At 40.1% G+C, this 60,948-nt stretch overlaps 4 protein-coding genes across 5 annotated transcripts; 2 read left to right on the forward strand and 2 right to left on the reverse strand.

Annotated features, from left to right (window-relative positions):
- Positions 1-16,840: 16,840 nt before the first annotated feature.
- On the forward strand, positions 16,841-19,612 carry LOC134060524 (neural cell adhesion molecule 2). Its single transcript, XM_062517254.1, has 6 exons — positions 16,841-17,009; positions 17,126-17,223; positions 17,562-17,715; positions 18,212-18,330; positions 18,949-19,107; positions 19,467-19,612. Exons 2-6 carry the CDS (start codon positions 17,148-17,150, stop codon positions 19,610-19,612), a joined length of 654 nt encoding a protein of 217 aa, XP_062373238.1. The 5' UTR covers positions 16,841-17,009; positions 17,126-17,147.
- Positions 19,613-28,173: 8,561 nt separating this feature from the next.
- On the reverse strand, positions 28,174-37,828 carry ddx10 (DEAD (Asp-Glu-Ala-Asp) box polypeptide 10). Its single transcript, XM_062516258.1, has 20 exons — positions 37,537-37,828; positions 37,234-37,294; positions 36,905-37,035; positions 34,684-34,842; positions 34,229-34,349; positions 33,547-33,736; positions 33,184-33,310; positions 32,700-32,862; positions 32,402-32,486; positions 32,166-32,267; positions 31,933-32,020; positions 31,561-31,649; positions 30,791-31,020; positions 30,411-30,541; positions 30,138-30,266; positions 29,725-29,895; positions 29,572-29,628; positions 29,242-29,423; positions 28,988-29,046; positions 28,174-28,818 (listed from the first exon to the last, which is right to left on the reverse strand). Exons 1-20 carry the CDS (start codon positions 37,723-37,725, stop codon positions 28,688-28,690), a joined length of 2,595 nt encoding a protein of 864 aa, XP_062372242.1. The 5' UTR covers positions 37,726-37,828; the 3' UTR covers positions 28,174-28,687.
- A 45-nt stretch (positions 37,829-37,873) lies between these two features.
- rnaseka (ribonuclease, RNase K a) lies at positions 37,874-39,762 on the forward strand. The gene is made up of 3 exons (XM_062516259.1): positions 37,874-38,083; positions 38,321-38,403; positions 39,244-39,762. The coding sequence occupies exons 1-3, from the start codon at positions 38,006-38,008 to the stop codon at positions 39,386-39,388; spliced, it is 306 nt and encodes a 101-aa protein (XP_062372243.1). The 5' UTR covers positions 37,874-38,005; the 3' UTR covers positions 39,389-39,762.
- A 665-nt stretch (positions 39,763-40,427) lies between these two features.
- On the reverse strand, positions 40,428-60,507 carry alox12 (arachidonate 12-lipoxygenase). Of its 2 annotated transcripts, XM_062516512.1 has the most exons (16): positions 60,361-60,507; positions 60,010-60,079; positions 57,965-58,108; positions 57,624-57,825; positions 57,361-57,442; positions 57,054-57,176; positions 56,792-56,898; positions 56,486-56,658; positions 55,142-55,285; positions 54,585-54,788; positions 52,944-53,030; positions 51,465-51,634; positions 51,163-51,284; positions 50,957-51,057; positions 41,595-41,765; positions 40,428-41,514 (listed from the first exon to the last, which is right to left on the reverse strand). In XM_062516512.1, the coding sequence occupies exons 3-16, from the start codon at positions 58,106-58,108 to the stop codon at positions 41,335-41,337; spliced, it is 2,010 nt and encodes a 669-aa protein (XP_062372496.1). In that variant the 5' UTR covers positions 60,010-60,079; positions 60,361-60,507; the 3' UTR covers positions 40,428-41,334. The 2 variants fall into 2 exon arrangements, with proteins under 2 accessions (XP_062372496.1, XP_062372495.1); XM_062516511.1 differs by lacking the exons at positions 60,010-60,079; positions 60,361-60,507 and adding an exon at positions 59,330-59,560.
- Positions 60,508-60,948: the final 441 nt, after the last annotated feature.

The raw sequence follows: 60,948 nt of genomic DNA on the forward strand, positions 1-60,948 counted from the left end.
TATTTTTTGAAGGATTTGGCAAGGGCTTTGGTGACTGCCTTTCCTTCTGCCATATCTTCTTGTTTTAACTTGCCCTCTGTGTCTTCTTGTTTGTTTTTTGTTTTCTTTCGTCAAGGAATAACAGCTCTTTTAGTAGCAATGCGTATGGCTTTGTTTTGCTTCTTGTAAGACAGCAGGCTTCTGAAGATATCTGGTGGCTCTCTGGTTGAAAGCAGCCTTCTCAAGACCTTTGATTCAGTGGAGAGAAGACTTCTCTGCTGAGTTTTGTCTCTAAGAATGGAAGGGTTAGTCAGCAGGTTTTGCCTATACTTATATGTGGTACCTTCTAGCCCCACCCACAGGATATGAGCCATATAGTCGTTAGTACAGTGAACATCAGTTAATTGCTCCATTATCACCTCTCTCTGTCACATGTAAATAGGTCTCTTATTACTGATTGCAAAAGCATGTATGCACTGCCCCTCCCCAAAGTGAAGTTACACACCAAAATAAAGCTTAGACAATGGTCTTTCCAATAATTCCAGCCATTGGCATTTTTTAGAGTTTGTGATGAAAATAATGACATTCATTAAATAAATCACCACTCACATATCTGGGGAATGTCAGCCTCTGCACTTACTTTCCCCAAATGAGTGAGTTCTGAATTTTAAATCAATGTCATTTACTGATTATAAAGTCAAAAAAAAATGCAGAGTACATGATTCACAGTGACAGATATTTGTATTAGCTTTCAAGTTAAGTTAATTATGTGTCTTACTAATGTTTAAGGGGTGTGAGGTGTGTGTTTTAATTCCAACACGGTACAAACCAAAATAGAGCTTTGACTATGCCGGGTTTAATGTATTTCTTATTTACAGTGGGGAGAACATGTATTTGATAGCTACCATGCTAAAGTTGCCTAAAAAGAGGAACATAAAATATTCATTTGACAATTGATCTTAATGACTTACTTCAAAACATGAGTAAAAATCTAACCGCTAAGGACACCAATTTTCTTTGTGATTGAAGAATGTATCGTAAATAAATAAATGTTCTTCCTTAAATGCTAGGGATAAGGAAGTATTTGACCCCCTACAGTATGTAACCCTATGGGAATGTAACACACAGGGGCAGGCAGATTTTTCTTTTTAAAAGGCCAGCTATTTCATGGATCCAGGATAAAGTTCCCTCGGCCGTTGGAATTAAAATAGCCCCACATCATCACATACCCTTCACCATAGCTAGAGATTGGCATGGTGCTTTTCCCAGTTTTCCTATTAGCCTGTTTGATGCAAATCAAACAGGCTAATAGGCCTACTGGAAAAAGCACCATGCCTCTTTATGCCATGCCATGCCACCATATTCCTCTTTTCAGGCAACTTTAGCATGGTATCAAATACATGTTCTCCCCACTGTATATTTCTCTCTTACTTTAAAAGAATCCAATCATTCAAAAATCAAACAAATGATGTTGATGTGCAAATCAGAATCAGCTTTATTTGCGTAAAACAAACAAGGAATTAGACCCTGGTTAACTTTGTTCTCAAAGTACAACACTCAAACAAAGAAAACATATAATAATAAAAAAAAAAATAGAACAGTAAGAATAGATTGAATGGTAGTAGGCTATGTATAAGAATAAATATACAGTATGTACATTTGCAAATAAATAGTCACTATGGGTGGGATAGAGTAATGCAATTGTCCGGAGGGGGGATGTCCGCCTCCTTGTTGTCCTTGTCGAGGTTGCCATGGTCTTGGAAACCTCAACAGGCACAAGCAAGACGCAATGTGCAATACGGCCTCTGTGGATCATCTAGAGGCTAGATTCTGTCCTGCTGAAGTCCGGCGTCATCAAACTTCCGGAGAAGGAGCCTGAAGCCGACGTCAACTGTTAGCCTCACTGAGAGTCGCCCGTTTTACAGCGACGGTTCCAAGTTTTGACATTTGCACAGCGCTTGAGAGAGCTGCCAGTGGGACTTGGAGGTTCGCTGTATGTCCATTTTACCCACCGAACTGTCATCATTCAACTATGACACGGTAAACTTGGTGTTGCGTTCTATCAACCCCTGTTACGGTCCACTTTATCATGGGTTATAGACACAGTAAATCCCTTTGGGAAGTCTGTCTTTGGTCACTTTAAGTGCATCCAGTTCCCATTTTGCCTGCTCTCCATCCCTGGCATTGCATTTTGGTAGCCGTGAAGCCCCACGTATCAGGATCGGTCTCTGGATGCTTAGTTTCCGATTTTCTAATTTCTCTCTGAGATGCCGGCGTCTTGTAAACAAGGCTATGTCCTCTGCCAGTTGATTCCGTTTTCCCTTCAGCTTTCCCTTCACCTTTACTTCAGCTCTCACTGCCACATCCATATTGAAATCAACCAGTTCTTTCCTGACCCAGTTTACTGCCATAGCCCAGGCATCCTCCCAGTTTGTGGTGTCAGTATTGAAGTTGAAATCTGCCAATACACCTTCAAAGTGTTCAGTGATGACTGCAACTGTATCCTCAGTCCAATCGCTGCAGACCGTGTTAACTTGCGTGTGGAGTTTCCCGTCTGTTGGCTTGGTTTGCACAGCCAGCTTAAGACGTTTGTACGCATCTTGGATGGTTCTATTTTCCAAAGTTCTGTTGTTGAACTTTAGGCAGTAATCAAGGTGATGGTGTACCTTGAGATATCTTTTGAAGGATTTGGCAAGGGCTTTGGTGACTGCCTTTCCTTCTGCCATATCTTCTTGTTTTAACTTGCCTTCTGTGTCTTCTTGTTTCTTTTTTGTTTTCTTTCGTCAAGGAATAACAGCTCCTTTAGTAGCAATGCGTATAGCTTTGTTTTGCTTCTTGTAAGACAGCAGGCTTCTGAAGATATCTGGTGGCTCTCTGGTTGAAAGCAGCCTTCTCAAGACCTTTGATTCAGTGGAGAGAAGACTTCTCTGCTGAGTTTTGTCTCTAAGAATGGAAGGGTTAGTCAGCAGGTTTTGCCTATACTTATATGTGGTACCTTCTAGCCCCACCCACAGGATATGAGCCATATAGTCGTTAGTACAGTGAACATCAGTTAATTGCTCCATTATCACCTCTCTCTGTCACATGTAAATAGGTCTCTTATTACTGATTGCAAAAGCATGTATGCACTGCCCCTCCCCAAAGTGAAGTTACACACCAAAATAAAGCTTAGACAATGGTCTTTCCAATAATTCCAGCCATTGGCATTTTTTAGAGTTTGTGATCAAAATAATGACATTCATTAAATAAATCACCACTCACATATCTGGGGAATGTCAGCCTCTGCACTTACTTTCCCCAAATGAGTGAGTTCTGAATTTTAAATCAATGTCATTTACTGATTATAAAGTCAAAAAAAAATGCAGAGTACATGATTCACAGTGACAGATATTTGTATTAGCTTTAAAGTTAAGTTAATTATGTGTCTTACTAATGTTTAAGGGGTGTGAGGTGTGTGTTTTAATTCCAACACGGTACACACCAAAATAGAGCTTTGACTATGCCGGGTTTAATGTATTTCTTATTTACAGTGGGGAGAACATGTATTTGATAGCTACCATGCTAAAGTTGCCTAAAAAGAGGAACATAAAATATTCATTTGACAATTGATCTTAATGACTTACTTCAAAACATGAGTAAAAATCTAACCGCTAAGGACACCAATTTTCTTTGTGATTGAAGAATGTATCGTAAATAAATAAATGTTCTTCCTTAAATGCTAGGGATAAGGAAGTATTTGACCCCCTACAGTATGTAACCCTATGGGAATGTAACACACAGGGGCAGGCAGATTTTTCTTTTTAAAAGGCCAGCTATTTCATGGATCCAGGATAAAGTTCCCTCGGCCGTTGGAATTAAAATAGCCCCACATCATCACATACCCTTCACCATAGCTAGAGATTGGCATGGTGCTTTTCCCAGTTTTCCTATTAGCCTGTTTGATGCAAATCAAACAGGCTAATAGGCCTACTGGAAAAAGCACCATGCCTCTTTATGCCATGCCATGCCACCATATTCCTCTTTTCAGGCAACTTTAGCATGGTATCAAATACATGTTCTCCCCACTGTATATTTCTCTCTTACTTTAAAAGAATCCAATCATTCAAAAATCAAACAAATGATGTTGATGTGCAAATCAGAATCAGCTTTATTTGCGTAAAACAAACAAGGAATTAGACCCTGGTTAACTTTGTTCTCAAAGTACAACACTCAAACAAAGAAAACATATAAGAATAAAAAAAAAATAGAACAGTAAGAATAGATTGAATGGTAGTAGGCTATGTATAAGAATAAATATACAGTATGTACATTTGCAAATAAATAGTCACTATGGGTGGGATAGAGTAATGCAATTGTCCGGAGGGGGGATGTCCGCCTCCTTGTTGTCCTTGTCGAGGTTGCCATGGTCTTGGAAACCTCAACAGGCACAAGCAAGACGCAATGTGCAATACGGCCTCTGTGGATCATCTAGAGGCTAGATTCTGTCCTGCTGAAGTCCGGCGTCATCAAACTTCCGGAGAAGGAGCCTGAAGCCGACGTCAACTGTTAGCCTGACTGAGAGTCGCCCGTTTTACAGCGACGGTTCCAAGTTTTGACATTTGCACAGCGCTTGAGAGAGCTGCCAGTGGGACTTGGAGGTTCGCTGTATGTCCATTTTACCCACCGAACTGTCATCATTCAACTATGACACGGTAAACTTGGTGTTGCGTTCTATCAACCCCTGTTACGGTCCACTTTATCATGGGTTATAGACACAGTAAATCCCTTTGGGAAGTCTGTCTTTGGTCACTTTAAGTGCATCCAGTTCCCATTTTGCCTGCTCTCCATCCCTGGCATTGCATTTTGGTAGCCGTGAAGCCCCACGTATCAGGATCGGTCTCTGGATGCTTAGTTTCCGATTTTCTAATTTCTCTCTGAGATGCCGGCGTCTTGTAAACAAGGCTATGTCCTCTGCCAGTTGATTCCGTTTTCCCTTCAGCTTTCCCTTCACCTTTACTTCAGCTCTCACTGCCACATCCATATTGAAATCAACCAGTTCTTTCCTGACCCAGTTTACTGCCATAGCCCAGGCATCCTCCCAGTTTGTGGTGTCAGTATTGAAGTTGAAATCTGCCAATACACCTTCAAAGTGTTCAGTGATGACTGCAACTGTATCCTCAGTCCAATCGCTGCAGACCGTGTTAACTTGCGTGTGGAGTTTCCCGTCTGTTGGCTTGGTTTGCACAGCCAGCTTAAGACGTTTGTACGCATCTTGGATGGTTCTATTTTCCAAAGTTCTGTTGTTGAACTTTAGGCAGTAATCAAGGTGATGGTGTACCTTGAGATATCTTTTGAAGGATTTGGCAAGGGCTTTGGTGACTGCCTTTCCTTCTGCCATATCTTCTTGTTTTAACTTGCCTTCTGTGTCTTCTTGTTTGTTTTTTGTTTTCTTTCGTCAAGGAATAACAGCTCCTTTAGTAGCAATGCGTATAGCTTTGTTTTGCTTCTTGTAAGACAGCAGGCTTCTGAAGATATCTGGTGGCTCTCTGGTTGAAAGCAGCCTTCTCAAGACCTTTGATTCAGTGGAGAGAAGACTTCTCTGCTGAGTTTTGTCTCTAAGAATGGAAGGGTTAGTCAGCAGGTTTTGCCTATACTTATATGTGGTACCTTCTAGCCCCACCCACAGGATATGAGCCATATAGTCGTTAGTACAGTGAACATCAGTTAATTGCTCCATTATCACCTCTCTCTGTCACATGTAAATAGGTCTCTTATTACTGATTGCAAAAGCATGTATGCACTGCCCCTCCCCAAAGTGAAGTTACACACCAAAATAAAGCTTAGACAATGGTCTTTCCAATAATTCCAGCCATTGGCATTTTTTAGAGTTTGTGATCAAAATAATGACATTCATTAAATAAATCACCACTCACATATCTGGGGAATGTCAGCCTCTGCACTTACTTTCCCCAAATGAGTGAGTTCTGAATTTTAAATCAATGTCATTTACTGATTATAAAGTCAAAAAAAAAATGCAGAGTACATGATTCACAGTGACAGATATTTGTATTAGCTTTAAAGTTAAGTTAATTATGTGTCTTACTAATGTTTAAGGGGTGTGAGGTGTGTCTTTTAATTCCAACACGGTACACACCAAAATAGAGCTTTGACTATGCCGGGTTTAATGTATTTCTTATTTACAGTGGGGAGAACATGTATTTGATAGCTACCATGCTAAAGTTGCCTAAAAAGAGGAATATAAAATATTCATTTGACAATTGATCTTAATGCCTTACTTCAAAACATGAGTGAAAATCTAACCGCTAAGGACACCAATTTTCTTTGTGATTGAAGAATGTATCGTAAATAAATAAATGTTCTTCCTTAAATGCTAGGGAGAAGGAAGTATTTGACCCCCTACAACAGTATGTAACCCTATGGAAATGTAACACATAGGGGCAGATTTTTCTTTTTAAAGGCCAGCTATTTCATGAATCCAGGATAAAGTTCCCTTGGCCGTTGGAATTAAAATAGCCCCACATCATCACATAATCTTCACCATAGATTGGCATGGTGCTTTTCCCGGTTTTCCTATAAGCCTGTTTGATGTTCATTGAGCTCATTGCAAATCAAACAGGCTAATAGGCCTACTGGAAAAAGCGCCATGCCACCACATTCTTTTCAGGCAACTTTAGCATGGTATACATCTTCTCCCCACTGTATATTTCTCTTACTTTGAAAGAATCCAAGCATTAAAAAAATCAAAGAAGTGATGCTTATGTGCAAATCAGAATCAGCTTTATTTGCGTTAAACAAACAAGGAATTAGACCCTGGTTAACTTTGTTCTCAAAGTACAACACTCAAACAAATAAAACATATAAGAATAAAAAAAATATAGAACAGTAAGAATAGATTGAATGGCAGTAGAATAAGGCTAAGTATAAGAAAACATATAGTGTGTACAGTTGCAAATAAATATTTGCATAGGAAAGAGTTGTCAATGGGACTCGGCGGGTCTCTACATGTCCATTTTACCCACCGAACTGTCATCATTCAACTACGACAAGGTAAACTTGGTTTTGCGTTCTACCAACTCCCGTTAATGTCCACTTTAGCATAGATTATAGACACAGTAAATTCCTTTCGGAAGTCTTTCTTTGGTCACTTTAAGTGCCTTCAGTTCCCATGTTGCTTTCTCTTCATCCCTGCCATTTTTGTCATTAATTCCAAACGGAAGACTACCTTTGAGGGCATGATCCGTTTTCTGTGCATTTGAATCACCACATATCAGAATTGGTGTCTGGATGCATAGCTTCTGATTTTTTAATTTGTTTTTGGGATGCTGGCATCTTGTAAACAAGGCTATGTTCTCTGCCAATTGATTCAGTTTTCCCTTCATCTTTCCCTTCAGCTTTTCTTCAGCTCTCAATGCCACATCCATGTTAAAATCAACCAGTTCTTTCCTGGCCCAGTTTACTGCCATTGCCCATGCCTCCTCCCAGTTTGTGGCATGACTATCCAAGATGATATCTGCCAGCTCACCTTCTAAATGTTCAGTGATGACTGCAGCTGTCCAATCAGTCCAACCGCTACAAAATGTTGGTTCGGTTTGCACAGCCTGCCCAATAAGGTTGTGCAATTCTTGGATGTGTCTAGGGTCCACAGTTCTGTTGTTGAACATGTCTTGTAATTTAAGATATCTTTTAAGGCAGTCGGCAAGGGCTTTAGTGGCTGACTGTCCTTCTGCCATATCTTCTTTTTTTACAATTGCCTTCTATGTCTTCTTATTTCTTTGTTGTTTTCTTTCTTCAAGGAATAACAGCTTTTTTAGTAGCAATGCGTATAGCTTTGTTTTGCTTCTTGTAAGACAGCAGGCTCCTGAAGATATCTGGTGGCTTTCTGGTTGATAGCAGCCTTCTCAAGACCTTTGATTCAGTGGAGAGAAGAAGACTTCTCTGCTGAGTTTTGTCTCTAAGAATGGAAGGGTTAGTCAGCAGGTTTTGCCTATACTTATATGTGGTACCTTCTAGCCCCACCCACAGGATATGAGCCATATAGTCGTTAGTACAGTGAACATCAGTTAATTGCTCCATTATCACCTCTCTCTGTCACATGTAAATAGGTCACTTATTACTGATTGTAAAAGCATATATGCACTGACCCTCCCCAAAGTGAAGTTACACACCAAAATACCTTAAACAATGCTCTTTCCAATAATTCCAGTCAGTGGCATTTTTTAGAGTTTATGATAAAAAATAATGACATTCATTAAATAAATCACAACTCGCATATCTGGGGAATGTCAGCCTCTGCACTTACTTTCCCTAAATGAGTGAGTTATTCATTTTAAATGATTGTCATTTACTGATTATAAAGTCTAAATAAACAAATGATCTTTATCTGCAAATCATAAATTAAATTAGTCACAACTCACATACAGTATCTGGGGAATGTCATCATCTGCACTGACAGTACATTCCCTAAATTTAGCTTTAAAGTTAAGTTAATTACGTTTATTGTTCAAATTTTAAGGATGTGAGGTGACCTCCAGGTCTGTGGTTGTGTCTGGCCTGTGTGACTTGTTTTATATATGTTTTAATGCCAACACGGTACACACCAAAAATAAAGCTTAGACTACGCCGGGTTTAATATAGGTTTTAGATAGATACAGTACAGTAAACCTCTTCATCCAAGCTTGAGTGATGGGGTTAAACAAGGAGTGCAAATGATGAGAAATAGGCTACACATATTGTCTAATTACTCAGCAGTATGGTTGGTATACACACAAGTCTTGTTGTTGGATATTGTTGGAAAGATCATAGTCCAAGCTTTATGTTGGTTTGTGAACATGTTGGATTTCAAGCACTAAAATCAGTATAGGAGGTCAGACACACATCATGGTTTAAGGCCATCATAAACCAACTGACTGTAGACACCATGGAACATGGCTGCCTTCAGCTATCTGAAGGGCTACAGTATATTAACAAGAATGGTGTGTCAGCGGGAGTGTACCTATATACAGTATGTTCCCCGGGTCCTATGTTCCCCACTTTGTATGGGACCTGGGGAACATAGGGATGACCCCGTGTTAGAGGGGTCTCAGAGGAGTGATAGAGTGGATGAACAGAACATTTCACATGGGAAGCAAACACTAAATACATAATGATAATTCACCATAATACTCAATTTGTGTTTACACTATACACACAGGTAGATAACATGCTTCTGTTAAATGTGTTCAATGTTGTAGGTTATCTGTTTGTCTGTTTGTATTGAGTAAAACACACCTGTTTTAATTTTGTCATGGCCGGCATCATATTTTATTTTACAGGTAATGGTTCTTGTACCTATTAATAAATGACACACACTGGTGCATGGTCAGTGTGAGTAATTGTCTGTTCATTTATTTTATTGCATTATCCACAACCATGTTTCAATATATTTCCCAAAATGCTCTTGGTATACCTTCCCTAAGGAGAGGGTAGACACCGTAAGAGACACCACAGAATAGTGCAGATGAAGGAATTGACCATTTTAAGAGCTCTTGGAGGGTGCTAAACCATAGTTTAAGAAGAACCACATTAAATCACATCAAATCATATTTTAGCATTCTTTTTTTTTCTCCAACTTTATTTATGTTTATTGGGAACAATGAAACATCGCATCAGTGAATGTGATATTTTCTTACTGTCAGACTAATACAAATCCAATCCTATCCAGTCATCATCCTATCTGATATATATCCTTTTTCATCTCCCTGATTCACAGACATCTTCAGCTGCAAGCTGTTTACTAACGATTTGGGCCATCACTGAACAGTGAACTGGGAAAAAATGAGAGATGGTGAGTTTACTGGCACCTTTGTAAGATCTACTGTTTACTGTTACCTGTTACTGTTTACTGTGTACTAGTCACCTGTTGCAGTCTCTAGTGTGATTCTCAGCTGTGCCTGTGTGTGTGTAGATGAAACAGATAAAATCACACCACTACCTATCAAAATACTGTGCGAGTCTCTCCAGAATTTGTGCACGCGTCCAGACTGTTGTATAGAAATGGGTTTCGCGCTTACTGCATTCACTTAGCAGATTCAACCATGCAAATACAGCCTAAAATGAGGTCCGCTTTACTTGAAATGTGTTGGGTTTGTGTTTCATGTTTTGTTCCAGCAGCACAGACACTCACAGGCTCGTAGAATCTCCTTTTGTTCGGTTAATTAAAAGCACCCTCGTGCATACATTAGAAATCAGGCTATTTGCGGCCTCATTTCCATTTGATTGTGGTGAATTCATCAGGCCAAAGAAGTCAATTTACATTTGAAGAAAGAATTACTATGTGTGGCCTGAATTGAGGCTATGGTAGTGTCGTATCATGCTCTAACCCTAGATAGATAGACAGACAGACAGATATATAGATAGGATAGATGGGAAACATAATTTCTGATCATTTTATGACATTTTTTTATTTGAAATAATTTGTCTTCATAATCATGATTAAAGTGTGTGTGTGTGTGTGTGTGTGTGTGTGTGTGTGTCTCTGTCCACTCTCACACGCTGTTTTTACTGTTTTAAAATAAGTCCATGAGCATATTGATCTATGAGTATTGTGTTATCAGTATTGCTTGTGCATATGCATGCTGTATAGGTGTTGATGGTTGTTGTGTGTGTGTGTGTGTGTGTGTGTGTGTGTGAGAGAGAGTGAGATATATCAGTCAGTATCCAGCTCCTCCTATCACCAGCCCCATAGATGCAGCAGTGGTTGAGCAGGAGGAGGCCGGCTGAAGAGTGCTCAGAGACCTTATTCTAACATGGTACTGTTCTATCTCTGCGTTGGTTTTCTTCCTTTCAAATCTGCTTTCGACTGCTTTGAAAAACCAAATGTGTGGAAATTGCTTAGCTTCTCCAGGTGGATGGACTGTTTCTATTCAGCTTTAGCCTTATTCTGGTAACAAGGTGAGTTTTTTTTGTTTTTTTTTTGTCGTTGTTGTTGCTGATTTTGGATATTGTTTCTGTATGTAATGTACTGCCACTACATTTTCTCATACAAATGTATGCAAACAAGGGACACATTTTCATGAGTGGTTCTCTCCATGTTATGGTAGCGTTTTACGCCTCAACATAATCAGGTAGTGTAATGTTTATTTCTCTAATTAACTTGTGCACCCTGGTGAGTGGGCTAGTGGGATGTGACAGATCTCTGTTTGCACAGCCACCCGTTGTACCGCATGAGTCAGAACGCTGAAGCACTCTTAACACGTTTGCTGCCAACCTCTCTGTTTCAGCTGACGCCAGATATAGAGTGCTTTGGCCCTCTGTGTGCAAATACAGACAAAGAAAAAAGACACTTGTTTAGTGCTTTGAAGTCATCTGGTGTAATTAGTAAATAGCGCTATGTTGGAACATTCCAGGCCAAATAACCTTCTTTGTGGATACTATTCTGTCAAATAAGTTAATGGCAAAATGTACTCCTTCACACCAAAAGCCTTTAATTGGTGAGGTAATAACTCATCATGTTTTGAGAGATTTCTTCTTGCCCACTAGCTTCTTGAAATGGTTTTGTTAGTGTTTTCTTGTCTGATGCCAATTTATAGTCCTATGTTTGCTGTGCTTGTTTGTTTAGCCTATTGGGGGGTGGGGGGGAAACTAAATTCTGAACCTCAGACACACACACACAGGATCACGTGGGCACAAGCTAATGTGCTCTACTTGTAATATGTTCCTACACAGGAAAAAAGTTTACTCATCAATTTGTGTCTCTGTCAGTATTTGTTTAATTCTTAATCCCATTATTAGCTAAGATTCCAAGAATTTGCATGATTTATATGGGAACTTAACATGATAAAAGTCTCTGCAGCACCTCTTGGTCAAAAAATGGTCAATCTACTGAAAGATCTCTGTACAAACAGCAACAACAGCACAGTTGTCACTATGAAAGCTAGTTTGAGCGACAGATGTTCTCATCTCTCCTTTACATCAGTGTTTCTTAGCTGGTTTGGCCTCGAGACCTTCAATTTCTCATGGTCCTCGCAACCCATATTTTAGCATTGAAGCCAACTGATGCGGTTAAATTCCAAGGTATCGTAGGAGGCTCAAAGTGCCTGTTTGTTCGGAATATGTTGATGTTAGGCACTTTTGTGAAGTCCCCAACTCCTGTGTCGCCTTTTGAAAGTACTGGACAGGTTTGTCTTTGACAGGATGCTTTGTGTCCATGTAGCGTTTTAGTTTTGATGGTTTCATGATCACATGTGCCTGCAATACACTGCACAAAACACAGAGGTTTCTGTCCCTTGTTGTCCTCAACATAAGTAAACACTTTAATTATTCAGGGTTGTTTTGCCAAATTAACCAGAATGATGTCTAACATCACCTGTCACATAGACAGTGCCTATGTCCATGGCAACGACTGGCATACGTTGACCTAATAGCAATTTTATTAACCACAAGCTCCGAGACCCACCCAGAACGGTTCCACGACCCACTTTTGGGTCTCGACCCACCGGTGAAGAAACACTGCTTTACATGTCCAAATACAATACCATGAAAATGAAATTGAGGACGATCTAGTACTGGTTGCTTTTAAAATCATGTTTTTTTTTAAAATCGGACATGGATGCATTCTATTTAACCTTGAAAAGAATAGGTATCATAGCAAACATTATTCTGTGGCATTTACCCATTCATCAATTACGTGATGAGCAGAATCAGGACCATTGCCTTTGAGTCACCCAAGCTACCAAGGAGAATAGCACTGTATCAAGTATATTCATTAATCCTCATACATGGAGTGTGTTGTCTCTTGTCACATTCCAAAAAAAAATGGTGATGACCTTAATTGGTTTTACGCTTCATGGGGGTAGAACACATTAGCATGTCCTTGGAAGACATTTTTATGTATTTTGGGGATGGAGGGCCATTTCACACCCCACTCCACACACGCACAGTGGGGGTGTGAAATGGCCCACACTTCCATAATTGGGAGCCAATGAGGGCTGTGCCACTACTGTTAGGAGATACAGCCCTAGATGGATACCATCACCATCAAAGTGCTTGTGATAACGGGCACCTTTCTTTTACAGCCTCATAACTGATCTTAGTAGTACAAAGCCTCCCTTCAGGTCTTTTCATGTTTCAATCACTGAGAGGGGGTATGGGATTGGTGCTTTGCGGCCCGCCTGCTTAAGTGGCCGTCTCATTGTAAGGCCTGAAGAGGCCAGCGGCCAGCATACAAAACTGAGCTGTCATTATGATCCCACTGAAGGACAACCACATTTTGCTGTCAGAAGACAATTATCAGTGAGAATCTTAAAATGGATGCAGCCGTATTAGGTATATGTTTTATGTAGTTTGTTTAACTTGGAAATAAGGTAACTCAATTCCACTCAAAACAAGGCAAGAAAGGTAGAGCCGAACAACTAGACTAAACACTGTAGAAGAGACACCAACAGATAAAGGGCCAGTGGCAATTTAAAAACGCATGGGTTTACTGTATGAATGAATACATTTTATTTTATTTTTTTTTAATACCAGACAGGAACAGGGTAGCAGTATGTCTCCTTCACCCTCAGATCCACCCCACCTCTCCTGTTCTATTTGTCTCCTGGGCCTGTGTATCTTCTTGGGTGTGCATTCAACATTAAGCAAATTGGGTGAGTAAGACATTAAGACAAAATTTCGTTTAACTTCTGTCATGTTTGTGTTGTGTAAAGTGCTCAAACAAATGAAGTACTTGATATGATGTGTCTAGCACAATAGAATAGAGGAAATGTGAATGTGGGGTGTTTCAGTGTTGGGAAAGTTAAGCGAATCTGAAACAAGGAGAGGTATACTACATTTAAATTCTGTGTTGGTTGGTCATTGAATTCATTGAAGCCATTTTCATCCTACAATAGGGCAATGATCCAAAGCAATGGCCCAAAAGTATGCAAGACCCATACATGATGGTTATATTTTCAATAAAGGTAGCATTGGATGTCCACCCACCATTCTAGCTCTGTAAATGAAAAGCAAAGTGGCTCGTACCAAGCCCTACATTACATGTTTGTCAAGGTCACAGAGTACTGTCAATATGAAATGAAACAGTCACAAAGATGTCCCCAGATTGTAGCACTTCAGCTGCCTGGCTGGCCATTGAGAAGTAGTTCTGTCATATATGACCATTTCTGAGTGGTTCCAAAGTCTTGAATATTGATGTTTGGGAATAGGTGTTTGTATGAATATTTATTTGTTTGCATACAGTATGTTATGAGCAAGAAGTATTTTGTGTCTCCTTTCTCTTACAGTGTTCTCAGCTGTGCCAGAGGACAGCATCGGCATATTAGATCGTCCACTGATGCTGCACTGTGCGGCATATGATTCAAGCCTGCAGAAAGTGCTGCCTGTTGCCTGGCAGAAGGACTCGCGTGGAACTTCAGATGCTCTCGGCTCAAAGATGCGTCAGATGGCCAATGGGTCTCTCCTCTTCATCCAGCTTCAGGAAGAGGACCTGGGAACTTACACATGCAGTGCTAGCACAGGCTTCAGCAACATCAGGACCACAGTCAGCATCTATAAAGCCGGTGTGTGGTGTGACGATTTTGATTTATTTAGTTATTTTTGGGTGGGTGGGAGGGGTGGAGGGGAGGGGGTGGTGAAAAAGAGTACAAAATACACCTTTAAAAGTAATAAATAGAGGGTCGCTGTGGCGTAACAGGGTCCGAGCACCCACGGGGGCCCAGGTTCGAGAGTCCGACCTGCGGTCATGTCCCGATCCCGCCCCATCTCTCTCTCACCCACCCCAATAGAGCAAAAAGTAATAAATCAATACATTTGAATATACTGCAAAAAAAACCTTTAAGATGTGCTTTTATGCAGATTTAGGAGATGTTTTCTTCAGTCCACTCTCTCAGACGGCGCAGGAGGGCCAGAGGGTGTTTCTTCAGTGTGTGTCTGGAGACAGCTCGCCTGCGGCTCACATCACCTGGCTGAAGGAGGGAAAGCCACTCAGCAGAGGAACTCAGATTCAGGTTGGGTGCTAATGGTGGCATATGGTATGACTCATAAGAGTAAGTGGATATCTGTGTGGCTGCCCCATCCTGTTATTTTGTGGGACCTTATCAGCTAAATAATTATATAATTTATAAAGTAATTTGTCAGATTGTATTATTTGTGTTGCGAGGCATGATGTTGCATACTCTTTCCATGAAACCACATATTTTTAGAAATAATCTTACCACCAAACATCCACCTTTATTTACTTTCAGAGAAGAAACAAACATATGTTTGCTGGTAAATGACTAATTTGTCTTGTTTTGGCAGGGTCAGTATGGTGGTGGGAATGACAGGAAGACCTCAGGGACTCTCACAATAGAGCACGTCTCACAGGAAGACGAGGGAGTCTATGTCTGTGTTACGCACAATCCTCTGTTAAATATCAGCAGAGAGAGCAACATGGCAACTTTAACCGTGTCTGGTGAGTTTTATCATAAAAGTGTTGACGGTCTCACATTGTATCAACTGAATAATGGACAGTAATAGATAGTGCTTATTGAACTGCCATCAGCAGGGTAAGACGTTGATCAATAACAGAGAGTTTGACCATGAGGCCAAAACTGTGTGACATCTACAGGTGTCTATAGCCTTTTACCAAACACATGTATGAAAACAAAAGGAGAATTCCGACAACTTTTCTCAAGATCACTGAGATACTGTAGATACAAAAAAAAAAAAAAAAAAAACAATTGGTTCTCCCTATCCCTGGGGACATGTTTATGAGCCCTCATATTCAGAGTGTATAGATACAGACGGTTAGAAGGTTGCCGCCCCCTCTGTGGGGGAAAACATGCTAACATCACACATGAAAGTCAATGGGCTAACTCGCTAGCAGAAAATAAATGTTTTCCCCCACGGGGGGTGTTTCAGCCATGGTTAACACGGTAACTGGGGGCGGTAACCACGATTATGACGAGATGCCGTCTGTATGTATAGCATTGTAGATGCCTGGCAGCTATTGCCTGCAGTAACTTAAGCTCGGTAGAACCAGTGTTTTTTTTGTTGTTTTTTGTTTTTTGTACAGTACTCGGCGACCTTGAGAAACAAAGATCTTTTTGAAAAATCACCAGAATTTCAAGAAGCTAAGAGTAATGAGTAACCTAACCATTTTGTTTCAAGGATTAAGTTATGTATGTTGCATTTTGAGTCATTTGACTGTTCTGGTTTATAGTGTGGTATTATGAAAACTACATAGTATGACTTTCTATTTTGTACAATTCATCAGACTCTGATGTTGATTTGGAGATTGTACGAGGCCCTGAAAACCTAACTGTAGCTACAGAAGCAGAAGCTGCATTTCACTGCTCTGTACGAGGAACCCGTGATCCCATCGTGCACTGGTTTAAAGATGGCAAGTCTATGGGTAATGACTCTCGCCAAAGCCTTCAGCACCATGGACAGCTCCTTATTATAAGGTTAGCGAAAGGGTGTGTGTGTGTGTGTGTGTGTGTGTGTTGGACGTGGTGACACTCTTCAAATTAAAATGATAATTAGCCCTTCTCCAGGTTAGTTATGGTATAACATTTTTCAAGCCTAGAGAGCACCTACGTTATTTCAGCCCACTGGGAAGATGAGTTTCGAAATGTTATACGTCTTCCTCAGGAATGTGTTGGAGGAAGACGAGGGATTCTATCATTGTGAGGTAAAAAATGAAAAGGACCTGGTGATATCCAAGCCAGCCTATCTCCTTCCAGCAGGTTTGGGCTATAACTAACTATAATGTCGCTTCTTACTTAACCCATCCATAAAGGTCACCTTCTTTCTGTCACATAAATTCTAACATACTCCATGACCTTATCGTGATTAACAACTTTGTATGTAAACGCTTGTATGTATGTAGTGATGGAGTGGACCTTTCAGAGAGAGCCAGCTAATGTGACAGTAAAAAGGGGAGGCGAGGCAACTCTGGTTTGCAGGCCACCGGCCAGTAGGCCTTCTGCCACCGTGAACTGGTTCAAAAACAACTGGTTACTCAGTCCAGCATCACATTTCAGTATCGAGCCAAATGGGGATCTCTTCTTACACAGGTATCATAAGCGTGCACACTAATGTCACCTGTCTGTATTCACCTCTTCCAAATATACTATGTATACTGTATGCTCAATATAATCAATGAAACAATCAGTATTTTTTCCTTTTGTAGCGTGAAGGATTCAGACGGAGGAATGTACTTCTGTAGAGCAACAAATAGTTACCTCTCAAGGGAGGTCACATCCAGAAAGGTTTATCTTGAAGTACTAGGTAAGTTAGAAAAGCTTCAATAATGATTATGTGATCATCCCTATATGACAGGGAACATTTTTGAAAATTGTAATTTTCCCTGAGCATATTCAGTGACACACAGAAATGTGAAGTTAAGTGAAAGCATCTTTTTTTATTGTATAACCTATGCTGCAAGTCATAGCCTATGAATAATCAGCATCGATTTTCAAATCATGAGACAACGAGAAGATAAATTCTGAAATTGAAACATTTTTGTAACTAACGGCTATCTATAATGACTCCAAAGCTTAACTAGTCATCAAGACAGATCCCAAGGTGAGTGATATGCCTAATCTGCTAACTGCTCTGTCCTATAGCTCCTCCATCTGTGTCTGTCTGGCCGTCCATGATGACGGCTCCCATCGGGGCAGAGGTGGTAATAAGATGCCGTGTGTCTGGACACCCTGCTCCATTCATTGTGTGGTCCAAACAGGGGCATTCAGTGATGACCGGTGGGAAAATCACTATTGGGTGAGTAACAGTGAAAGGATGTGAAGCCAGAATAACACCTATTCTGAAAAATAATAATTTAATTTCAATTGAAATGAAAAGGTTATACTGTATTTACATGGAGAGCCTAGCCTGGCTGACGCGACCACATCTCAATGAGACGTGGTCTGGCAATCAAACGTTCATTTTCTTGTATTTGAAAAAATGCCCAGATCTGTTCATTGGCCGTCTGTGCATAACTCACCATCGTTTTGCTTTCCCCACTGTTCTGTGATTGGTCCCCTATCCCAGGCAAAAATTAGGGCGGTAGTTTCCAGGCTGCCTTTGCAGTGTGAATGAGATCGCACGCTAAGCAGCATGGGAACACCCAGGCTATGGAGAGCCTAGATTTACTGCGTGTATGAACTCACCTAACCAAACAACTGCATTTCCTGTCTGTATGAACTTACTGCAGTCGTGTTTACATCTGTGTTCTGAAACGAGAAGTGATTCCACTTGTACTTTACCCCACGAACAGAGTGAGAAATGCTACTCTCTTCATCTCCTCTGTGAGAAGGTATGACGAGGGCACGTACACATGCAAGGCTTTTAACACCATGGGTCAGGATGAGAGGGTGGCTACTTTACGCGTTGCAGGTAAGTCTGTGGTATGATCTGGGGTGAACTGCTGCCACGATTAAGAGATTGTACATGAACTCATAAGAGGATTTATCAGGAAGAGTGGTCGGAATCTAGGCATAATTAATCATAAATCATAAAGTCAAGTCCACACCAAAAAATACTCAGGAATACTCATCATTATCATCATCATCATCATCTCAGGGATACTCAGGAATACTCATCATCACCATCATCATCATCATTTTAGTGCATTTAGTTATAACCAGGCAGCTCTTTAGTGATTTTAGTGTTGTCTTAGGTTAATTTGGGAATACAACCTGTATGAAAACTGTTGGCGCTCCTTACTAACCTTAGATAAACTGCTTAACCTAACCTAACCATTAATGTCTCTGCTCCGGCTACACAAGATGCATTGTTTTCAATGCAAGTTGTGTTATTTTGAACTCATATTGTGTAACAAATAAAAAGAAAAGGAGACCACACAAACGGTGTTGTCCCTATCGGGACACAGAGAAGTTTTAAGAGTGTACAATTGTTGAGTGAAGTGTTGGTGGGTAGGCATACTGTAGCTGCGTTATTCTAATTCCCTGTAATGTAGAGGTGTGTTTGATTCCCTCCATCTCTTGTGTGCAGTGAGCCCAGTCATCATGTTATTTCAGAAGGCAGTGAGCAGTGTGGTGGGCAGCACTGTGACCTTGCCATGCGGGGCCATAGGAGATCTCCCCATCACATACACCTGGACCAGGAGTCACCAGGGGTCCCTCTCTACCTCACTACTGGGACACATAGACAGTAAGTTGAACTCATGGAAGAAGAGGTGCAAATGCACACCAAAGTCAAGGTGCAGGCAACTAGATTTAAAGCTTAGTAAGAGAGATCGATCTAAAGAAGGCTATAAAGCCGAAACGTTATCATTATTAAAGAATTGGGATATGAATGGGGTCAGGGTACAAACCTAGATTAGGGTTATGAAAGGGTCTGGGGAATTTATATGCAATTTATTATGTGGTAAACAAAAGCAATTTGTGAAAACATCTTGGAGAAGGTCGCTGAATGATGTGTTGCACAGATGAACATGAAACATAAATAGCTATAAGACAGCGTTGTTTGTCTTGGTCCTTTGCCTCCTGTACACCTCTCCTCCATTTCAGATAACGGCACGTTACACCTGGTGGACGTCCAGTGGGACGCAGCAGGAGAGTACCACTGTACCGCTGAGAACCTGGCAGGGCGAGATCAGCTGAGCACCATCCTCTCTATCTCTGCAGGTACAGTAGGAGGGAACAATGTTCTCTGACGATTACAGTACAGTGACTCTGACATGCTGGTGTGCTTTTTTTTTCTCCTCTTAATTGAAAACAATACTTGTAACTTATCTGAGTGATATAATCCCTTTATTTTTAGTAGAAGAGAATCCTCCAGTTGAAGACATTGTGACATTTACTTCAGTGAGTATTCTGATTGTGATTTGAATATGTCAGAACTATTCCTACCTTTGAAGGATAACTCTATAACTCTACTAGTCATCGAACAACCTAGAGTCTATTGTTGGATGATAACAAGTGCAAACATTTGTTGGGGACCAAAGTAAGAGTGAATAAGAGCCTACACCGTGCACGTAACTGATGCGCTCCGTTCGCGTTGTGTATGAACTATTTTTACGCTATGCTAATAGAACGTTTCAGTAATGCTCCTGGTGTAGCCTCCCTTTAAGATCAGAGTATGGGTGCCTCTCATTTGGGCTTTTATACGTCCTCCCTCGCCCCTCGGGCCTCGATCCTCACTGATCTACATAAAGAATGATGGGGCGAAAACAATGGGATACTCTATCCAGTGTTAGTTATAGATTAGTGGGAACGCCCCTCGAGGATCAAGCATCGAGGATCGAGGAGGCATGTTGAGAAGCACCTTATGCATCTACAATGAAATAGCTTTCAGCGATAGCCTCAGGAGCAAGCTGGCTACGTCAAAGTTGGCCAAATCGCTACTTGAAGTTACTGACAAGACTCAAAATTGTATCAGTATTTCATTGTATGCATATTCCAGTCTTTCTTAAAACTACTCTGTTTAACATTGTTATGGTCCCCAGTGAACATTTACATTCATTACCATCCAAGAATAGGATCATATCTTGTTCTTAGACCAGAGCTGTGAATGAAAAACAAATGGAAGTCTTTTATGGAAAGCTATGCTGTACACAACAGTGCGACAGTGATCACCAGAAATTGAGTGATCGAGGCATTGGTAAAGGATATTCTCGCAGCTCTGGCTTCGTACTTGTGGCTGAATCACTGCCCTGTGGATATCCCTTACAAATGCCGCTCTCATTCATCCCATAGTGCTATATGGACAAGATGTATATGTCCTTCCCTCTAATTACAGTCTTTAGTGTACAACTGGTAATACTACTGTAATACGTTTCCATGTTGGTAAATTGAAATATTCTCTATTTTACAGCTCACAAATATAAGTCAACAGAATACTACTAACTTGAACTTATCAACTGATTCGAACACAAGAAGTGATCAACAGTATGATCATTACATAAGAAAATCAGGTACTTGAATTTTTCACAAGATAAAATATTTATGTACTGATGTGCATACATTGTATTACAGTACCTAGAAATAGAAATTTGATGCATCTTTATATTTGTTTGAGATTTTTGAGATTACAGACCATTTACATATGGGTAAACTTTCTTGTTTTAATTTCAGATGCTCTTTTGAAAGACTCACCAATCAATTCTGAAATGGTTCCAACATCTGATGTTGTAACTCCATTCACATTATTACCTAATCCAGAAAGTTCAGGACATGAGAAACTTAAACAGTACATTGGGCAACCAAAAACTGACACGACAAAGCTATACAAAGATCTTATTTTTCAAAATACAGATAGGACAATTCCATCTACTCAGCCCCTACAGCCTAACCTCATACAAACACACTCACAGCCACCAACACTTCATGGTACAGAATCTACATCAGGAGATCAGCTCACACATTTGCCTACAATCACCCCACACAACCCTGGAGCCCAAGTTTCAAACAATTACTTGAATACTGAGCCTTCTTTCCTAAACACCCAGACACCGAGCTTGTGCTTGCTTCCTGTCGAGCCTCCAACCCAGACTCTGTAAGTACAGCATACTTGATGACACCCTGACAACTTTTCTTTCTTTCTTTCTATCTATCTATCTATCTATCTATCTATCTATCTATTTATCTATCTATCTATCTGAATGTGAAAACATTTACTGCAAATCACGTCGAATGAAACCAGTAATATTCCTTCTTCTTTCTTTTTTCCCCCTTTAACAGATCTCAGATAACAAATCCACCTACAGAAATTCCACCAGCTCCACCCTCATACCCCCTTCTAGAAAAACATGACATCCCCATTGTAGTCGGAGTCGGGGTCTCTCTTGCTTTTATATTCATTACTATGGCGTTCTACTCTTTGGTGCAGAAGAATGATTCTACTGCCCCTGCGAACCGAGGAGGTTGGAAAGACTTCTTTCACTGTGTCCATTTTTGCACAGGTCATTACAGTAGAGTTTATATTCAGACCAACCCTGGTCCCATGACTGCATTCCATTAACACAACCCTCTGCCTCTCGCTGAAAATGTGCAAGAGGCGGAGGGGGAGGTGGGGAGGGGTTAAGAGAAGAGTCGGCTATAAGGGCATTAACATTATTTTAAATATAAATGTTGTGCTCGAGAGAGAGAGAGAGAGAGAGAGAGAGGTCTCAGAACAAAATTCTAATTTTAACATCAGTGATTAACACAGTCAAGTTTTATACCGGTAGATCCAGTGACATACTGTCAGCTAGTTTGAGCTAAAGGGAACATATTTTAGGGTTCAATACCTCTTTAATTTTGTGTTTTCCATTTTGTTTCATATTTATCAATACACAACAGCTCAGAGGAAATTTGTCCCTCCCAGACATGGAGAACGTTTGGTTACAGGAAGAACCTATGACAACAGGCAAGTTTTTACCAACAATTGTGTGCAAAGTTTTTATTAAAAACGTAACTTATAAAAAACTGTTTTTTTTTTTTATTTTAAAAAAGGCGGAATGTATAAAAACAAAGTGATGGTATGTGAACTCTTGCACTTGACTTGTATGCTTAACTGTATGCTTAACATCCCTATAACACTTACCTCCCTATTCAACCCTCCATTCCACCATAGCGTCCCATCCCTGTTCCTCATATTTCAGCCTTCTAATCCACCTTTTGTTGACCATTCTGAAGGGCTTTTGAAGATGATAACCTTGTGGCTGTTATTGAGCAAAGTCCAAACACTTCCAACACCAGAGCCCATGACTCCGACCTCAGTACCTCCACCCTGATGATGAAGCCAATATGCAACATCTTAGATGAGGTCTCTGCCCACAAAGACTTGCCAGTCATTGTAGAAACTCACCAGAGTCAACAAGAGTCAATCTCAGAGGAGCAGGTCAGTCATGAAAATAAGTTCAATATTTAAGGGAAAAAAGGCATAATTAGTATATCAGTGTTGTGGTCACTGATAAAGTTGACAGTTTGTGTACATATCATAAAATCATAATCTCAATTTAGCTTCTGAACAAATGAAGATAATGATGTATTTTTTAAAACGTTTAATTTGTTTTGTTTCTGTTGTCTTCTGTTTTTTTACACCATAGAGATAGTGTAAAGCAGCAATAGAGAGGGAAAAGTGACATTTCTAATTTCACATGTACACCTTACAGCAGGCCTATTCAACTAGCGGCCCGCGGGCCAGATGTGGCCCGCTTCAAATTTCCTGTGGCCCGCGTGTCTCGTCATGAGAATGAACTCGCTTTGACGGGTGCGCATAGATCTTCATATGATTGGCGAGTAGCACACTGTCGGCCCGCCCCTATTGGCCAGACTAATTCTTCCAGTTATCTTCACTAGAGAACACAGCACATCACTACACAAACTGACATTTCCAAATGTGTAACTAGTTTTAAATGTTATCATTAAATGTTGATTAAATTACGATTTCTTACCGCCAAAGATTCTAAACCTCGAGCGTGCGCAAATCAAAAATGTTACAATCATACCCGGTCTCCGTTCCTCCGAGCCCTCGGGAAAGTTAGTGAAGGAGCTGTGGTTTGTAGAGAATTGCCTCTTGACTTTATATTCCTTCTTTACAGCGATGGATTCGTTGCACAATAAACATGAAAGTCTCGTACTTGTTGCAGAGGGTAAAATGAACGATTCTCGTTGTCAGTTAGACGTTTCTTTAGACAGAGCCATCTTCACTCCACTCGTGGGAATGTTATTGTTTGTGATTTGCGCAGGCTCGAAGTTTAGAATCTTTGGCGGTAAGAAATCGTGAAATAGATAAACAGAGGCAGAGCTGGCATTACTTTTTCTTTAAATTCAATGCTAAGTATATTTGAGAGATTGGCGCTGTAGGCTACTGTGTGTGTTTGAAACACTTATGAGCCTAATTATCTTGAAGTAGGCTAGTTAAATCAACACTGCAATTTTTCCCACTGATGCATGATACGGCAGCTATCAGACATCAGGTATGAAATACTATGGTTAGCCTGGGTGTTTTCAAATAGGCCTACTTGTATAGTTTGTGTGGCAGCCTATCACCTGTCTGAGAAGATTTTTTTTATGGATATGGATAATAGGCTATGTTCTTAGTTTATATGCCAGTGTATAAAATTCAATTGAATTGAACTGAATTTTACTCTGATTTTATCAAATATTGTTGGATACAATTATTTTGCGGCGTCTTATTTTATGCGGCACCTGAAAACCCAGTGATTTTTCCATTCGGCCCTCTTGGTACTGAAGTTGAATAGCCCTGCCTTACAGGTCTTACGATCAAAGCAACCCTTGTAAGCAAAAAAGAGCCTGTTTAGTCTTCATGAACATTTCACTGGGATTATCAAGCAGGCTCCTTCCTTCATCTGTGCTTTGCTGAATTAGGCCCATGACAACAGTGGTGCCGACAGCGGTGTCTGGCATCCTAGACCCACCCCCTCACCAACAAATTCTTCGGTCATTCAGTCAAACACTTATATTATCACGTGAAATTGTCTGTACCTTGGTTTTTCTTTTCAAGGTTTCTTTATATCTTTACCTGACAGTTGTGGCTATAGCTGTTTATTAGCTATTAGTTAACTAGCTACAGCGTTAGTTGGTTATTAACTAGCTACTAGTGCTATTAAAAACATGTGAGGAAACATGTTTTTTTTAAACACATATTGGCCCTAAGCAAATGTGTGCCAATGTACAGTACAATCTTAATTTTTATCTATGTGGTACCATTTTCAGGTAAAATGTGACCTGCTAAGTCAATTTGTTCATGGACAAACACACAGGCTGATTCAGCTCTATCTAGGTGTGCTGATATGACACTGCAAGCAAGATACACAGCAGATACAAGGGCTCAAATAGCTACATGGCTACATGGACTGTATATTTTTATATTTTATATTATATTAAAATGGTCGTTTTGAATAATCATGGAATAATTGTAAAACATACTGTACTGTAGATGAAGTTCAAAGCGTTTTCAATATGTTAAATAATCATTTTAAAAAGACAAGCTATTTAAGCATAGCATAAATGTCCTCTTGTACAGTGGGCTGAAGTTGACACAAACATACATTGGACCCTCTCCATTCTGTTTAGAAGGGACATAAACAGTAAATTCTTTAGGGGTAAACCAAATGTTCTCCTATTTAAATGTTGCATCGACTCTTTAGAGCAGAATGAATGGGAGTTAGACCTGTATTTTGTATGTACAAATATATATATATAAAAAAAGATAAACAATACATCAAGATCAAGCATAACCATTTGACATGTTTACTAACAATATAACTGAGAGGTAATTTTTATTGAAAGTCGCAGAGAACACTCCAACGTCACATGATCGGGCAGTACCAGAATGCTCTCTTCTGTTTACCAGAATACAATTTTTTGTGACGGTCTCTATACTGCTCTTCCCTGACACTACAGACCCCTCAGCCCTGTGCTACGCCTGTTCACCACAGCATCAACATCTCTCACGCCTCCTCCTCCTCCTCCTCTCTTCTCCTCTCAAACTGTGTCTCTCTGGGAGTGACCACTGTGGCTGTGCACTTCTTCCCCCCAGCTGTTGTTGCCACCACCTCCCATCCCTCCCCGCCAGTGCTCAGCCAAGAGGTGGGCTTCCAAATGGCCGCCGAAGTGCCAGAGGCGGAGCAACAGAACATACACATCCTGCATCCTGGACCCAGCTAACGGTCCGCTCAATGCACACGCATGTGCGCGCGCACACACACACACACACACACACACACACACACACTGTCGGAGTCAGACAAGATAGTTTCAAACAATCTCTCAATTAAAAAGCCATTTGTGAGGAGAAATGTCTGTGTCGTCGGGCAGGTACTGATTAAACTGTATGTAAATGTATCCAAGACTTAGCAATAGGATTCACATGTGCGCTAAAACAAGAAACTGCAGTTCACTTTGTTACTTCAAAGTTACTTTTTCTCAGAGATTTTTGACATTTTGTATCACCAAATGGGCTTACATTAGACATTGTACTGTTCTGTCACACGATCTTTGATTTGTGTTTGGTTGTTTCCAATTTAGTTTTCTTTAAGTTAACTCTGGTGTGGTACGTTAAAGGCATTTGCACTGTGAGTGTTTTGTAAGCTGTGCTTTAGATTACTACTGCTAAATGAATTGCGAGACGCAGTTGAATGTGACTGCGGTGTAAAACTAGTTCCACTTCATATGGAAACCGGAATAACAATACCCAGGGTCAATTTAAGAAGGAAAATACATTAAAAAATTGCTGATGGCAGCTTCTTAAACATCTTTCTGCTACTTACGAATATGACCGTAAACTAACTAAATATATTTGACATATGGACAAAACAAGGCCTTTGGGGACAAAATCGTGGGCTTTATGGATCAGATGCATTGCTATTTTAAACATGCTATTAAACAACTTAAGAAAATAATCAACAGAATAATCGGTTATGAAAATAGTTTAGTTTAGCCCTAATGTAAATTGATATGGCTTAGCATTTTATTCACATAATCAAAGTATGCACATGGGGAAGTGATGACGTGGGGAAAGCAATGACAATATCCTGCAATCTGTGTAGTGGATACATTGGATCAGAGGTCCTCAAGCTCTTTGGTCAAAGGTCCAAAGGCCAAATGAAACGCTAGGCACGCCGACTGTTACACATTATGACGTATCGTAGGCCTACACATAGGCTTCAACAGGGGTTAACATTTATTTATAACTTTAACATTTTATGAGACCGGTAAAAAGTAGCGTGTTTCTAAAAAAATCCATGTTACACCAGTGGAGAACCACTGCAATAGACCCTGTCATTCTGGAAATGACCTTCCGTCAATATTCAGAAAAGGTGACCTTGGGTAAAGGTTTCTTGCAGTGCAACTAAAATGAAACTTCAAGTGTGGATGACACAGCAGAGGATCTTAACAAAGCTACGTATCTTAGCCTACATGCAGGATTAAAACTGATAAACTAAGGCACAGCTAAGTGAACAGCAGTGCAATTGCCCAAACATGTTTTGGGCACCAAGGATAATGTTTATTTGCTGAATTTGTTTACATTGACATTGTTTATGTGATGATGTTAAGACGTAATTGATTCTCTTGTTCTTTATTGGTTACAAAAATGCCTTTTGCCATTTCTTTGCAAAAAAATCATACAAACAGACTGTTATTTCCGCACTGATGTAATTACTGTATACAAGTCACTGTATGGCTGAATTTTTCAATAAAAAAATAAATATCTTTGTTTAACCATTGAGCTTCATTTTAAAGGGACTGTCATGCACCAAAGTGCTAATGTCACACCACCTCTTCATAAGACACTGCCTGGAAAAGAGGGATGGACTGGGACTGGACTATCTTCCAAATAGGCCCACTAGCGCACACACACAAACACACACACACAATCATAGCACTGTCTCGCAAGGCTATGCCAGTCAAGGTATCACATTTAAAACATATTGTTGTTTTGTCAGGTGCCCTGATTGAAGTAAATCAACAGGGACATCATAGACAATTGGAAGTGGGGATCATCAATAAAAAGTGCATCTGTTAATTATTTTCAGAGTAGGAGGTTATAACAGGCATCACACATAACCTGGTCAGCTTGATGCACAGTAGATCTCAAGAAACGGCATTACACTCGTCTAGTTTTACCTATTCAGACAACAGTTGATAAACTGAAGAAACTGCTTCACCATCGTCTAGTTTTATCCATTCAGACAACAATTGATAAACTCAAGAAATCGTGTTACCATCGTCTAGTTTTACGTATCCAGTGAACAACTGATAAGCTGAAGAAACTGCATTACCATTGTCTAGTTTTACCTATTCAGACAACAATTGATAAACTGAAGAAACTGCATCGTCTAGTTTTTACCTATCCAGTTAACGATTGACAAACTGCACCACTGTTATATTGATTGTAAAGGCAGTATTATTGTTACCCTAGGATCTCCTTTCGGTCAGTTTGAATAAATGTGTCGACTAAATGAATAACATGTAATAAGCTCCTCCCACATCTGTTGCAGTCTGTTCTGAGTGCACTTAAAAAAGAAAGAAAAAGATACATTTTCATTCATGCCATCATATGCTTCCAGAATAACCTGTGCTGCATATGGCAGGGCACTTTGATACTTTTTTGAGAAAGCATGCCTTCCTGCCTAATGAACTTAAAAGGGGTCATATACTGTATTTCTTCCTGTCCAAAACTATATTAGATTTACAACAATAAGTGGTTATGAGTGAACAAGAGTGATTAAAAAATAAATAATGTCATTACGGTGTGTCTTGGTAGTTTGTTTCAAGTTTTTTTATTATAATTTTTTTTCATTTCTGATTTTGTGTGGTTACACTCGTATTTATATTTGTCAATGACATTTAATTCTCATTGTGTAGATCATCACAATGTCATAGTCTCCTCTGAACATTCACATATGTACTGTATGTAACACTGACTGTCGCTATTCATAATAGATCAGCATAATTTGTTTGAAACACTTAGCTACTACATATTTACATGGTAAACTAGATTTTCCGATGACTGTACTTACAAATACACTTTTGTAATGATGTGATGTGAAAATCAAGCACTGAGATCAGATAGCATTTGTAGCTAGTACTTATAGCTAGTTCTCCATAACACACTCTGAACATTGAAAAAAACCTTGGAGAACCACTCACTGAAAGTAGACTTGCTGTTTTTATATAGCATTTAAAAATGTGCAGTACACAATCTGGGAGACAGTGGTTTGAGCGAGAGGGAGTATTACAAGTCTCTGTGTGTGTCAGATGCATTTTCACATCTACTGTTAACTCTGCCCAAGTAAATGTAGGACCAGCTCCTCGTCCTCTCCAAGGGACAGCCCAGTGTCCAGAGGATTGGATTCGATGTCGGGCTCAGCGTCAGGCTTGGATCTCTTCGTCCGCTTATTCTTCATCACTGCACAAAACAAAGAAGAAAAGTGTGACCATTTTATACAAGTTATGAATGCTACATTACATTTTGGTAGGTTTAATCGTTGTTGATATGAAATACATGTAGATATTTGTAAATGTAGTTATTTATAACTTTGTCTAGATCGCTAGATCATCAGGATAGTTCTACACACCTGGTTCCTCCTCATCACTGTCACTGGCTCTCCTCTTCCGTGATCCTCCTTCATGGCCACTTCACACAAACACAAAACACAGAATCAAATACCATGTACTAGCAGCAACTGTCATTTTGGTTGCCTTTGTTTGGATCTCAATGACTGAACAAGAATGACCAAGTGTAATAAAATGGTGGGATTTTGTTGTAAATGTACTCGCCCCCACATGATGTCTAAACCTTACGACACCAAAATTGTGCAGCGGTACTCACCTGCCCTCACTGTCGGAGGCTCTGTATTTATCTGGGTCTGGAAGTGCACTGATGTCAAAATCTTCTGCACCTGCCAGATAGGCAACTGGCTCGTCATCGTCATCCTCATCCTCATCCTCATCACCATCCTCCTCACCATCACCATCACCATCAGCTTCTTGCTTTTTCCTCCTCTCTTTCTCCTGAAACACCATGTGCACATTTAACACATAACCAAACAAGCAGCAGACGAATATCAAACATCAAAACACCATTTGCAGAGTACCATACAACACACAACCATACAAACATCACACTCGCCAAAACACTCGGCAGAGGAGAACTCCTCACCTCTTTCTGCTGCTGAAAGGCCTCCCTCCTTGCTTGCTTGTCCTTCAGTCTCTTCTCCTGTGGAAAGCAAAAAGACAAAATAGACCGTTAGCTAAGCCAGGTGACCGAGATAAAGACGTTGTACGCGCGTGTGTGTGGTGTATGGTCACTAACCCGATGTTTCTCGCGGACCCTTCGGCGATATTCATTTTTGTCATATTCCTGATCCTCAAGTCTCAGCCTCTCTTTGGCCTTCTCAAAATTGATGCCAGACTCTTCTTCCTGGTCCTCCTGCTGGTTGTCGCTAACAACAGGCCTCTGCACGACGGGCCACTGTTGCACCACCTACAGGACAGTGGAACGTTGGGGGAGGTACATCATTAGCTCTATTCTCACCTCACAGGTTGAAAGCAAACCTTTAAACATTTTTAAATAATAAAGCGAGATGGTCATTCTATTGATGATGCAGCCTGAACTACAACAGATTGATTGATTTTGTCTCCCAAATGACACATCACACGCCCAATGTTTTTGTAAATGTAATTGCCTTTTAATAAAAATGTGGGACAAAACAGCTGTGCACATACCTCTCCATCATTGGTGAAAACGATCTTCGTGTTAACCTGTAAGTTCTTCTTCCGAACTCGCTTAGCCTCTTTCGCCTTGGATACTTTGAGCTGACGACCTTTAGGCATTTCTAATTCACTGTCATCGTCCTACAGAGATCATATAATATACACATACAGCATATGTACTTTAGACGGTGAAAATGAGCAGCCATTCACAAGTCACATGCATATATATAATCAAGTCATACACACACAGAGGGTGCGCAACTGATAAAACATGAATGTACGAACCTCTTCATCTTGGCTCATATTTACGTTAAATACGTCCTTTCTCTTGACCGTGAAAAGGTCCAGATCTTTTAGATCGTCCTCGTCATCGTCGTCAGAATTGCACAACAGGCCTTTGAGCTTGGCAGCAGGGTCTGAGGTCAGTCACAGGGTAAAGTGCTTTATGTTACAGCCACAAAACCTCTCTGATGCTCTATTTGCTTCATGGGATTACTGCAAAACCCTGAACTGGGTTTGTATGCAATTGAATTGAAATTGAATACACAGGTCCATTCAGAATCAACATTCAGAGTTAAAATGTAAAGATTGGAAATTGGAAAACACAGATTAAAAACAAAAACACAAGCTTTAACTGCAAGACAACAGCAGACTTCCTCCATTACCTTCAGTTTCGCTATCCTCTTCTTCCTCCGAGCTCCTCTCCGCCTTTTTGTCGCTTTCACCCTCATCCTCATCTTCCTCTTCCTCCTCATCTTCCTCTTCCTCCGCGACGTCCTCCTCCTCATCCTCCTTGCCTTTCTTCCCACGGTCTTCATCCTCTTGTTCCTTGAGTCCAGGTTTCGGAGCCTTGCTGAGGAAACGCACTCGAGGAGCTACGGCCAATCCCAGCGACCTATGAGTCACGAGGGGAGAGAAAAGGAATGAGGGAGGAAGATTAAGGCTCATTCGACTTCACGCAGCCGTCTTGAGACGACTGCAGATGTGACTGTTTCTGACATTCGGATACGTTTTCAACCATGACGTATGTACAATTCCGGTTTGAAAGACGGATCAGAATGTCAGAAATACTTATGTCTGCAGTCGTCTTAAGGCGGCTACATGAAGTCGAATGAGCCTATTGACTGCTTGATGCTGACATATACGACAGTCACATGACAAGAAGTACAGTTAAGACCATAACTATTGATATAACCTTGCTAAATTTTGATTCAGTAGGACTTTTAATTTCACCAAAAATAGTTCCATTTTTTTTTCCATTAGTATTTCTCTAGCACAATATATCCTCTTTCATCTCAGCCTTATGTAATGTGTATGTAATTTCCTGGCAAAGGATGTCTTTTTCTGAAGTACGAATGCACTACAAAGCAAACTTGGTTGGCATGGGTAGGAATAATTGGGCTTGTCCAAACTGTCGGTAGGGTGGTGTACTCACGCTGCATATTCAGACAGTTTTATCTGAGTAACGTCAAAAACTTGTTTGTTCTTCATCAGGAAAACGGAGCGCAGGTAAGAGATGAAGCACTAGAGAAGGAGAGGAGAGGGTGGATAAGACAACGACCAGTAGTGTGTTTTGCATATGTGTGCGTAATAAACTGTGTGATACTTCACACATGCATGAATGCGCACACACACACACACACACACACACACACACACACACACACACACACACACACACACACACACACACACACACACACACACACACACACACACACACACACACACACACACACACACACACACACACACACACACACACACACACACACACACACACACACACACACACACCTGTACGTACCCTTTGAGCACGTTCTTTTTGCTCTCTCTCTTGGGCCAAAAAGGCTTCCAACTTCTGTTGTACCGAGACTAGTTTGTCCGGATTTATTCTGGGGGGAAAAAAAAGACACACACACAGACAAAAATATTTAAATCATATTTGTTACCGCTCTGGTTGAAGTCTGGCTGAACAACGTGATGGCGTTGTGTGTGTGTGTGTGTGTGTCTGCATGAGTATGCAGCGCCGCTCCTTACTGGATCTTGTTGATGGGCACTCGTCGCTCCTCGAGGGCAGCCACCATGGCTCTCTCCTCGGAGGGCAGCAGGACCAGCAGCGCTTCACCTCCCTGTTGGTACCTGGACACAGAGGGAGTCTGGTCATCTCACCAAATCCAAATTGCTCAGAAAAAAAAACATGCTGAGAGAGAGAACCCCCCTTGTAGTAGTTGACCAAGTGACCTAAAGAGACCCCACAATAGAAGTTACCGTACCTGGCTGTTCTCCCAACTCGGTGGATATAGGTGTTGGCATCCTCAGGGCAATCAAACTGCAGAACCCAGTTCACTGCAGGAAAGTCTATAAAAATGCACAGGAGCAGACAAAGCAGTGAAGACAAAGGCAGACTATTCTGGCAAAATGGAAAAAATAAGCAGAAGAAAAGCAGAAATGAAGAACAATGAAAAGACTATGAATCAGTGGCATGCTAAACACACAGACAGACACACACACACACACACACACACACACACACACACACACACACACACATACACACACAAAGTGACATACCCAGTCCTCTTGCAGCAATATCGGTAGCGAATAGAACTGCTGACTTCTTCCCAAGAAAATCGTTGTAGGCCTCCACTCTTTTCATCTGTTGCTGCTTCCCATGAAGTGCTAAAACTGAGATGCCCGGCCTTAAACGGCAGAACACGCGGAAGAGATACTGCACCTGAAGCAGAGAAAATCTCTCAAATTAGTTTTAAAAAATGTTTGAAACAGCAGTAAGGAGCAGTCTTTATCTAAAAGTGGTGAACTAACTTGCCTCCAGACTTAACACAAGCAGCCTCAGTTGGCACTATGGACTATTTTCTTTGTGTGTGTTTATAGACCCAAAAACAATGCTTGAATGTTTGAACTATTTTGTTCCCAAACTTTAAGATAATATATCCTGTTAAAACAGAAACCTTATGGGAACAACCATGACACTGATAATGGAACTCTCTAGAAACGATTTATACTGTGTAGTGTAGGCTGGTGTGAGTGTCCATACCTCTTTGCAGCATGCAAAGAAGACAATGATTTTCTTGTGTATATGACTCCTGAGGAAGGAGAACAGCATATCCACCTTCTGATGGAGCTCGCACACCACGTAGCTTTGCTCTAGTGTTGCAGGGGTGCTAATGGAGAAATTGTTAGAAAGATAAGTTAAGTGGGGACTCCTGTTTAGTAGTCATATTATAAACTATGGCTGTACACACACCTAAGCAACAGAGAATACTGGCAATACAACTTTTGTCAGTCAATTCTGTGTCTAAATCACTAACACCCGTATCAGTAAATCACTGGCAAATGAGACAGACAGACAGACAGACAGACAGGCAGGCAGACATACTGTGCTTGCTGGCACACCCACCTGAATTTGGCCTGCTCGTGCACCCAAACATACTCTGGCTCGTTGAGACTGAGGCGAGCGAGGTCTTTGACAGATTTGGTCTGTGTGGCCGAGAACAGCAGGGTCTGCCGCTGGGTGGGGAGATGCTCCACGATGGCGTTCAGTGTCTCCGAGAAACCCAGGTCCAGGATGCGGTCAGCCTCGTCCAGGACTGGAGCAGCAGGGAAACAAAAGACAAGGAGATGATGAGGGAGAGACAGTGACTTCTTGTTCTTGATCTCTAGTCGGGAAGCTACACCAGGCACGTAACCGAAGCGCTCGGTTCGGGTAGCGGCTACTGCAACATTTTACTTCAACTATCATTACATTACATTTTGCAGACACTTTTTCTGTCCAAAGTGACTTACATATTTCAACTATATTAAAAGGGATTACATTGTTATTACTTTGTCCCCGGAGCAACTTTCAGGCTACTGCATGCTAGCCCAGCTCCTTAACCACTACACTGCCACACTACCACGGCCCCTATCATCAATGGAACTGGCTACACCAAATGTGATGGCGACACATACATTCGAAGAAAAAAAATAGACCAGTCTTCAAGATGGAGCGCTTCAGTTGTTCAGTTGGATCCGGTGTGGCCCAGGTGTGAGTCTCAAACAAACACAACAAGCAGCCGACCAATCACATGAGCTGAGCGTACCTAACATGAGGAGGTCGGAGACGTGGAAAGCAGAGGTCTGGTCCATGTGCTGCAGCAGGCGTCCGGGAGTACAGATGATGATGTTGGTGCGATGGATCTTCTCGGCCTCATCCTTCAAGTCCTGCACGCATTCGACCGATGCATCAGCAAGACAAACACAACAATGACGAATCCGTATCAGAGAACGTAGCAGGAAAACAGAACGAAACAAATGCTTCACTACACTAATAAACTGAACCAGTAGTTCAGGCTGCATCATCAATAGAATGACCATCTCACTTTATCATCACAATACTACAGTTAAAAATGATGAGAGCTATGGTTTGCCTTCATCCTGTGAAATAAGGAATATAGCTAATAATGTGTGCTATAAAACACATCAGCAGATTCAACACATTGATTCAATTGAAGTAAGAGACATCTCTGAAAATTCATGAGTAGTTTGATTATCTCACCTTGCCGCCTATGATCAGCCCAGCAGAGAATTCATGGTTTTTACCCACTTTACGCAAAACCTGGAATGTCTGGTAGGCCAATTCCCTAGTTGGGGAAATGATAAGGGCGCCAAGGCCATCTAGTGCCGTCCACTGGTTTCGATACAAACATTCCAGCACCTGACACAACACAAACAGTATCAATCAGCCACATAGTTACTCTCGTCCAAACAGAAACACAATGGAACCATCCTGTCTCCTTCATCCTAGAGTAAGACATGATTATTTGATACTGGCAGCATACATTATTTCTGGAAATCTGTGTCATATAGCTGAAAAGAATTCTGTGTGCATTCCACACAACTTATATTTTATGTCTGATGGTTGAAGCCAAACATGAAGCTAATCAGCAAACTAACTCTAGATGTCCCCTGGGTCATTCCACCTCAATTCAACGGATTTTAGAGAAAATTTCTGCTTGACCATCTCAGATTTGCTTCAAACTTTTACCATCTAAAGAGTAACCATTTAAACTAACTTAGCCAAAATATTAGATTGGTATACCTAATACATCCAGAGAAAAACATTTTTGAACATGGTACCCCCCTTATGATTTTTGGCACATTGGCGCCCTCATCTAAATCTGCAGCAAAGTTCAGATGTCATTATCTCAAAAAAATTTTCAAGCTAAAGACTTCAAATTTTCTGTGAATAATGATTTCTACGTATAGATTCCACATATTCATTGGTAAGCCGTATGTGTTGACACTGACTGTGTTTCAATCTTGTGAAATCAGAAGAAAAATTGCAGATTTTTTTCACATCCCCACATTGGGTGCCCCATTACACAATTTACAAACAAAATGTTTGGCACATGGTTATGTCTCTCTACAGAAATGTTTAAGCTGTTTTTGAAAAAGTAACTAAGAGGTGTCTATATTGCTTTTTTGTTGGAAGTATTGTAACACAAAACTGAAAAATAATCAATTTGGATGATATTGTATCTCCCCATTACAGAGGTATGACAAGCTATACCAATGAATTGAGCACATCTCAAGAAAGAGTATGGAATGGGCTTTCAGACTGCGAAATTTCAAGATGGTATTATGGCTATGGTTATTGAAATGTTATTTTTTTAAATATTGGTCTACTATAACAGCACATTGCTGATATCACTAAATAGTGACATCTAGTGGCATTAAATAGTGGCAGCAGCAATTTATTTAGGAAATACAGGAAATATTTTATTAGTTCATCACCCAGCAAGTAAATGAAAAAATAAATGTTTAACAGAATAAGACATAAACATCTGATACTTAGGAATAAGACAAGGATTATGAAATCATGAAATAATAGTACAAAAACAACACTAATTGTTGTAATAGACCAACATTTTAAAAAAATAAATTTAAATAACTGCAGCCATAATACCATCTTGAAATTTCACAGTCTGAAAGCCCATTTCATACTCTTTCTGGAGATGTGTTCAATTCATTGGTATAGCTTGTCATACCTCTGTAATGGGGAGATACAATATCATCCAAATTGATTATTTTTCAGTTTTGTGTTACAATACTTCCAACAAAAAAGCAATATAGACACCTCTTAATTACTTTTTCAAAGACAGCTTAAACACTTCTGTAGAGAGACATAACCATTTGCCAAACATTTTGTTTATAAATTGTGTAATGGTGCACCCAATGTGGGGGTTTGAAAAAAATCTGCAATTTTTCTTCTGATTTCACAAGATTGAAACACAGTCAGTATCAACACATACGGCCTACGAATTAATATGTGGAACCTATACGTAGCAATCATTATTCACAGAAAATTTGAAGTCTTTAGCTTGAAAACTTTTTGAGATAATGACATCTGAACTTTGCTGCAGATTTAGATGAGGGCGCCAATGTGCCAAAAATCAGAAGGGGGGTACCATGTTCAAAAATGTTTTTCTCTGGATGTATTAGGTATACCAATCTAATATTTTGGCTAAGTTCGTTTAAATGGTTACTCTTTAGGTGGTAAAATTTTGAAGGAAATCTGAGATGGTCAAGCAGAAGGCATTTGTTGAATTGAGGTGGAATGACCCCCCTCTAAATTTACCATCCCATTATTTCATAAATCTATACATCGCACATAATCATGTACAACTCCAGTAATAAACAACTTGCCAAGGACACCCTCATGCAATGCATGTCCACGTCACAAACCCAGTATGACTGATGCTGTATTTTACACTTACTGGGATCAGGAAGGCCAGTGTTTTGCCTGAGCCCGTTTTGGCTGCCCCCAGTACATCCTTCCCCTGCAGGGCGAAGCCTATGGTCTGGCGCTGAATCTCTGTGGGCTGTCGATACTGTGCCTCTACCAAAGCTGACATGATGTCACACACACACACACACACACACACACACACACACACACACACACACACACACACACACACACACACACACACAAAATGTATAATTTACAGTGTTTTCCATTCACTGGTATTTTGTTATGTGACTTAATAATTCAAAGTACAGCTGAGTTGACAGCTGATTTTTCTTCCTTTAAATTTAACCTCACCTTTGAGAGTTTTCTTTGATAGTGGGAAATCTGAAAAGTTCACTGCATCCTTGGGATTAATCTGCATTTGGATGACAAAGAATAGCCAAATTCATTCAGGTCATACAAGAGGGAAACTGTACTTCTATCTATACCGTTATGATACATTAGGAAATAAAAAGGCATTGCTTTAATGCTGTAATAAGAAAACTTTGCTGGACAAGGCTGTTTACTTTCTAGGCACTAGTGACACGGTGCCTACAGACCCCTAAACAGCAATTATTACGGTACTTGTCCTTCTCTCACCATATAAAACATCCCTACCTGAGCATATTTAGCCACCAATTTTTTGATGCCGTCTTGTTCGCTCTCCCACACTCGTTTCTTCTTCGTAGGTTGTCTGACTTGCTTCACTCTTTTTTTCGTCCTGTTGTAGTTTTTCTTCCATTTTTCGAAGTTACGAACAGGATCGTCGCTAACAGGTTTACCTTTCTTCTGAGGTTTTCCAGACATGATATATATTTCATAAGTTGTCACAATCTCATATTATTTCAGAAGAGTTGTGTTGGTCTGGAAAATAAGCATGGCACACGATGTGTCGCACAATGTACACGTCATTCCCTTTGGCGAAGTCAATTTCCGGTTCCTGGTTTCAGTCAGCTGACTGAAGAAGTTAGTGAAGAGTCGGAGAAGCTGGAGTCAGAAAAGACTTTCTAGAGTTTGTCGACTGAGTTTTAGAGACTGCAAATGTAATTATTTTCACTGGGAACTGGTCAGGATATATTTAAACACTATGGTGTCTTGTGTGTGTTGTGGTCCAAAGCTTGCAGCTTGCGGAATTGTCCTAAGTATTTGGGGAGTCATAATGCTGGTAAGAACCTGGATTCCTAACTTTAAATTACCTTTCAGACTTTGAACATGTCTGTCATACATGTTGGTGTTCGTTGCATTTGTGTAGATACTTGTATGTAGTGTTATGTAGTTATTACTATATTAACCACCTAAAATATTAAAATGAGAATATCTGATGAGAAAATGGTAGTATTGGTAGTCTAGTCAAGTGAAGTAGCCTACAGAATTTTTACTGATTGTCTTTTTTCCTGTTTAGTCAATGCTGGGGATTTTCTTCTCAACTCATTCGGCTGTGTTAATAGAGGATGTACCTATCCGTGAGGAAGATATGCACAACCAGTAAGTTTCCAAAGAGGAACAGTGGTACACCAAAAGTGTCATATGACAATTTATGACTAAGAGTCACCATAGGCCTAAGTGTCACATGGAGCTATCTGTGTGTGAGTGTTGTTGATTGAAATGGTTCTTAGATATGGCCACACACTTCTGTTGAATATTTTACTGTGCGTCACATGGAAATATTAATTGATGATAAACTCAATAGTAACACAACACATCTCAACATATCCAACAGTCAAACTAAAAAAAGTGTACAAATCATGTGTGAGCTCATTTTAATTACATGTAGGCTTATACTTTTAACCACATTCAGGCTGATAGGTAGAAAGTGCATGTGCTTTAAAGAACATGTCTTTTTCGCTCATACTGAGTGTCAGAAAAGCAGAGCTAATATAAGCATAGTACCATAGGCTATATGTTAAAGAGGATACAACATTTTAATACATCTAGTATACTTTAAAATGAAACATTGAGCTTGACATACTGATAGACACGAGGTGTTTCGTTGATCTTATTTGTTGTGTGTTGCAGCTGAACCTTAGCCTAGAAATCTAGACGTACAGTAGCAGCTTGTCAGGCTAGCTGAACCTTGTATTGTTATTGAGATATTGAATGGACCAATTAACTGAATTTACTGACAATGGGATCCAAGTGGTCTATCTCTGACACTGACATTTAAAGGGGGTTAAAACCTTGTATTTGGAAAAAATAGATTGTGAAAGTAGATTTTCTTAGCTTCATTTGTTTTTTAAGTACAGAGTTGTCAGCAAGAGTGTTGTTCTAAGAGTGTATTATATTATTTGAAGCCATTGATTAACTTGATCATTTTCCACTCGACAGGCAGACCCCCCTGCAACCTGTTTATGCCTTGTTTGACCAAGTGGGCTACAACTGCTTCATCGCCGCGGGCATGTATGTCGTCTTGGGCCTCCTGTCCTTTTGCCAGATCCGGATGAACAAGCGGAGGGAGTACTTGGTACACTAACGCCACTTGGTACACTAGCACCACTTGGTACACTAACACCACTTGGTACACTAGCTGCCCCACTGGAGTCCAACCCACCAGCCGCCACGGATTTGACCTTGCAGAGATACTTTAGTCTGTAAATATCATTGCATTCTCATTTGTATGTCACAATAACCCGGTACACTAACAGCATTTGGCGATGGATGTCCCATTTTTGGAAGTGTTTGGCTTCACACACAGAGTGACCTACTTTTTTTTGGGAATGTGCCTTTTAATAGTGCCTTACTGTACTGACATGCCTTATCACTGGACCAGACATTTGTAACCATTCTTGCCTTGACAAACTGGTTTATTACATGTATGTCATGTAATAAAATAAAAGTAAAAAAACAAGTCTGTTATTCTCCCTCTTTTTAACTTATTAATGTCACTGTTTTCTAGGGCAGGACTGATATAAAGGTATAAAGGGCAGATATTTAGCAACATTTTTAATACAAAGCAAAGCACACTCGCAAGGATGAGGTCAAGAAATTGAATAGAGCCTGTCAGATTTCCAGGTATCAATGCAACTATTGATCCATCATAACCCAGCTGTAATGAATTAGATAGCTGCTTCATCATTACATTGATGAATGGCAACCGTGGTGTACTGGTTAGGGCTTCGGGCTTGTGACCGGAGGGTTGCCGGTTCGATCCCCAACCAGTCCACCATGGCTGACGTGCCCTTGTGCAAGGCACCTAACCCCTCACTGCTCCCCGAGCGCCGCTGGTTGGGCAGGCAGCTCACTGCTCTGGGTTGTGTGATTCACCTCACTGTGTGTTCACTGTGTGCTGTGTGTTCACTAATTCGGTTAAATTGGGTTAAATGCAGAGAACTGAATTTCCCTCACGGGATCAATAAAGTATATATTCTATTCTATTCTTCATCATTACATTGAGCATTACAAATATGCTTTCCTATGGTAGCACTCTCAAGGGTTGTCAACAGTTAACCTCAGTCACAGTAACTAATACACTGCGAGACAAAAATGTTGTTTGACTCAGATACAGGAAGAGATCATTGTTACTATTTATTGAATTGACTGAGCATTCCACTAATTTACAGCAATACCGTGAGTGGGCATAGATTCAGCAAAAGATGGACATATGGTAAAACAAACAGAAAAAGCAATTAAGACAAAACGTAATAAACATACTTGAGATTAAATAAATATAAAATAATGACTACAAAACAAATAAAAACACAAATAACTAAATGCAAATTAAAACAAAACAGCTGCAGAGAAGTTAAGGAAAGTAAATATATTGCCTAGACAGAAGTACTGACCAGAATAGTATAATATGCCTTTAAACTATCTGACTGATATATATTAATTCAAAATGTATGTAAATGCAATCTGGACCTTGTTACACTTATCCAGCACAAAAAAAGTTAAAAGTCAATTGACCAGGCTCTGAGAGAATCAAGAGATCATTAATAACCACACCTACCCCTCATCCCTTAAACGTAAGACCGTACATCAATTTGATTTACAATAATTGTTCTGAGTTTTTCATAGTTGTGTGTATGTTCTAAAACTCAAAAGATTTATTTGATGTTTAATATTCATGAATGTTAAAGCTACAAAGAAGGACCTATTAGAAGACAGCAAAGGCAATCTATGATCAGAAATGGAATATAGTAGTATCGGTATTCAAAACTATGATTTCATTAGTGTGCAATTTCCTGTACATATAAATTGTAGTTCAAAACGATTTTTCCACCACTTGAGGGACAACGGTTTTACCAACAGGTTTGGATACGACGTGGTATTCAGTTAGCTGCAATTCAGCAACCTCGCCACTAGAGGCTACATACTCTAACTTTAGAGATAATTTAGATAAACAGGAGATGTCATAGACCTTTTGCCTCAGATTAGAGTGGAAGAGACCAAATCATCTGATAGCTATGTGCCCTAGTATGTCTATATTGTGATGCTGTTCTCAATATGGCTAGGGCAGAGGTAGAGATATGGCAGTTCCAACCCTTCGTTTTGTTCAATGATCTTCTTCTCGATGACTTTAAGATCTTCCTGAAAGTTTTTGATGAGCTCCTTGGCTTTGGATTCGGTAAAGTACTCTTCCACATATTGACCCATTTGAATCTGAGGAGATTAATTGGATGAGAGGAGCACAACATGTAAGGGGGAAAAACAAATAAATGACTCAATAAGTTACCACTCACTGCATCAGGCTGTGCTCGACCAAGGTGCCACGTGATGGCCATTTCCACACAAGACTGACTGATGTCGGGCAGGGTGTCCATGATCAACTCCATGGTAACAGCATCCTTGTCCTCCGGTGCTGGGCTTCGCATCGTACAGGGGGTGTTAGGGACCCAGGCACACCAGTCAAACTAGACTCAAAAAGAGGCAAAAAGAGAGAGCCAATATATTAGACAACTTCATTGTTAATGATTTTAGCTTGATTTATGCTTCCTTTTTATGTTTTATTATTATCTTTTTTATCATTATTATTATTATCATTACTCTTTGCCCCTCTATGCTCTTATCTGCTATTACTGTTTGGTTTTTGTTTATGTAAAGCACACTGAATGACCTCTGTGTCTGAAATGGGCTATATAAATAAACTTGACGGGGCAAACTTCCAACTCAAACTCCAGTTTAAAACCGTGTTAAACTCAAAACTAGCGACAGAGCAATTGCCCACTTGACTTGACTTGATTTGACTAGACAATAAAGTAAAACACAAACACATTGAGTTACTTAAGTCACCCAGTCAGCATCACCCAGCACATAAACATCCCCATACTACTGAATGAAGAGGCCACTGTGATTCAAGTAAATTAAAGCTGTGACACCAAATTAGTATATTTAACGTTAATAAGCTACAAGGGGTATATGTCTACTATATCAAAAGTATTAGCCAAAATCGAAAAAAGTGTCGTTATGATTATCATTGTAACAGAGTTGTGATGAGCTAATTGAAAAATATCACAGCATATATAGTCTATGATGTGAAATGATAAGAGAGAGAAGAACAATAAGATTAAATAAATACATACACAAACACAAGTCACCCTAAAACAGTAGGACAGGCAAGTAACTTGTACAGTCAGCAAGTGTACAGCCTTAGTGAGATTTAGATGTCAAATTCCTTTCGCTAGTGGTTAAGGACCTCACATGATGACTAGACTTTTCACATGTAACCATAGGCCTACCTAAACAATGTTCAATGATACATGGGGGCACCCCACAACCACATAACATTAACTAATAATGAGTCAATTAATTAAGAGCTTTAAATCTCTTGAGTTTTTCACAGGGATATCAGGTGGGCCCTTCGCCTGGGAACCAGATGAATCTGTGAGCTAATTTAATTACAGTGCATGAAAATGCACTGTACTGTTCTTCCTAGGCTTCTTCTTATTATTATAGTGCATGAAAATGCACTATACTGTTATTCCAAGTCTTCTTATTATTACAGTGCATGAAAATGCACTGTACTGTTCTTCCTAGTCTTCTTATTATTTTCTTTATTATTATTCCGCTGACAGCTTTTTCTAACCGCAATTTCTCTTCAACCGTTTAACTTAGAAACTTCATTCAAACTTTGTAACGTAGGTATTCTAATGGATCGGGTTGCTATGATTTTTCAACTTTGTAACTTTTATACTTTTTGAACTAAAAATTAAAAACTATTAAAAATTTCCCCATAGACTTAACATTGGCCTCTATGACATCACAATCAGGTCGTTGAGCAATAAGAATCTTATGCCAGGTGGCCAGCCCCACCTGCAGCAGCCCTCTCTCTCTCAGGCTTTAAGCATACAATCTCTCTGTGAAGACTACATATCCTGTTAACTGTTTCCTCTGTCCACAACTGTTTCAAAATAAAAGTCCTCACTGCAATAATACACTATTAAATCATTTAACCACTGAAACTACTCAACTATTTAACTGTTCAACCATTCCAACTGTCAGTTATCATCAACTATGCCTCCAGTCAACTAAATGAAACCTCCATGTACCTAGCAACCAACATAGCAACCATTTAAATTAAGTGTTTTTGACAGTTTCCATAGCAACCAACATGATAATACTACAGTAACTTCTTTATTCCTGATAGTGGGCACCATGGATACCCTAGCAACTACTGTTTCAAAATAAAAGTCCTCACTAGCAAGTTAGCATTGTTAGCATGGTTAGCATTGTTAACATAGTTAGCATTTTTAGTATAACTGCTAAAAATGATTAGCTAAGTTAGCTAATCAACCTGGTTAGCATTGTTAGCATAGTTAGCATTGTTAGCATTTTTAGCACAACTGCTAAAATGATTAGCTAAGTTAGCTAATCAACGTGGTTAGCATTGTTAACATAGTTAGCAATGTTAGCATAGTTAGCTGATGATTTCTAGCAGTAATGCTAAAAATGCTAAGTTAACTTATCAACCTGGTTAGCATTGTTAACATAGTTAACATTTTAGAATACCTGTTAGAAATCATTAGTTAAGTTAGAACAGGAATGTTTAAGCTTTAAAATGTCTACCTTAACACTATCAACTCTCTTTAAACTATGCAACCACCATGTTTACCCTAGCTACACCTTAGTAGCCATATCTAAATTTTTTTGCATTTTCATGCACTGGTAATTCCTTGGAATTGCATTTCTAGTTAAACTTCTTCTTCTAACGCAGCCAATTCAGCTTCAACAGTTTAACGTAGAAACTTCATTCAAACGTTGTTGCGTAGGTCTTGCTTATGCCATGCCTGCTTTGTATTTTTCAACTTTGTAACTTTTATACTTTTTAAACTATTAGTTAAAAACTATTACAATTTCCCCCATAGACTTAACATTGCTCATTATGACATCACGGCAGCAATTAGAATCTTAGGCCAGGTGGCCGGCCACCTGGGCACCAACTGTCAGTTTCTCTGGCTTTAAGCATACAGTCTCAGAAGACTACATATCCTGTTAACTGTTTCCTCTGTCCACAACTGTTTCAAAATAAAAGTCCTCATTGCAATAATACACTATTAAATCATTTAACCATTGAAACTACTCAACTATTGAACTGTTCAACCATTCCAACTGTCAGTTATCATCCACTATGCCTCCAGTCAACTACATGAAACCTCCATGTACCTAGCAACCAACATAGCAACCATTAAAATTAAGCGTTTATGACCGTTTCCATAGCAACCAACATGATTATACTGCAGTAACTTCTTGTTTCCTGATAGTGGCCACCATGGATACCCTAGCAACAAATGTTTCAAAATAAAAGTCCTCACTAGCAAGTTAGCTAGTTAGCATGGTTAGCATAGTTAGCATTGTTAGCATAGTTAGCATTTTTTGCATAACTGCAAAAAATCATCAACTAAGTTAGCTAATCAACCTGGTTAGCATTGTTAGCAAATTTAACATTGTTAGCATAGTTAGCATTTTTAGCATTACTGCTAGAAATCATTGGTTAAGTTAGCTAATCAACCTGGTTAGCATTGTTAGTAAAGTTAGCATTGCTAGCATAATTAGCATTTTTAACGTAACTGCTAGAAATCATTAGCTAAGTTAGCTAATCAACATTTTAACATGAATAGAAATCATTAGTTAAGTTAGAACTGGAATGTCTCATGTTTAAACAGTCTACCTTCACACTATAAACTCTCTGTAAACTATGCAACCACCATGTTTACCCTAGCTACACCTTAGTAACCATATCTACATTATCTATCTATTTCTGAATTTTCATGCACTGGTAATTCCTTGGAATTGCATTTCTAGTTATTATTATTATAGTGCATGAAAATGCACTATACTGTTATTCGAAGTCTTCTTATTATTAAACTTCTTCTTCTAACGCAGCCAATTCAGCTTCAACCGTTTAACGTAGAAACTTCATTCAAACGTTGTTGCGTAGGTCTTGCTTATGCCATGCCTGCTTTGTATTTTTCAACTTTGTAACTTTTATACTTTTTAAACTACTAGTTAAAAACTATTACAATTTCCCCCATAGACTTAACATTGCTCATTATGACATCACGGCAGCAATTAGAATCTTAGGCCAGGTGGCCGGCCACCTGGGCACCAACTGTCAGTTTCTCTGGCTTTAAGCATACAGTCTCTCAGAAGACTACATATCCTGTTAACTGTTTCCTCTGTCCACAACTGTTTCAAAATAAAAGTCCTCACTGCAATAATACACTATTAAATCATTTAACCATTGAAACTACTCAACTATTGAACTGTTCAACCATTCCAACTGTCAGTTATCATCCACTATGCCTCCAGTCAACTACATGAAACCTCCATGTACCTAGCAACCAACATAGCAACCATTAAAATTAAGCGTTTATGACCGTTTCCATAGCAACCAACATGATTATACCGCAGTAACTTCTTGTTTCCTGATAGTGGCCACCATGGATACCCTAGCAACAAATGTTTCAAAATAAAAGTCCTAACTAGCAAGTTAGCTAGTTAGCATGGTTAGCATAGTTAGCATAGTTAGCATTTTTAGCATAACTGCAAAAAATCATCAACTAAGTTAGCTAATCAACCTGGTTAGCATTGTTAGCAAATTTAGCATTGTTAGCATAGTTAGCATTTTTAGCATTGCTGCTAGAAATCTTTGGTTAAGTTAGCTAATCAACCTGGTTAGCATTGTCAGTAAAGTTAGCATTGCTAGCATAATTAGCATTTTTAGCGTAACTGCTAGAAATCATTAGCTAAGTTAGCTAATCAACATTTTAACATGAATAGAAATCATTAGTTAAGTTAGAACTGGAATGTTTCATCTTTAAACAGTCTACCTTCACACTACCAACTCTCTGTAAACTATGCAACCACCATATTTACCCTAGCTACACCTTAGTAACCATATCTACATTATCTATCTATTTCTGCATTTTCATGCACTGGTAATTCCTTGGAATTGCATTTCTAGTTCTTCTTCTAACGCACGCAAATCAGCTAGAACCGTTTAACGTAGAAACTTCATTCAAACTGCGTTACGTAGGTCTTACTTAGGACATGTGTGCTATGACTTTTCAACTTTGTAACTTTTATACTTTTTAAACTATTAGTTAAAAACTATTACAATTTCCCCCATAGACTTAACATTGCTCATTATGACATCACGGCAGCAATTAGAATCTTACTCCAGCTGGTCAGCCACCTGGGCACCAACTGTCAGTTTCTCTCAGGCTTTACAATCTCTCTGAAGACTACATATTCTGTTCCCCTGTATCCTCTGCGCACAACAGTATCAAAATAAGTCCTCCTAATTCCATCCAACTTTATATCCATTCATCTTCTTCAAACCATTCACTCATCCACCCATTCTAAACAGTCTGCCTATCAACATCAATTAGACGCTCTACATTCAACTTTTAAACAATCTACTCTGTCTCAGGCTGGCTCTCTTAAGACTAGCCAGTTAAATTGATTACACCTGTATCTGTATCCACTACTCTCAGTAGAGAGCTGTGTCTCTCCATTCTACAAGAATATAAGGCACATTCCATCCAACATTCTATCCATTCATTTTCTTCAGACCATTCACTCATCCACCCATTAAACTGTCTATCAACATCTATTAAACAATCTGTCTATCAACATCCATTAAACTCTCTGTCTATCAACATTAATTAGACTATCTACATTCAACTTTTAAATTATTTACTCTGTCTCAGGCTTTAAGAGTACACTCTGGCTGTCTTAAGACTAGCCAGTTAAATTGATTACACCTGTATCAACTACTCTCAGATAGCTGTATCAGTTGCTGCGTTTACATGAGAGCTTTAATTCCGAATAAAACCAAGTTAAATCGGAATAAAAGTTAATTCCGCTTTAAAAGAGACCATGTAAACGCTTATTCCGCTTGAAAATGATTATTCCGAATTAAACTTAATTCCGATTTAAGTGGTTGGTTTATTCCGATGTTAAAGCGGAATAAACTCCCCTCCTTGATCATGTAAACCTTTATTCCGATTAAAAGTTTATTCCGTTTGTTTGGCGCATGCTCGTACAAGGAGGAAGAAGAAGCGCATGCTCGTTTCATTGTTAATTCGTCTCCGTCTTCTTCCCCCCTTCTCCGACAGTCTTCTCCTCCTCAGCTAGAAAACGTGAAGCTTGACAATATTCTCGAGCTGCTGGCTAAATAGTAGGCCTATTATCAGAGTTACTGTGAAACCCGTTTTCAATATGTTATTGTCCATGCTGTAACGTTAACCCGAGATGACAAAAAAGTTGCTAGCCAGCTAAAGTTTGTTTTCTTCCGGTAGACCTTATTAGGCTACGTTCATGCGCCGCCTGTCCAATCCTTAGGTCTATGGTCCAATCGGAACCCTTCCCGACCCCCAGACGTTCAGCAGAATACAATAAAGCGTAATTAACGTATGTTCCATGTAAACGCCAATTCGGAATTATTATTTCCATGTAAACTCGAAGGAGAATATTTTAATTCCGATCTATTTAATTCTGAATAAACTAATTCGGAATTAAAAACATCATGTAAACGTGGTCAGTGTCTCTCTTAACAAGAATATAAGGCACATTCCATCCAACCTTCTATCCATTCATCTTCTTCAGACCATTCACTCATCCACCCATTAAACTGTCAATCAATATCTATTAAACAATCTGCCTATCAACATCCATTAAACATTCTGTCTATCAACATTAATTAGACTATCTACATACAACTTTTAAAGTATTTACTGTGGGTCCCTCTCAAGCAGCGTTTATATGTCCTCCCTCGCTCCTCGATCCTCAATGATCTACATAAAGAAAGATAGAAGAAGGGCTAGACTATCCCATTGTTGCCGCTCCATCATTCTTTATGTAGATCAGTGAGGAGCGAGAGAGGACGCGTAAACGCTATATGAGAGGCACCTTCTGTCTCAGGCTTTAAGCATACAATCTCATTAAGACTACAGATCCTGTTTCACTACTTCCTCTGTCCACAACTGTTTCAAAATAAAGGTCCTCACTGCAATAATACACTATTAAATCATTTAACCACTGAAACTACTCAACTATTGAACTGTTCAACCATTCCAACTGTCAGTTATCATCCACTATGCCTCCAGTCAACTACATGAAACCTCCATGTACCTAGCAACCAACATAGCCACCATTAAAATGAAGTGTTTATGACCGTTTCCATAGCAACCAACATGATTATACTGCAGTAACTTCTTGTTTCCTGATAGTGGCCACCATGGATACCCTAGCAACAAATGTTTCAAAATAAAAGTCCTCACTAGCAAGTTAGCTAGTTAGCATGGTTAGCATTGTTAGCATAGTTAGCATTTTTAGCATAACTGCAAAAAATCATCAACTAAGTTAGCTAATCAACCTGGTTAGCATTGTTAGCAAATTTAGCATTGTTAGCATAGTTGGCATTTTTAGCATTACTGCTAGAAATCATCGGTTAAGTTAGCTAATCAACCTGGTTAGCATTGTTAGTAAAGTTAGCATTGCTAGCATAATAAAAAAATTTACCGTAACTGCTAGAAATCATTAGCTAATTTAGCTAATCAACATTTTAACATGAATAGAAATCATTAGTTAAGTTAGAACTGGAATGTTTCATCTTTAAACTGTCTACCTTCACACTATCAACTCTCTGTAAACTATGCAACCACCATGTTTACCCTAGCTACACCTTAGTAACCATATCTACATTATCTATCTATTTTTGCATTTTCATGCACTGGTAATTCCTTGGAATTGCATTTCTAGTTCACTCTGACATATCCATTTGGGCCCTCTTCCATTCAGACTTCCATACGCCTGCCCTGCATATTTCCCAGCCAATCAGAATCTTTTATCTGATATGGGGCGGGGTTAAAAGATAGCAGACAGTATAGAGCATCGTTGGACTGAGGTGTAAAAGTCTGGCTTCAAAAAGTAAAAGTCCTGCCACATTTGTGTTCCAATTCACTTAATCAGCTGATTCTAATTAACACAACTCTTAAGCCACGTTGATCATCTAATTGATGAAATCACCTGTGTTAAGTGCACAGGTAGAACCGATAGGCTACATGGCAGGACTTTCACTTTTTAAAGCCGGACATTTACATCTCTGGGTGCCTCTCATTCAGAGCTGTCCTCCCTCGTTCCTCGATCCTCACTGATCTACATAAAGAAAGATAGAAGAAGGGATAGACTATCCCATTGTTGCCGCCCCATCATTCTTTACGTAGATCCGTGAGGATCGAGGAGCGAGGGAGGACAGATAAATGATAGATAGATAGATAGAGTCTTTATTGTCCTATAAAGGATATTCTTCTTCACACGTCATTTCATCCATAAAAGATGGCAGCATTTGATGTAACATCTCATACATATAACATATCACACATCACATATAACATATAACATATAACATATAACATATAACATGACACCCACCATACCATACACACCCTATACCATACCATACCCCCATCCCTCTAGTTCCCCTCCCTCATCAACACAGTGCAATCAAAAGTGGACAGTGCAGACAACATAACCACAAAAGAATGGAGGGGATGGATTATTGTCACCGGAGTTTGTTAAGTGCAGTGATGGCTGAAGGTACAAAACTTTTCTTAAAGTGTGCTTTTTTCCAGTCCAGGGCTCTGTATTTGCGGCCAGATGGGAGTAGGGTGAAAAAACGGTTCAGGGGATGGTCAGGGCTGCTTGCCATGGTGCGGGCAAGGCGTGTGATGGCTGTGTCATTTGCATCAGTGAGGCTGGGGGTGGGAAGCTGTATTATTTAGATGCTAAGCGTGAGACTTTAATGAGTTTGTTCTTGCTGGTGACATTTAGTATGGTGAAAAAACAGGGGGAACAGTAGAGTAGAAGGGGTTGGATGATGCTTTTGAATGCTGAATAAGAGGCACCCTCTGTCATTGGGGCACTTTTGTAAACATCCGATGGCTGCCACTGATCATGTGACATGTAATTTTTGATTTGTTAAACAAAACTGGTCTCCCTCTTCCGTGTCCCTATTACAGTCCCTAAAGCATTGCTCACGGCACTGATGGTGTGGCAGTTCTGTCCACCATTGTAACTTCCGTGTGTGTATGTGTGTTTATGAGGCAATCTATTTTGAATATCCAATTCCAATTCTCTTGTTGTGTGTTCTTCTTCCCATCTCACGGCATTCTCCACTGTGGTCGTGTGTTGCTGCAGTCTGTTGCCTAATACCCTCAAATATTCCCATATGGTTATGGTTATGGTATCTTGCAGACACAGTTTCCTGCAGCGTTTCCCCGCACAATTATCATGGCCTTTTTTCTACTAAACATTAACTTAAAGTCCCCTGCTTCCCGCTGGCTATTTACATGTGACACTTGTGTCCAACGTCATACTACACATTTTAGTTAAAAACATTCAAAGATTTACTGTTATAGGCATACTGTTGTTTGCATAACCAAATCGCGAAAGTATAAACGTCACGCCTCCTCCTTGTAGTTGGAATTTCAAGTAGTGTTTCAACAGACTTTGGACACCAATGCAACTGGCGCCATTTATGTCAGAAATGTATACATTTAAGTACATATTTACTTCTCCATTCAGGGAAGCGAGCGCCTACCTGGCCATTGTTGGTAGCGGCATGTTGTGCTGTGCTGGTGAAGATGACCACTGAGAGCAGAGTGACCAACTCTTTTTTGGTCTTCAGCTCGGAGGATAACCCTGGAAGATGAGCACATCAACACAACATCTCAGAAGTCAAAAATGCTTCCAGATTCGTATCTCATCAATGCTGCACAACTGCCATGAGCTGTGATGGTGACTGACCAAACTGGGGGACGTTTACAAAGCCCTCCTCAGCTACATCCTTTATCCAGGCCTGCAGTTCTGAATCCTCTACAACGTCATGGTCATTTGGGTAGTACAAAGAAACCATCTCTGTGACATAACTTAAGTTAAAATCAAGATGGAAGACAGGATAGCCAGAAGAGAGAGAGAAGGAGAAAGAGAGAGGGAGAGAGAGGGAGTTGTTATATTCAAAAAAGGAGATAAAGATCATGTCACACTTTTGATACAGGTTTGAAACATGACACTGCATTAATTTGGGTCCTTCATAAAAAAAGATGTACTTTTGAATAGCATCCCAGATCATCAGGCTGTGGTCTCTGTAGAAGTAGTCTTTCAGCTTGGTCACACCTCGGTCCTCAAAGTCACACATAGGCTGTAGTGAGCGGTAGGTGAGAACTTTGTACTCTCGCTGGGCCAATACCAGTAAGCCGTCTCCCCCTGTTGACACCACCTACACATGGATAACTGAAACATTGTATCATTTGCAAATAATACTAACAACATGATAATAATAATAATACTGTTATTTACCAACAATTAACTGCGGTTTATACCTTGATTGGCAACACTTTATTTGAAGGGGTCTACATAAGGGTGACATGTAACCATCATAAGAACATGACACATGTCATGCACATTAATGACACATTATTGATGTTTATGACTGTTGTCATAAAGTGTCATTCAGTTTTTGGAATGTCAAAAACTAAACAACACTCATAAACATGAATAATGTGTCATTCATTACTGTGCATGACGTGTCATGTCATTCTTATGACGGTTACAGGTCATCCTTATGTAAACCCCTTAAAATAAAGTGTTACCAATTGATTTTGCTCAACTTCTTCAGCTACGAGGTTAATACGCAGGGGCCGTTAATATGGTATTAATATCGTTTTGTTTTTTAACTTGCATAAAACACGGTTCTGCGGTTTATACACAATGTGGCTAATACACAGGACAATTACTGTAATGATAATAGGTCTAATCTTTTTCACATATTTTCACACATTTCGCATATGTTATAACCTCACCCTTATACCCACACCCTCACATACACTCACAAAATCAACCAATGATGATACAGTGTCATCCTAAACAATAATTCAATTGAAATAGTCCATTGCTTCTTAGTCCCAACACATGTTAATAGAATCACATACACAGGCTATTTACGGTACATCAACAACAGTTTTACAAAAAACAAGTCAGAGATAGGTCTTCATTCATACCATTAGGTGTGCATGTATGAGGTTAAATGTATACCAAGCCTCACTCTGTAGAAGGCAGTTCTCACGGCCCTCTCCTCTATTAGGCCGACTGACCCATAAACTCTCCAGGCCCATAAACCTGAGTGAGTTGGCATCATGACTTGCCAAGTTAAAGTGTCTTGTTGCAACTGATGACTTTGCGTCATTCTTTCTGATGCTACACTTATGTTCACAAAGTTTTGGGACGTTTTGTTTTACCCACGTAGAATAACCCACAAGGACACGTCTGTGAGTGTGACGTGTTAAAGACGCGCGTGTGCAATAAACACGTCTGTATGCAAAGTGCGGCCTTTTTACTTCTCTAATGTAACATATATGTTTGGCCAAGCGCTTTAAAAAGAGACACAAGAGTGAAGCCTGCTCCTACCACACGTATTTTTGTTATCATATTAATCAGGATGATCATCTTTTCACATATCTTTTCATATTTTTCACATATTGTCACATACCAGCTTGGTAGTGAGTGTTCATGGTGTGATCTTGACTCACCCGCTTGAAGATTCCATCTGCTGAGATAAGTTGGGTGCGGCCTCGGCAGTTGATTTCCAAAGTGTATCTCAAATGAGGAGTCAACAGCTGCCAAAACCACAGAATACCACATAATAGCTTTAAAATGTGAAAATAGATTTCATAGAAATGGTGTTTGGTTATTTAATTTTCAAATAAGGTCATAAAAATAGGTAAAATAGGTCATACTTTTGCAATTTCATCACACATCCCTGGGACATATGGCTACCACAGAACAGCGACTATCAATCTAAACCAGTGGCTTTCTAATGAGGAGACACAGCACTCTCCCATAGAAATGTATGGGGCTAGTTTGTAACTCCGTAAATTCCGGCCCTTTCGCCACCAGACGCCGATATATGAATACATCATGAATCATGGATGATATTAAAAATGCAAACATGTTTCGGACCTGGCTTGACTTTTGCCCTGATGAAGGCCTAGCCAAGGCCAAAACATGTTGCCATTTTTAAGGATCATTCATGATTAAGCCTATGAATTAAAACTTTTTAAACTCTTTTTAGGAAGAGTGCCTTGGTTAATTCACCTAATCACTGGTGTAGACCTTTAGCCTGGCAAGCCAAACTAGGGTGCGTCTAGATTTCTAGGCTAGTAGACCTTTGAAGTTTGCCTTCAAAAAAGCTGCCATCTTTGCCCATGTAAGCAGATCCCATATCCTGTGATTTTTTCATGTTTGAAAAAAACATGGAGATCTTTAATATCGCATCTGTTAAACTGTTGCGGGGACGAATAAGTCTGAAATGCAGATGTTTTGCTTTTGTCCTCTGCCTTTGAGTGGATACTGTTATATTACCCCAAAGCTAATTTGCAGTGCAACTTGTCATACTTAGCTTCGACTACCACCTGGATCTCCTTAAATCGGCAAAGATGGCAGCCTTGGGTCCTATTTGTGGACGGACTTCAGATCTATTGTCTGTCGCGTTGGTTGATGTTTTGATGCCATGTGCTTTTGTTGTGGTCTGAACCCTGCCTCCACCTGTCTTGTGCCACTCCCTGGTCTTTCCACCACTTTTGTACACGCCTGCTCTTTTTACTAGTCTGCACGTTGTCTGTGCCGAGTTCTCCTGTACCTTGTCAGCTCTCGCCCCATGTGTCTCTTTTGTCTAGATCCCCTGGTATTTAGTTCAGCGTTTTTTGACGTAGTTTGTCAGATTGTACCTGAATTTCTGGTTGTGAAATCTTTTATGCTTTTGACCTTTTGGAAGTTTTGCGTTCGACCCTTTTAAACTGTAGATGTCTGGGCCTCTCCTTTGGATGGTGTCTTATGTCATTTTCTTTGACTGCTTGAGAACTTCCTGGATTACAGACTATATCGTGTTTGCATTTGGGTCTTTGCCTGCAAGTCGAATATAACACACTGTTTGTTTCTCTGTATCCTGACAATTATTAGATGCAATTCTTCACTAACAACAGAACTCAGTCAATTGAAGAATTTATAATAGATGGAATAATGAAATTAAGTTTGGTATTATAAACTCATTTCAGGCACACCACATTCACGAGTCTTTGATCTATTGCGGGTGGCTGAGGTGAAAGATCAGAAACAAAAACAGATTTAAAACAAGAGCAAGAGATTGCAGATTCACGCAGATGGCGACTTACCTTGAACAGAGGGTGGACAGCAGGAAGTTGCCTCAACGTAGCAACGGAAAATACCTCCACCACCAGGTGCGTCCGCAGCAAGTGGGACAACACCTGGAAAATCTGGAATTCTGCATGGCGGACCCACATCTTTGCCAACAGCCAGGCCAGCGGGGGGTCGCTGGGCAGGAAGACGGGAGTGTGTCTGCGCGGCTTCTGCTCAAGCTTGGGTGAAGAGAGAAGTAACTTGGAATTGGTTTCAAGTGTGCACACCTTTTCTTGAAAGATTGTAGTCTTTCAAGCTTTACTCAAAAGACTACAATCTTTCAAGAATCTTTTAATGCTCCTCATTCAAGCTTTACTCAAAAGACTACAATCTTTCAAGAATCTTTCCCAAATCATGTCAAAGTCTGTCAGTGTAAGGTAGGCTTACGCTGGTAGGATTTCACCCAAATGCCGAATATCCCTGACTTTTCGCGAGTAGTGTATTTGATCATGTTCTACTTGCGTACACGCCTCATGCTGCTAAACTGTGTTATCAGATGATGATGTTGTGCTAGATTGCTGTGGGGTCTGACCTGGATGGCGATGGGGATAAGGCGGTTCTCCGGGTGTTCATACACAAGGCACAGAGGGGCCGCTATGTGCTGCCGTTGGTTCCGGATAACGTTTGTAGGGATGCCGTCCATTATAGCATAGTCCACCAGATAGATATTACCTGCCTGCAATTGAGAGAAATCCCGAGGGATGAACAAGTGCATGATAAGACATACACACTGGACAGTTGATGTAATAATTGACTGTAAAATTTGGAAGTTCAAACATGTCTTATCATCAGGCAGATAAATACATGAATATCACAAGGGAACAAAAATATACCCAAGAGAAAGAACATTCTTATCGTGAAGTCAACCAATTAACAAACTAAATTAGTCTTCCTTGATTACTTCATTGTTTCTGCATGCTTCTAGAGTAAGTCCTCATTGTTAATAGTACAAGCTGACAGAGCATGTGCAATTAAGTGCCGCTTTTTAATTTCATTCAGAAATAATGAATGAGGTGGTGACACATGACCAAGCTGACCATCCCCCAAAACAAACTTTAAAAGTTGCTAATGTGTAGGCCTGCTCAAGTAAAGACCAACGTATCACTGCAGCTATTGTATTTGGCAGCTATTATCAATTACTTTACTGTTATTGGTGAAACATTAATGGAACGAGCAAGCAAATATTATCTGAACTGGAACACCTCTCTCTAGATTGAAGAATCTCTTGAAAACACATCTCAAGCAACAGCTTTCCTGCACCTCTAACCCTGGACAACTTGCACTTGTCATGCTCATCTTTACCTGTTCTCCTTTCTTGTCATTCTCAATCAAATTAGTGCTTACTGCAAAGATCTCTTAATTTATAGGCTTCAATGTGTTCCTTTTGATGCATCTTTTGTTCCCATTTATGACCCCACTTCAATGTCCAGTGCAATTGCAAAATGTGGGCATTCTCAGAAACTGAAGTGAAAGAAGGTCATGTTGAGTGTGTGTGGCCTTAAATATGTTACAGACTTCCTGTTTGGTTCTTTGGTTGTTTCGTTGTTCAGCAGCACAATGAAGAAATAACAAGCTAAACACTGAGGGCAAAAGTTGAGAAAATATGTGAAAATGAAAGGACATATATTATGCACTCTTGCACAAGTGCCTGTCAACACAGAGATGTAATACCTCTCTTCCAAAACAGGGTATTTGGTTGAATGACAATAACAATGGCAGATTATTATTGTCATTCAAATGTGCCCTTCCAAAATTCAAAGCATAGGAGGAAGTATAATCTTTCATCTGCCAACGAAAGACCTATTATTGTGGAATAAGCTGTTTTGCTGCCAAACTAAATCCCATAGTACAAACAAAGCCTGATAACAAGGAGTACCTTCATCTCTTTCTCCAGCGACGTGTTGGGTTTCAGAGAGGCCTGCACCATATCTCCAGTGACACGGAAGTTAGAGGGTAACTCCCGGATCCGCGTTATCATTCTTGGATTGGATCCATTCAAGAACTGATACCCAAAGAACCAGTCCTCCCTCCAGTGCTCCATGGTGTACTCTGGGAAGGAAAACGGAACAGAACATAGAAGGAAAATGTAATCTCATGTAGCCTACTTGCAGGGAAAGGCTAGAGATAAACTTCCATGCCACACTATTAGTATAAAAAAGGTTCAAGATGTTGTATGCTATACCGGCTATGGGACTCCTCAGCTTCCAAAATATGCGCTTGAAATCATCAAGGTCACTCCAAGACTTTCCAAATTTAATAGCCAGCTTCTTCAGTGACAATTCAAGAAGCCTACAAAACAGAATGAAGGGTAAAGATGCAGGTGTAAATGAAAGCAGGTGTGCAGAATTGGATTACACTGGTTTGGTTTTCATTTACAGCACGTCAACAATGGAAGAACATTTTGGGCAGTTGCAGAATATGAGTTCACAAAAGGCACCACTTACGCATAATGCAGCGATCCCTCAAAGTCACTACGCTTCTCGTTGTCAAATCGAACATCCTGGGGAAGATCGGCCTCTGATTTTGCATCGATGCATTTCGGAATCCCTTTGGCCCACACCTGCCATCTGGAATGTACGCAGACATGCATAGATGCAGATACAGATACAAACGCAAACACGCACACCCACATGTCTAAAAAAAGTAAACACACGTCACCGACTTTCAGAACTTGTTTTCGATCTGATTACATTTGCACATAAATGTATTTGTGCTTTATTTGTAGAACAGGTGGGAGGAAGAAGGGATGACCTGTATGTCTTCTGTCTCTCCTGGAGTTCCGCTTTTCTCTGAGTTAACATTTGGGGCAAAGAGTCGTCTGTCAGCTTCTTAGCTGCAAGAGGAATTGAGAGATATTGGAGAACGTGTGTACGTGCAGACAAATGAGTGTGAGAAAAAAGGGGGGGAGCAGTTAGTGGTTAGTAAGCGCAGGAAACATTTTGCAAGCTTATCAAGAAATTGTGGTTGCGCGATTACCAGAATGCGTGTGCAGGGGGAATTACTTTAGCTCTGACCTGTGCCTTCACGGAGCTCCACTTTCACGTCCCCCACAAGCCAGCGGTAGCAGGGGAAGATCAGCGCGTCTCCCCCCTCCGGAGCCTCTACGGTTACATAACGACAGAACCAATTGTCCTCGACGAAATACCGCTGCTTCTCCAGGCGCACCAGGCGCAACTGCCCGAGGGAAGCCGCAGTCGTGACGGTGTATTGGTCCACCTAAGGTGGAAGTGATGGGGGGAGAATGAACAAAACAAGTATGCAAGAGTGAGACGTCTGCAACTGAGAGGAAGCTCTGACCACATTGACTTATTGGCACACATGAGTAAGTAAAGAGTGAGTTCACTCGAGTACTTACGGCGCCGCGACAGAAGTCCAACCCGGGGTTATCGAGAGTAGTCTTGTTGCTCTCTCCTTTTTCTCCAATCAGAGTGATGTATATGTAGTTGTTAGTGCCAGAGTACTCAGAGGTACCTGTCGCCACAGTCACTTTGTAATCCATCTGCACATTAAACAATGCAAACAAAGGTAACCTCTCCCACAATGCAACAACTAATTGTCCATAAATAAACACACAATATTACCCAATGCATTCACTGCACGGGAAGTATTTGGACAGTAAGTGAATGTCCATCAAACCCCCTGATTGATGGAAGTGTCCATACCTGCAGGACTTGCAAACACCTATACATACCTGAAGTACAGGGGGAGGGGTGCAGGGACACCCCCTGTCCCTCACCGGCCTCCCCCATCTCACACACACACACACACACACGCGCACACACACACACACTCACACTCACACTCACACACCAGGTGAAGTGCTATTCAAAGTTCTAACTTCCATGACATCATTCATACACACACAATAACTTCCATTACATCATGCACTCATTGTCTAAAAAGGATCTCCAGTTAAGTGTTTTAGACACAGGCCTAGAAAATACATAGTCTTGTCTCTGGGGAAACACGTTGAAAAGGTGAAAGGTGACCTCTCCCTCACAGTAACCCTGTTTCAACATTCTTGTGAAACGGCAATGGAATTACCCTAAGGAAGAAATTGAAACTTGAGATAATCATTTCAGTGTTCAAAGCTGTGAGCATGGAAAGCTTGCATTTGATGGAAATGATTCTTTCTCTCTTTTCACTTTGTAAACACGCACACACACAAATAAGAACTTGTAAACAAATAAGTATGCACGCAGACCCACGCTTTATCTCATATAGGCAGCTCATTCACAGTGACACATAATAAACAGTCACACACAAAATCACATTGATGGTGACCAAACTCAAATGGAAAACCAAATGCATAGTGGTTCATTTAATTCCCACATTCCAAGGTGTTTTACATGTGTTCATTTCACACTCCCTTTTCTCTGCTCAGAGAAGCAGGTTCATGTCATGAGGCTATTCACTGCTTTGCGTGTGTGTGTGTGTGCATTTGTGTGTCTGTGGATGTCATTAGTTGCAGAAGAGACAAAAAACATGCAAATGTGTTTGCCAAGAGTGATATAGAGCCCTGTCGATGCAAATCTGCCATACATAAGACTTCCAACATCATTCTGCACAAACACACAATTGCACATTGAAACACTGCAACACTTTTCACTGTTTACACTATATTCTTGTTTGACTTTCTTCCCTTCATCTCCTTATGAAAAAAATCATTCAGCAACATAGAGACAAAACTGTCTGAACAGTTACACATAACTTTACTTGCCTTCTGGGTCTGTTTCTCTTCCTTCCACTTTCTCTCGACGTCTTTTGTGAAAGGTGCAAATTTACTCTAATCCTTCTCAGATGTCTCGCGTGTTTACTTCCCAAAACTATTTCTACGCCTTCATACAGACACTCACTCACACACTCTCACACACACACACAAACTTCCCTCTCAGGTTATCCGCTCTCCGCAAACAGACTCCTCGGAGTGCTCTCCCTCCCTCTCTCACCCGCTCGGTCAACCCTGTTTACTTAAGTCCCCTCCCTCTGTGAGAGAGAGGAAGTGAGGCGGCTATGTGCCGGTTCTGTGCTGCATTCATACGGGTGACATCACATTTTTGTAAAGCTAATGGCTCAGTTGGCCCTTTTGGAACAGTTTGGAACATTTATGTAACAAGAAATGTGTCACCATTCAGAGTGAGTGAGTTTGATCATTTCACTCCCTGTCCAGAAACATGCACGAACACATGAATGGTCATTTACAAACTATACCAGCAAAAACAAAACAAAACATAAAGCTAGTGACAGCTGTTCAAATTCTTTCAGATGTTCAATAACCACATTTTCAATCATATTTTCGAGGATTAACTACAATTTTAAGATCTTTTGTGTGTGTTTTTGTTTCTATGTGATATGATATAACCAATTCACACATTTGTGTCCTGGATGGATTATACATACCGTATTTGCTGATTTTTGCTGAGTTAGATTTTCAGAGTTAAATGTCAAACTCCTAGAAATGGTCCTGTAACTAAAGCCACAGCATATTACTCACTGATTTGATAGCAGTTTTAATTCAATGTTGTATTATAAGTACATTGTATCCAACGTCATACTGTAAATCAAAGTCATAAATAGTATATCAAAGCTCAAATTAAGGAGAGACCATTTTAATAACAAACAAGAGCATACAAGGATACACCAGCTACAGTATATCCTCCAGAGGAAGATACTCATTGATTAACTGTCGTAGCCCTAGTGCACATAAGTTTACACATCTTGACAGAATTAGTAAAATGTGTTCTTACTTACCCCTTTGTCAAGGGAATTACATCATCTCAGGTGTTACTGCTCTATTGGGCTTATATATGGCACTCTATTCAGGCGTTAGTCAGGAAGGAGAACTAAATAGACAGTATGAAAATGTGCTTATAAAAGAAATGAATTATTTCACCCTAACACTTCCTGCTCCACATGCTAATACAACCTGAGCTGTGATATCCTGTTACCACTTGTAGGCCTCCGATACCGCAAGCCTTGCTGAGTTGCTAAACACAGATGTGTTTAGACTCTTGAGTGCCTTATCTTAGCTGTGGAAGTCTTGATGCAAGCAAGCTGATGACCAAAGCCACCGCATGCAATGGTGAGAGGCGGACTGAGCGAGCGACAGTTCTGGATAAATGGCAGTTGCGCCTGCAATGAATGTTGTGGTACCTTACGCACACCCATCCCCCTTCACCTTCACAACTTCTGCAATTGTTGTGTGCACACGCTGTTATTCGCTCAAACAAAAGGTGTGTGTGCGTGCGAAGGCCTCGGCTAGTTCTGCATTAAGTTGATTTTGATAATGTGTTTACTTCACAGAACTGTCATGCCCTTAATGAGATACTGTGGCCTACA

This window comes from Sardina pilchardus, chromosome 16 (genome assembly GCF_963854185.1).
Source record: "Sardina pilchardus chromosome 16, fSarPil1.1, whole genome shotgun sequence".
Taxonomy (NCBI): Eukaryota; Metazoa; Chordata; class Actinopteri; order Clupeiformes; family Clupeidae; genus Sardina; species Sardina pilchardus.

Excerpts from the sequence above, each read along its gene's own strand:
- LOC134060524 (XM_062517254.1), top strand. The coding sequence starts at position 17,148 with ATGTACTTCTGTAGAGCAACAAATAGTTACCTCTCAAGGGAGGTCACA. Across the intron at positions 17,716-18,211 it reads GGTGGGAAAATCACTATTGG|AGTGAGAAATGCTACTCTCT; the intron begins GTGAGTAACAGT and ends CCCCACGAACAG. Across the intron at positions 18,331-18,948 it reads GGCTACTTTACGCGTTGCAG|TGAGCCCAGTCATCATGTTA; the intron begins GTAAGTCTGTGG and ends TCTTGTGTGCAG.
- ddx10 (XM_062516258.1), bottom strand. The coding sequence starts at position 37,725 with ATGTCTGGAAAACCTCAGAAGAAAGGTAAACCTGTTAGCGACGATCCT. Across the intron at positions 34,843-36,904 it reads CACTGGCCTTCCTGATCCCA|GTGCTGGAATGTTTGTATCG; the intron begins GTAAGTGTAAAA and ends GTGTTGTGTCAG. Across the intron at positions 33,737-34,228 it reads CTCCGACCTCCTCATGTTAG|TCCTGGACGAGGCTGACCGC; the intron begins GTACGCTCAGCT and ends CTGCTGCTCCAG.
- alox12 (XM_062516512.1), bottom strand. The coding sequence starts at position 58,108 with ATGGATTACAAAGTGACTGTGGCGACAGGTACCTCTGAGTACTCTGGC. Across the intron at positions 55,286-56,485 it reads CGCTGGAGAAAGAGATGAAG|GCAGGTAATATCTATCTGGT; the intron begins GTACTCCTTGTT and ends TCTCAATTGCAG. Across the intron at positions 53,031-54,584 it reads CTGTCCACCCTCTGTTCAAG|CTGTTGACTCCTCATTTGAG; the intron begins GTAAGTCGCCAT and ends TGGTTTTGGCAG.
- rnaseka (XM_062516259.1), top strand. The coding sequence starts at position 38,006 with ATGGTGTCTTGTGTGTGTTGTGGTCCAAAGCTTGCAGCTTGCGGAATT. Across the intron at positions 38,084-38,320 it reads TTTGGGGAGTCATAATGCTG|TCAATGCTGGGGATTTTCTT; the intron begins GTAAGAACCTGG and ends TTTCCTGTTTAG. Across the intron at positions 38,404-39,243 it reads GAGGAAGATATGCACAACCA|GCAGACCCCCCTGCAACCTG; the intron begins GTAAGTTTCCAA and ends TCCACTCGACAG.